The 72,089-nt window shown below is 46.2% G+C and overlaps 2 protein-coding genes and 2 pseudogenes across 2 annotated transcripts; 3 read left to right on the forward strand and 1 right to left on the reverse strand.

The window, feature by feature from the left end:
* Positions 1–337: 337 nt before the first annotated feature.
* LOC136508882 (uncharacterized) lies at positions 338–2,150 on the forward strand. Its single transcript, XM_066503666.1, has 2 exons — positions 338–563; positions 1,724–2,150. Exons 1-2 carry the CDS (start codon positions 421–423, stop codon positions 1,977–1,979), a joined length of 399 nt encoding a protein of 132 aa, XP_066359763.1. The 5' UTR covers positions 338–420; the 3' UTR covers positions 1,980–2,150.
* Positions 2,151–5,822: 3,672 nt separating this feature from the next.
* On the forward strand, positions 5,823–6,832 carry LOC136508892 (uncharacterized). The gene is made up of 2 exons (XM_066503675.1): positions 5,823–6,309; positions 6,424–6,832. Exons 1-2 carry the CDS (start codon positions 5,917–5,919, stop codon positions 6,511–6,513), a joined length of 483 nt encoding a protein of 160 aa, XP_066359772.1. The 5' UTR covers positions 5,823–5,916; the 3' UTR covers positions 6,514–6,832.
* A 4,504-nt stretch (positions 6,833–11,336) lies between these two features.
* Positions 11,337–13,543, reverse strand: LOC136469934 (ABC transporter B family member 1-like; annotated as a pseudogene).
* Positions 13,195–40,694, forward strand: LOC136449975 (callose synthase 3-like; annotated as a pseudogene).
* The last annotated feature ends 31,395 nt before the right edge of the window (positions 40,695–72,089 follow it).

Here is a 72,089-nt window from a genome sequence, read left to right on the forward strand (position 1 = left end):
CGCAGGGACCAGCCTTTTGGCCCATATCAAGGCCTTGTTTAGTTGACGAAATTTTTTGGGAAATAATACTGTAGCATTTTCGTTGTTATTTGACAATTAGTGTCCAATCATAGTTTAATTAGGCTTAAAAGATTCGTCTCGTGAATTTCGTCTAAACTGTGTAATTAGTTTTATTTTTTATTTATATTTAATGTTTCGTACATACGTCTAAAAATTCGATGTGACGAAAATTCTTGAAAAATTTTACAAAATTTTATGAACTAAACATGCACCAAACACGCCCTCGGTACCGCACATCTTTCAGTGGCAACCACAGTCCACAGCAAACTGACAAAAACAAGGGTACCCAAAAACAACCGCAGCAATAGATCCATTTCCGTGGCCAGTGCTCTCCTGTCTCCATTCCTCCGCCTCTTCGCCATGGCCGCCATCTCCGCCCACCTCACCGCCAATCTTCCGTCTCTCCCGGCTCTCCGGCCCTGTCCTCGCCGGCTTCATCCGAGCACCTTCGCAGCATCCGTGGCCCCGCACCGAACCCCCGGCGTTGCCCTCCGTGGCTGCAGGTGCGCTCCCTTCCCTACCTAACCTACCGCACGCCACAGTTTCGCTGGCATTCGCTGGAAGAATTTCTCGCCTTGATTGATTTTAGCTGTTGCAGTCTGCCCTGTTAACCCGATTGCATGATATTCAGTTACCTGGGGACGCAGTTTTCCAGAAAGGCACTAGAAAACAAAACGGGGGCGATTTATAGGTGGTGTTGGCGCTGCTGAAACAATCTGAAATAACGGATTAGATATGCATATGCTCACCCCTTTTGCAAATTTGCTGCTTATGTGATCCCTTTCTTAAGAAAACTGCACTGATATTTTAGTGCTAGGATAGAGTGTTTCTGACACTCTCTTTAAGGCAGTGTAACGGCTGGTACGAATTTTTTTACTGTTTATGGAAAACACTGTTTATGTGGGAACGTGGCGAGAGAAAAAGACCGTTCTGGCTGAAAAAAAAAAAAAAAACCGAACAAGCCGGCTCGTAGCTCAGCCGAACACAGAATGGACAATTCCATACTCCGTGTTGAATTGATGTCAAACAGGAGACATAGCTGGTGTTTAGCTTCTCTAATGCTTCCAGTTTAGATCCAATTGATTGGTCGTAAATGAGCTGAATTTTGATGGGATTTAGTTTCAGTCTGAACTTCAACTCGTCTACAGTACCCTCACTCAAACAGGTGTGTGGATTTGTGACTTTGCAAAAATTATTCACATACTAGGAAAGAAGCATCTTTGTAATTATGATTTGACATTCTCTTTGTTTTTGTGAGTGATGCATGCAGTTTTACGGTTTGTAAAACATCACTATGAGCCTTCAACATTCTAGCAAGGAACTATCTCATTTGATATTGTGAGCTAAGTATGCAGTTTCACTGACACATTCTCTTGTCCCTGCTAGTTTGACAGTAGTAAGAGAGTTTGGTACATTTTGATAGGTATCAAGGGCATTACATGTCCATTTTCATGTGCATTGACACCGCATATATATGCATCTTTGAGTTAGCTATTTGATTCATGATAGGGAAGCTGATTGAGCCATTATGATCATATAAGTTTTATATGTATGGAAATGATCATGGAACTTATTCGCTGCAACTTGCTTGTTCATATTCAGTAATGGCAAGGAACACCTATTGCATTCTCTTAGGTATCACTGTTGCCATTTTACACTGCAGGCGTTGCAATCCTTTCGTAAGAAGATTTCATGGGTTTCAGAATGCAATAAGCGTTGGGAAGGAGCACAACAAGCAAGCCCTATTTGCTTCAGGCAGAGATTCTCCTAGCTCCGGTGATGATGGCTCGAGTTCTCCAGATGGCCCGCCTGTCCTGACTATTGTGGCAGGTGTCATTGTGTTCCTTCTTGTACTCTGGGTTATTGGGTCGATCGTTACCTGGATTGTGGGTTTGGTCTTTGGCGCAGCGAAATCTTAGATGGTGGATTGTAGGCTAGTCATCAGTTGTATATACTTTATCTGTGCTACTGTTCGGTGCTTAAGCCTTGAATAACTGCATTTGCTGCTATTTTCTTACGGAAAGTCACGGATAAGCCTGTTCGTTTGGCTGTGGCTTGTCGTAAATGATCGTAAATTTTCAACCGGAACAGTATTTTTCTCTCACACAAACCAGCCAGCAGTACTTCTTCACAAACCAGCAATGATACGAATCAGCCAACTGAACAGGCTCGTGCTGTTATTACAATTGAGATGAGACTGCTTAGAAAACCTCATACTACCTCTTCCTGAAAAGAATACAATTATAGAATGCGTGCCAGTTAAACTGCTTCATGTTGGACTAAGTTTCTAATAAATAATATTCACATTTATGGCTTCAAATCAATTTATTATAAAAATACATTTCGTAATTAATCTAATGATGTTTATTTGATATTATAAATATTTATGATTTTTTATCTATAATTGGTCAAACTTGGCATACTAAAATATGACACTGTTCTAGAATTGCATTCTTTTAGGGACAGAGGAAGTACTACGGCCTGTTCGCTTGGTCGTAAACGATCGTAAATTTTTAACCAGAACAGTATTTTTCTCTCATACTAAACTAGCCAGCAGTAATAATTCACAATCGTATACGATCGTTTCAGCCTCAGTCAAACAGGCCGCTAGTCGTTGAATATTGGAGCCTGTACAAATGCAAGCGCATCCTGGCCAATTCATTTTTGTTTTCCTGTGTTAGCAACGATGTTTTGCATGCCCTTTTTCTCACTTGCAGTGTACAAGCACACAATCTGTTTTCGCGTGATTTGTGATTAGAGTACAAATGGTTTCTCGTTTGCAGTGTATAAGCACACACAATCTGTTCGTTTGGCTGTGGCTTATCATAAACGATCATAAATTTTTGATCGGAATAGTATTTTTCTCTCACATAAACTAACCAGCAGTACTTCTTCACGAACCAACAACGATACGAACCAGCCAACCAAACAGGCTAACAATCTGTTTTCGCGTGATTTGTGATTAGAGTACAAATGGTTTGAACTCGTCATGATGCCAATGCATCACTTTACTGTGGGCTGGTATCGCTTTTAGCTTTATCTATAGTACTTCGTACAGCTATAACTGCATTTGGTACATGTCTGGTCCGAGGTGGCTTTGTTTGCCGTTTGTTTGTAGTCTGAGGCCCTGTTTGTTTTCTACGAGACCTCCTAAAATTTCTGTCACATTTAATATTTAGACATATATATAAAGTATTAAATATAGATTAATTACAAAACTAATTGCACAATTTGCGAGATGAATCTTTTAAGCCTAATTAGTTCATGATTTGACAACATATCGCTACAGTAAATATATGCTAATGATAGATTAATTGGCCTTAAAAAATTCGTCTCAGAAATTAGCCTCGTAATTAGTTTTGTAATTAATATATATTTAATACTCCTTATTAGTATCTAAATATTTGATGTGACATGAATTTTAGAAACTACCAAAGAACCAAACACTCTTAGCCTTCTCCCCCAAGATCCCAATTCCCTCTGGAGACAACAGCTGAATGTACACATGTATAAAGTTTGCTGCTGTAAGATCACTTCTCCACTGCGCTGCACGAATGGGCGCCAAACAGGCGGCAGTCAACCAAGCTAGCACTCTGCATTGTCTGCAACGTCCCGTTCCCATACAGCTGCCAGTCTGCCACACCTGGATGACACGGTAGGCGATAGCAGAAAACTTTCGTTGAGCTCTGGAGCGCAAGAATAGGGCCACGTTTAGTTCGGCGGATTCAGCGCCGCCCGAATCACGGCAGATACACTGTAGCTACAGTGTCATTTTGTTTTTATTTGGTACTAATTGTCCAATCAATTAGACTCAAAACGTTCGTCTCGCAAAGTACGACCAAACTGTGCAATTAGTTTTTGATTTCGTCAACATTTAATACTACATGCATGTACCGTAAGTTTGATGTGACGGAGAATCTTTTTTTTACATAGTGCCAAATTCTGGAATTTAGGAACTAAACACCAGAGAAAAATCTGGTACAGTGCAAACTCCTGGAGTGAGCTTGCTGTCAGCTGTCCCCGTGAGAGCATGGCTAATAAGCGAGCCCGCTGCCGGCTAAGGGCGCGTTTAGTTTCGAAAATTTTTGGTTTTTGGCTACTGTAGCATTTTCGTTTGTATTTGGCAAAAATTGTCCAATTATAGACTATTTAGGCTTAAAAGATTCGTCTCACGATTTCTCGACTAACTGTGTAATTAGTTTTTTTTTCATCTACATTTAGTACTCCATGCATGTGCCGCAAGATTCGATGTGACGGATACTATGCAAAAATTTTTAGCTTTTGGGTGGAACTAAACGGGGCCTAAATGAAACTGCCAGGTCACTTCCAGCCATCAGGAGTCGTCAGCTTATATAATAGATTGGCTAAGAGGTAGATTATAATAACAATTCAAGTATTTAATGGTTGCATGTAGGGGCCCTCAGCTGCATGGATGGCCCCGTGAAAAACGTCGGCTCTACGCCCGCTGATGGCTGGAAGCAGGCGATTACTTCCTCGATTCGTGCGTGCAGCCCGGCGTTTCACTAACCGCTCGCTCCATTCTCTCTCTTCTATTCTCACTCGTCCACCTCAGATTCTGTTGACGTGGAACTCTATTTAGCCTGCTGACTGTACCTTATTATACTTGCTCTGAGGCCAATAGGCCATGACGAGAGCAACAAGTTCCATGACACTGCTCACCAATCAGGCCACCATCCATTCGTGCCATCGCTGTCGTGTGTCGTCACGACTCACGAGCGGGCGTGATCGTGATCGCTCCTAACGGCCCGAATCATCAAGTTCTGGCTGTTGATTTCCGGCCGTTTTTAGTCACGGGAGAAATAAAAACTAGCCGCCCATCCGGCAGCCCGTCAGTCCGGCCAGCAGGCAGCGGCGCCAGCGCTACGGCTCTACAAAATACTGGTGGCTCAGACTCGCGTCCGGTTTGGTTCGGTTTGACTCGTTTTAACTTTTTTTATAAGCTGAGCTAAAAGTCTATCTTGCTGTTTTAATGAGTCAGCTCGAGCTAGATCGTGAGCTGATCACGAGCTTAAATAAACTGAGGCCTATTAGCCCACGACCATGAATCCAGAAGATGATGCTGCTGACCTAGAAGTGTACACCTATTCCATTGATACGTAATCCTTATTTTCAATTGTTTCATATGAATTTTGATTTTATAATTGTTGTGGTACTTAAATGTTGATTTATGGATTGTTTTTTAGGGAGAAGATGATGATGCTGACATTGAATTTGTGTATTTTTTTTAAGTCTGTGGTGGCAAGCAACTAGTAAATATACTGAAACTGTATGGATCATGGATGGACTAGCTATGTTGTATGGTTGATACTTTTGATGAACCTAATATGTATTAATCATGTATGGTTATATAATGGTGAACGTCACATTCTAAAATTATTATAGCATGAACATTATAAATATATATGTCTTATTTTTTTTATAGCTCGCGAGCTAAACGATTCAGCTTAAGCTCGCTAACAAACCGAACTGAGCTGTCTAAATCATAATATTAACGAGCCCAGCCAAACTCGTTAGTTGACGAGCCAGCTCGACCGAGGCGAGCCAGCGCGTAGTGGACGGTGGACCAGCGCGCTGCCGATGCAGACCGGCAACGTCGCGCGGGCGCGGGCACGTGAGATCCACACCCCACACCGCACCCGCGCTCCCCAACGGCTATATTCCACCCATCCCCCACCAAAACCCCCGCATTTAAATCCGCCGCGATCTCCCGCCGCTCTCCTCCCCGCATCCCACCCCGACCACCTCGACCCAGCCCTTCCCTCCGCGCTCGCCGGCCGACGCACTGCTTGCTCTCATCTCCATCCAGCACCTGTCTCCTGCCACTGCCAGCCATCGATGGCGCCGCCGCCGCCGCAGGTGTCGGTACAGCACGTGGGCAGGGCGTCCTCGGACGAGCTCCTCCGCAAGTTCGCAGACCCGGACGCGCGCCGCCCCGCCGCCACCCCGCCGCCTCGCAGCCTGGCGCTGCGCCGCAAGCGCTCGTCCCGCCGCGTGGCGTCGGGGCTCTCCGCGCGGGACTCCGACGCGTCGGCGGCGGCCGCGGGCTTCACGGGGGTGGAGCTGGCGCCGCCCAAGCGTCGGCGGAGCATCGGCGGGTCCGCCGATTGGAGGGCCGGCCTGCTCCTGCCCACCTCCACGCCCGCCGCCTCCGCAAGGAAGGCCCAGGCACGCCGCGCGCGCGCCGACGACGCCGCGGGCATCGGCCTCCTCCTCGCCGCGCTGGAGCGGGTGAGCTAGCTAGCTGTCTCATGTCTATATAACTTCTTCAGATTTCCCCTCTCTTTTTTCCCTCGTTGCACTGGGCATTGTCTGATTCGGGATTGCTTTGCCGTGCGTTCGCAGACGTGGAGGAAGACGGTGGCGGGGGCGTCCAAGATGTTCGTGGAGAGGCACCGGACCAACCACGTCCTGCTCATCAGCGACATGGTCTGAGCACACAGACTCGGGCCACGCAAGCCGGCTGGCACTTCCTCTCTCGTCGAGCACTCTGCTCGGTTTGATTGCTGAAAATTTTCATTCGTTGGATTGACCATTCGTTTAAGAATTATATTAGGTAGCAGAATAAACTGGCAGAGAACAATGGGGGCTCAACTTTGCTAGCTGGTTCCTCATTCCCTGCCACTTGCCAGTGTGATTTTCCTCGTGTTCGTTTGTGAGTTTTCTCTGATGACGATTCATCGTGTCTGCGACCACGTTGTAAATTGAAGTTTGCAAACTACGTTACCAGTGTTGTGTTGTGCTAAGAAATGGATTTACACCATTCAGTGTACTGTTTTATATGTACTTCTCTTATTAATAGTGTGCATCACCCTGGTCAGTAATAATCAGTATACGTTTTTTTTTTTTGAGAAAGAATAATCAGTATACGTGTGCTGTGATTAGCATTTGTTAATTATTGGGCTTGCATCTTAAACCAGATAATGGGCCTCGTGGGCTCAGTCCACATATTGTGTTCTTACATTTCGGCCCTGTTCTGGAGTATACACATGTAAGGCCTGTTGCACCTCCCTTGCTGACGTTGACTAGTGCTAGTATGAAACTTTGTTTATCTTCAACTCTTGATACCCAAATTGATACCTGAGGATGAACAGCAAACACACTGTCTGGAAAATTCATGCATCTGACGCGATCCTTGCGTCCACAGTCTAAAGGACACCCACTAGAGATGCAAAGATATTGTAGTTCCAATCTTCGACGGCATTGCTTTTGCTTTGCAGCTTCAGATTGTGCGCCAGAAAGGCGCTTTAGGTTCTTTATTATCACTTATGCCTTCTCTTTTTTCCAGAACACGGAGCAGGATCATCCTCCTCATCCGCCTTTTAATCCGTCTCTGCGAGAGCGCTTGCTTTTTGTCTTCTCTAGCATCTTCGCACGAGCTTTTCACTAGCTGATTTAACATGACCAGCTCCGAAAGGCCGAGGCAGAATATGTTCGGTTCATTGTTCAATGATTGATCCGGTCCTCCGATTTTTTGGTATCCCTGCACTCAGCAAAGAGGTAGCAAACCCCCTTCACTAAGCAAAACATGCATGGCTCATCAGTTCTACAGCCAACCATTTATTCTGAGCACAAAGACTCAAAGTCGTCTTTCCCTGGGTGTGGTGTGGGGGTCTCTCTTTACATTGGCCGCATTGATCCATCGGTGAACCTGACTTGTGGATTGGTAAGGATCGTGACACCTGGATTAAAAATCTGAGTCGCCACCTAAAGCAAAGGAACAAACGAAGTCGGACACGTCGGTTCGTCCCTATGGCGACACTAATCCACACATGACAAGATTATTATAGAGTACAGATACCACTAATACGTAGCTTTCGCCAAAGTTACATACAGTTGGCGCACTCGAGCGTCCGAACTGGACGATCCTGGTGGTAGTCCGAGAAAGATCATTGCTTCCTTCCGGCCGGCTGGCCACTGGGACACGGGGTTCCACACCGAAAGAGCCACCCGATTTGGCGTTGCACCGGACGGCACACAATGGTAATGGTTAGAGATGTTACTGGTTCTAAGCTAACCTTTCTAATAAGAGTTAGGTTAATAATAAAGTCGACTGCTGGATGTATGAATTCTTGCAGCCTATCCCTCAGTCCGTCCACTTGTCTTTCTCATAAAGTTTCTTAATTCCTGTGGCCAAACCGGCTGTAAACTTACAACCCGTTTCTCCTTTTCTCTCTCCTCCACCTCAACATTTAGCATACTTCCAGCCCTTATTATACTTGCTCTAATGCTAACTTTTAGCACGTAGATTTTAGCATAGATAGACCCACGTGACACTTTCACATAACCTTGAAATATGTGTAAGAGCTTAGCTCTTAATAGCTAGTTTTTCTCTCTCTTCTGTTAAAATATGAGAAAAATATTTAGATCTAGCTTATAAACAATTGTTGGAGCTGTCCTAATGGCATTGCTACAGCTGCACGTGTCGGAATCGTGGAAGGCGGCTGGTCAGTTACGCGAACAACGTCGGCACCACCGGACAGGCGCGGGCCGGGGCCGGAGACAGACGCCGCGCCGCTCTCTCGCAGCTTTCACGTCGCGTCGGGCGAAGCTGAGCCTTGCCTATCCTCCCCACCAAACCCACCGGAAAATGGCAGCGCGTGGGTATAGGTTGGGGCTTGGGTCCCGACGTCCCGTCTTTGGGTGGGCCGGCCGGCGCTCGAGTCCAGGCGTCCAGCCGGTCGACGTCTCCTGATCCGCGATCCCTCCCCTCGGCTTCTGCAAGCAAAGCAAGGCTGGCCGACGCTTTGCAGCGGTTACTAGAGACCCTGGCCGGTGGAGTCAACCGGAATGATTCCTGGACACGTGACGTGACGCACATCAGACCTCCATCCCTTCGATGCCATTTGCCATCCATGCACCCTGACCGATGATGCTCCGTGCCTCCTCTGCACGGCGCCGAAGCGTGGACGACCATGCCCGCGATTTCGCGAATCACAGATCCATCGCTGCAGCATGGGGGGCTGATATAACGGTGTTGAGGGGCCGGGTGTTATACGGAAGTTGATGTACACACCTCGCATCACACATAGAATTTTTTTTCCCGATTCCTGGTGCTTTCTCCTCCATGGAGGGTCAGCTTATTTTAGCACAGCATCGTACGTACGACCGGACTCTTCTTGGTTAAAGTTTATATTCTACAGTATATTCTATTCTGTGTTCTTGCATAACGGAGAGAGGTGGCTCTGTTCGGCTGATACATAAACCGGCTAAAACTGTTTTGTTGTAAGAAAAAAATACTATAGATTCTAACTGATAAGTCGGCTGATAAGTTCAAACAAACAGAGCAAGTCCGAAATCATGAGTGTGATGCCTTCGTGTGTGGACAAGTCCTAGCCATGCATATACTAAGCTGAAATCATGAGTGTGATGCCTTCGTGTGTGGACAAGTCCTAGCCATGCATATACTAAGCTGACGAAACAAGTGTCACATTCACGATTGAATTTTGCAGCACAAGTGATTGGTCGTACATATCGAGAACCCGAGCGAGAGCAGTCTGGCATAATTCCACTAGCGGGTACTGGAGACACGCTATTCGATCGATCGAGAACGAAGAAAAACCACTCTTTTGGATAAGTATCTGTTTATCAAATTGCAAAAAACATACACGGACAATTAGTAGTATACTAGCACATATGCCTCTGTGTTACAACAGAACGTACACCCTCGTTGCGGGTCACTTGACATCTTGTGGTCAAAGATTTACATCCTGTTCGTTTGGCTGGGCTTGTTCGTTGTTGGATCGTGAAGAAGTACTGCTGGCTGGTTTAGTATGAGAGAAAAATACTGTTCCGGCTGAAAATTTACAATCGTTTACGAGACAATAAGCCCAGCCGATCAGGCAGTTATATAATGGTCACATCATTTGTTCCAATATGTATTAAAATCATAATCCATTACGTCATTGCACACTCAAATGAGCACAGTTGTGTAACTCTTATGAGTGCAGCTGTAAATCTAGATCAAATACACATCAAAAGATCGGCGAAGACACTTTGAAAATATACGGAATAATCAGTTCACTTTTTATATTACATATAAATAGATTATATAGATATAGACGGAGGATTAGCAAACTTTTGGCTTCTTTTACAGCTAGCTTGACCGACTTGCATAGTTGCATAGCCATAGCGCAAAGCACACGTCACGGTCGCCGTCCAGAAGTTCGGCTTGCTCGCTGGTTGGCTGATAAGCTTGGCTGGTGCTAGTTTGTTATGAGAAAAAAAACACTATTAACCGCCTGATAAGCTGAAACCAACAAGCGACTAGTTATATCGGCACCTTTCTTTCTGTCGCGCGCTTAGCCCATTCATCGCGACGCTTCTCTGCATGATGACGAAGCAATAAATCATTTTCGTTAATTTCCGTGTGTGTCATCAGCAGGTCATCTTCAGCAGTCCATTCTGTTGCTCACCGAGCAAATTGGGCGGTTAGGCTAGCTGCACACGGCTCTGCACGAAAGAAACCCACTCTGGAACGGAACGGATAGCGATACATACTATATACGAATACGAGCACAAAATTAAACCTCCTCAGATTCAGTTGTGACGATGATGATGATGGTATCGGTAGGTGAAGAGGTTCCAGTGTAGCAGACAGCGATCGGTAACGTGCCCTGCAGCTGCCGTGCGGAATGCGCTCGGTAACGTGTCCTGCAGCCGTGCGCTGTGCCGGTCCGGTGCGCTGCGCACCGTGCCGTGCCCTCGCAGATCGCGAGGCGGCCCGATCGCTTGGCAACGACGCGAAGCCCACCCGGCCACCCGCCTTTTCACGCGCGCCTCCGCCGAAACCGGCGCGCGCACGCACCCCGCCAGTCCACGGCCTCGCCGTCTCCAGTCTCCTCTGCTGCTGCTGCTGCAGAGGTCCAGGTCCAGTGGCAGGGGACGGTAAATAGAGGAACAAAAAAGATGGTCTAATCGTCAATGCCCCTACAAAGTTAGGTCTATCACTGTGGTCCCTGGGTTTGGAAACTTCTTTCGCCCAAGCCATTCCGTCGCCTCTCTGCTTGTTTTTCCCCGTTTGGAAGGCCTGACATGTGGGGTCGGGCATGGGAAATGACCCAGTTGCCCATAGGTATAGAGACAAAACAGGTCTCCGTGTTGACCGGTATTGACCGCTCTCACTCTCCCCATCACGCTCGATTCCTCCTCTGTCAGCCTGTCAGCCGCCTGTCAGCCTATCAGCCGCTGCAGCCGCTGCACCGCCTGTCAGCCGCTGCAGCACCTTGACGACGATGGCCCGGGCACGGCACCGCCTGTCAGCCGCTGCAGCTGCAGCATCCACGCGTAGCACCCGTCGGGATGGTGCTTGAGCATGTGCGAGTGCGACCCCTGCTCCACCACCTTGCCGTCGGGTACGAGAAGTCCACGTGCTTCAGCTCCACCTCGCCCCTGGGACGCTCCGGCACTGGCGCCGCGTCCACGTCGTCGGGCCCCACCTCCGTCTTGCGGTCGATGGTCTCGAACACCGACCGCATCGCGCGCCCGCCCTTGATGAAGTCTGGCGCCAGCGTCAGCGTCTCGGCGGCGCCGTTGGCGGACACCATGAGCACCATGAACACGCGGATGGTGCGCGAGAAGTCGGAGATGCCGTGCTTCACCAGCCACGCGGCGTACCAGAGCCCCAGCGCGTAGGACGCGTACAGCAGGAGCGATCTGCCCCTTCCAGAAGCAGCGCCGGAGCAGGCCGCGCAAGTTGGCCTCGAAGAGCCCCGTGATCTTGCGCTCCGCGTTGAACGCCGCCACGGTGCGCAGGTTGGCGACGGCCTCGCCCGCGATCTGCGTGGCCCTGGCGTGCGCGGCCTCCAGGTCGCCCGAGAAGCCCTTCATGAACATCTTCTGCAGGACGGTGGCGCCGACGATGAGCGGGAAGACGGCGAGGAGCACGAGCGCGAGGCGCCACTGGAGAACGAAGCCCGCGGTGTAGGCGACGAGCATGAGCGCCGAGTTCTGGGCGTCGAGCGCGAGCCTGGCGGCGACGTGCGCGCTGGCGTTCTCATCGGCGTCGAACCAGACGATCTCGTTGCGGAGCACGGCGGCGAACATCTTCTCGCGCACACGCTTGGTGAGGTTCTCGCCGACACGTGCTGCACCGTGTTGAACAGCAGCGCCGCGGAGGACATGCCGATGAGCAGGTAGCAGTACTTGGCGATCTCGCGCTTCATGTAGCGCGGGTCCGGCGCGTAGTACACGCTGAGCACAGCGCTGAGGATGTAGGCGAAGATGGCGCTGAAGGAGCCGCAGACCATGGAACCCAGGGAGCCGACGAGCGCATAGGCCCACTCCGGCCAGTTCATCTTGGCGAGGCACAGGAAGGAGCTGGCGCCGGCGCGGAACGCGAGCTGCTTGTCGGCCATCGTCCGGTGGTGGTGGTGCGGGTCGTGGATGGAGAGAGTGAAGTCGGAGGAGGAGAAGTCGGAGGGGCGACGGGAGTAAGGGGAGCGGCCGTAGGAGGAGTTGCGCGTCATGATGGGCGAGCTGACGGAGTTACGGGCGCTGGAAGGCCTGGCGCTGCTGCGGCGGGCGTTGACGAGTGCCGCCTCGTGCGCCTGCTCCTGCATGCGGATGAGCTTGGCGTAGGTGCCGTTCTCGCCCTTGGCCATGAGCTCGTCGTGCGTGCCCATCTCGGAGATGGCGCCACCCTGCAGCACGGCCACGACGTCAGCCTTGCGGATGGTGGAGAGCCTGTGCGCGATCACCAGGGTGGTGCGCCCGATCATGAAGCGGTCCAGCGCCTCCTGCACGAGCTTCTCTGACTCTAGTCGAACGCGCTGGTGGCCTCGTCAAGCAGCAGGATGCCGGGGTTCTTGAGCATGGCGCGGGCGATGACGCCAAGAGGATAGGTCCTGGGAGTGGCATAGAAGAAACACACAAGTTTTCAGTCATCCTCTTACTCCCCAGTGGCATTCAAGTCTTTTTCCACTTCTGTTACCTACAATGGACGGAATGGCTTGGGCGAAAGAAGTTTTCAAACTCAGAGACGACAGTGATAGACCTAACTTTGTAAAGGCATCGACGATTAGACCATCTTTTTTAATGGCACTAGCGTAAAGCCCAGTTTCCGGCCCGGATCCCCACCCCGTCAGCTTCCCGGTGTCGTCTTCCCACTCCCCCCTCCCAACGTCCCACCGCAGTACCCCACACCACACCCACAGCTCGCTCTCGCGCTTGCTCTCTCCTCCCTCCCAACACAAAACCCCCTCGTCGTCCCCAACGCAACGGCCAACACCGCTTCGCCTCGACCGCGACGATCACCTCCCCCGCGCGGAGGTAACCCCTGGCCAGCTCGCCACCGCCCCTCCAGAAGCTCCCGCCGCGGGTTTTCCTGCGCGTCGGCGGCCGTACACGTCGGTCGCGGTGGTTTTCGCTCGAGAGTACCGGCGGATTGGTGGGCGCACTTCCCGTGTGTCCACGACTCCACGTGCTCGAGGTGCGGAAACCGCTCCTCCCTCGCCTTGTCTCTCATTACTGCTGTCGCCGGAAGGTTCTAGCTAGTTCGGTTCCCCCCTCGTCCTCTGCCTTGCTGCGTTGCGAGGAACTGACGGAATCATCCTTCGTTTGATCTCTGATTGACGCATGGCTCCGTGGTGTTCCGCGGGCCGCGTGGTTGTGTTGTGTTGTGCACCGCGAGAGCGGGGCGTGGTTGCGGCTGATTCTATGCAACAATGGGATTGGGACAAGGCTTCTGAATTTTCTCAACTGAATAGGCGCGATTGTGCTCGTAGGTTGGTCTGGGTATGCGACGAGGCTCAAGTTCTAGAAGATTCTACCAACCTAGTAGTGCGTTTTTGTTTTTTTGGTCGGTAGATGACTGCTGTGTACAGTTTCCTTTATCGGTGTCTCTGATCATGTTGCCAGGTTCTTGAGCGCTGCATGAGCGCGCCACCAAAAGCTCTGTGCTGGATTTCTGAATCTTCAAGCATGGGCTAGCTGCCTAGCTTCAAAACGGGGCCTCCATTCCAAGTGGTTGGTTGATTCGTCTCAGCAGCATCAAATTGTTGTACCGAGTGACAGCAAGGTACCACATACATCTCTCTCATTTACTGATTAAAGACTTACAGTGCGTTCTGAAACCATTTCACACGCTGGATTCACCTCAAGGTTTAGGGTGGTGACTGCAAGTCACCGAGATGACGTCCTTGTCGCGGACGCTGTCTCGGGGAGGGCCGATGCAGCCGCCAGGGGCTCGCCGCATCCAAAGGACGCAGACTGCTGTGAACTTTGGTGAGCCCATGTTTGACAGTGAGGTGGTGCCATCGTCACTTGTTGAGATTGCGCCCATCCTCCGTGTTGCCAATGAGGTTGAGACGGCCAACCCTCGCGTCGCCTATCTCTGTACGCTATCCTTCTCTGTTCCACTTCCACCTATGGGACACCACAATTTTCAGAAATAAAAACCCATTAAAAGAACATGGTTAAAAATGTTATCCTAAGTACTGTTTTCAGTCATATTAATTAATGTGTATATCTGCAATAATTGATAGGCCGGTTCTACGCATTCGAAAAGGCTCACAGGTTAGATCCGACTTCAAGTGGTCGTGGTGTCCGACAGTTCAAGACAGCTCTTCTACAGCGGCTTGAAAGGGTACGAGTTTGAAATAGTGCTTCTAGTCAGTGGCTGTTTGCATCTATGTTCATTCTGTAATTGTCACATTTGCACTACCAATCTGTCTCTGTGTGTTTCTGTGCTAATAATGGCACTGTTTCCATGAACCATGATCTTGCAAATGAATATTTTATTGTGTTGACAACAGTTACTTGAAATACCGTCTCATTGGAAAATTTGGAAAGTTAAAAATGTCTGGTTTCGGTATTATAAAACAAAAATCCATGTGATGTTTAGCCAACTGTATAGTTCCTTGTCAAGAAAAAAGGGAACTTTTATCTAATATACATTTATTACCTCCTGATTATTGCTTTGTTAGGAGAATGAGCCCACCTTGATGGGAAGGGGGCAAAAGAGTGATGCACGGGAAATACAGACCTTCTATCATCACTACTACAAGAAATATATTCAAGCACTTCAGAATGCTTCCGACCAAGTGGATCGGTATGCATGCTATGTTTCCTTTAATTCCATATTCTCCTTGTCCATCAATGTTGTTGCTGAGGGATTTACTTCATTCATGCAGTGCCCAACTAACCAAAGCCTACCAGACTGCTGCTGTTCTGTTTGAAGTTTTAAAAGCAGTTACACAACAACATGCTGTTGAAGTTGACCATGAGGTATAACATAGTAATCAACCAACTTTTGCTTCCCTTTGCAGTTTTTGCAGTTCAACAATAAGTAATATGGATATTGCCCCTATGCAAGTGATAGTCATTACAGTCTTACAGATTTTATATGTCTTTATTAGATCTTGGAAGCTGCTGATAAGGTTAAAGAGAAAACAAAGATCTATCTCCCTTTTAACATTCTCCCTCTTGATCCAGACAGTGGCAATCAGGCAATCATGAAATTTCCTGAGGTTATTTTTGGTACTCTTTCCTCTTTGTCATAGTTATTATCCTATCAATTTAAGGATGAACAAATGAAGTACCTTTTGTTTTGTCAACCTCTAAGATCCAAGCTGCTGCTGCTGCTCTTCGCAATACAAGAGGTCTTCCATGGCCTAAAACTTATGAGCATAAAGTTAATGAGGACCTCTTGGATTGGCTGCAAGCTATGTTTGGCTTTCAGGAAAGGCAATCTACGTTTTTGTTGGTTATTGTATGATTTATATTGTTTATGTTAGCTTTAGCCAATTTACTTTCTGTTCTTTAATATTTTGTCAACTTCTGACATGCAGACAGATAGTGTTTCAAATCAGAGGGAACATTTGATTTTACTTCTTGCTAACATACATATACGAAGAAATCCGAAGACTGATCAACAATCCAAGGTTTTCTTCTGTAAATATTCAACCACTAGGTTAATCTGGTTTAAAAATTCTTACTTTTCTTCTTGTTTCACAACATTATGTTTTTTTTTTTGGTTGCTGCTGATGTTCTTTTTATTTTCTCTGAAACTTACCACTTCCTTTTACATGATTCTTGTTGCAGTTGGATGACAATGCACTGAATGATGTGATGAAAAGATTGTTTAAGAATTACAAGAAATGGTGCAAATATCTTGGTCGCAAGAGCAGCCTCTGGTGACTGTCTTAAGGACCTCTTGCCATCTTACTGTTTGTTTTGTACCTGCACAGCTTTGGTTGTTTGTTTGCACTTGTGCTGCTTTGCCATCCTAAGAATTAGTGCAAAAGCATGTTATATTATGTTATGTTGTATTATATAAGTATTTATAGTACAATAAAAATATAATAAGCGTCCACAGAACCCAGCGAAAAGGGTTACAGCCCTCACAAGCTTAAGAACAAAATTAAGGTTACAAATATGCAACCAGTCCTGTCCAGCATAGTAGGAAAGAAAAAAATAAGAAAGCTGACCTAAATACCCTGGATATGACATTAACATTTCCTTGCGAAGCTCATTTCCAGTAAAGAAGGGAAATTTTCCATGTAGTATATGGTGTTGGTGGATGTTGAAAAAAACGCATTGATTCTTCTGAAGCAAAATTTACAATGTGCAAGAGCAAACAATTTGCTGAAGCATGATTTTGCCACTGTAGCATCTGCGCAATATGGCAAACAATATCTAGTGGTATATCTCATTTTACATAACTTCAGTTCTTAAAATAATTGTATTTGGGAGATGTTTTTTCTCTTATGTTATTGAACCTCTGCTTCATGAACTGAATCTCTATAACTAAGCAAGGATGCAATTTTTTAATAGACATAATGCACATATCTGATATACTTGTGTGTTCATGTTTTTGTCATAGTTAATATCCTATCAACTTTTTTTTTGCGAGGATAATGTCCTATCAACTATTCTCTCCATTTCAAATTATAAGATGTTTTGGCTTTTCTAGATACATAGCTTTTGTTATGCACTTAGATGTACACTATGTCTAGATACATGATAAAAGCAATGTATCTAGAAAAGCCAAAACGTCTTATAATTTGGAACAGAGGGAGTAGTTGATAACGAAGCTTAGGAATGATGCCGACTCTATACCATGTGGGTGTTACATGTATAGTGTTGTGTCTGTATATCTCTTTGTATAAGGGCCTCTATGCTATGCATAAGTGCCCATGTATATGTTTGGGCTTTTTCCCATCTGGAAAGTAGAGTTCGATCCTTCCTAACAGTGGGAATATGAATATTGCTAATACTGGATTTGTATTGAGCCTCGCGGGCTGTTCGGTGGCTTGAATCTCTAGCAATCCTAGAAATAGTGGTGGAAATTAATCCTATCCTATCCTATCCTACCACAACAACGGGATCCTTCAGATCTGTTTTTCTTTCTTTCTTGTCTCCTCTCTCTATGCTTTCTGTCATCCTAGGCACTTCGTGTGCTGGTCTGTTTCTGTTTTTTTTGGTACTATACTTCTGTGGGTTGTTTCCCCTCTTAATGAAACACATGCATAGCACGTTCTTTAAAAAATGTGCTTTATATCAGCAAAAGTTAGCTCATTCTAACGCATAGTGAAGGTTGTTTTAAAGTACTCTTTTGGGGCATAAGCATTAGTTGTTTTTGTCTGTCATTGATTAACAAGTAGGAAAATTAAGCACTAATACCAAATACTAAAGTTGAAAACCAAAGTAGTACTATCTCTAAAAAAAGGAAGTAAAACCTGTTGTACATTGCTTTATCCCTTCCCATTGTTTATTCTTTGTTCCGTCTTACTTGATAACAGGTTGCCAACAATTCAGCAGGAGATGCAACAACGAAAATTACTGTATATGGGTTTGTACCTTCTCATTTGGGGTGAAGCTGCAAACTTGCGATTGATGCCAGAATGCATTTGCTACATATATCACCATGTATGATCTGAACAAAATATGAACTCCCTTACATTAACTCATTTTTTCTTTCTTAAATAAATAAGCATATTAAGATCAATACTTAAGAAAAGTTCCTAGGAATGAATAGTTAACTTTCGAACACTTGAGCAGCATCAACTAGATGCGTTCATTCATGTAACTAATTTGGTAAGTACGATCATTTGAAAGTTAGCTAATATTAAAACTTTGGCACAATCTACTGTAACTATGCGGTCTATTATGTGCAAACATAATAGACCCTATCGAGTTTTATGCAAAAACTTAATATTGTATCCATGGAACGCTCCCAGAGTTCAATAGGTGAATTAAGAAGGCTACGAATTTGTTCTTAAGAAAAATGCATGAGTCATACATTTGTTTTGAGTACTTGTCTTGGATGTTAAAAGCGTAGCAAGGATGGTCCTGACAGTTCTGGTTATTGTCATAGATGGCATTTGAAATGTATGGTATGTTAGCTGGAAATGTCAGTGCCTTGACGGGTGAATATGTGAAGCCGGCCTATGGTGGTGAGAAAGAAGCCTTTCTGAAGAAAGTTGTTACACCGATTTACCATACCATAGCAAAGGTGGTTTGCTTTCAGCTCTTGACTGTTATTCAATTGCATCGCTTGAGCTTTATGCTTCTTCCGGTACTGAATTTCAGTTTTTTACTACAACTTTCAGGAAGCTGAAAGGAGCAAAAGAGAGAAAGGGAATCCTTCTGAGTGGAGAAACTATGATGATCTTAATGAGTACTTCTGGTACTAGTTTTTTCTTAGTTTATTTGCTTGCTCTCTTTTGCTCCTTTCAGCTTCCTGAAAGTTGTAGTAAAAGAGAGAAAGGGACATCCCTTGGTGTATGCTTTTCGCGGACGATGTAGTGATAGTTGATGAAAGCCGAACATGAGTGAATCAGAAACTGGAGTTACGGCGGGAGACTTTGGAGTCCAAAGGTTTTAGACTTAGTAGAACTAAAACTGAGTATATGAGATGTGACTTCGGCATTACTATTTGGGAGGAGGAAGATATTAGTTTGGAAGGTCAAGTAGTGCCTAGAAAGGATACCTTTCGATATTTAGGATCAATGCTACAGAGAGACGGGGATATTGATGAAGATGTTAGCCATAGAATCAAAGCAGGGTGGATGAAGTGGCGGCAAGCATCTGGTGTCCTATGTGACAAAAGGGTACCACAGAAGCTAAAAGGCAAGTTTTATAGGACGGCGATTAGACCTGCTATGTTGTATGGTGCAGAATGTTGGCCTACGAAAAGACGACATGTTCAACAGATAAGTGTCGCGGAAATGCGTATGTTGCGTTGGATTTGCGGTCATACAAGAAGGGATCGAGTTCGGAACGATGATATACGTGATAGATTAGGGGTAGCACCAATTGAAGAGAAGCTTGTCCAACACCGGTTGAGATGGTTTGGACATGCCCAACGGAGACCTCCAGAGGCACCGGTGCGTAGTGGAATCCTAAGCCAGGATAGTAACGTGAAGAGAGGCAGAGGAAGACCGAAGTTGACTTGGGTAGAGGCAATAAAAGGAGACTTAGGATGGAATATACCCAAAGACTTAGCCTTAGATAGGAGTGCTTGGAAGACAACTATTCACGTGCCTGAACCTTGATTGCTTCTGCTGGGTCTCAACTCTAGCCTACCCCAACTTGTTTGGGACTTAAAGGCTTTGTTGTTGTTGTTGTATTTGCTTGCTCTCTAGATTTTATATTGTTAAATTTCAGGTCTGCTAACTGCTTTCGGCTTGGTTGGCCTATGCGAGCTGATGCTGACTTCTTTTGTCAACCTGATGAAAGAAATGAAGTGAGTTGGATTATGTTTTTTATGTTAGGAATTTAGCATATATCTTCATGGTATGATCGTGTTTTTGTTGGGTTAGCAACATTTAATGTAATGAGCTGTTCAGAGCACAAGGATCAGCAAACAGAAGGGAAAGGTCAACTTCGTTGAGCTACGTTCATTTTGGCACATATTCAGAAGTTTTGACAGACTGTGGAGCTTCTTTATTTTAGCTCTTCAGGTATTTATTTATATTCATCTTGTTCTGCAATAACATTTGCTGCATTATTTTGGACATTTGAAGGCTTAAGTGCATTTTATTAATAAATACTCTACAGGAAGGTACTTAACATCTTAGCTGGCTGTTATATAGCTAATCTATTATTTAAGGTTTTTAATCTATGTTTTGATTGTTTCATGTAGGTTATGATAATTCTCGCTTGGGATGGAGGTTCACTAGCCAGTATTTTTGATTATGCTGTTTTCAAGAAGGTTTTGAGTATCTTTATCACTTCTGCTATACTAAATCTTGGACAAGGTTTGTAAACTTGGCATTGATCTGGTAAAGTGTCTTGATGTTCCCCAGTTATATTGTTTTTGGAACCTCCTTTGGAGAAAACATTCTATTTTTCTTAGTCAGGGTTATTTTTCATAATTTTTTTTAAAGAGTTTGACATATTATATGTGTGCTTTTCCATGCCGATAAGGTATCAAATGAAAGCCCACATGGGATGATAGGCATTTATACTATGCCATATTACATACACAAATCCATTATTGTTGGTTCTGATATCCTTTGTACTACATGCATTTGCATATTAGGCTGAAGAACCATAGAAGATTCAACATTCTTATCATTTTTCGAACTTTGTTCTTTAGTGTTGTAGCATCTTGGGAATATATTTAAAACCCACAAACTGGCAAGAACGTTACAATAGTAATTACAACATTGTTAGTCCTGGTTGACAAGTCACTTTTTTGTTTTTGCTTATCTCAGCCTTTTGTCAGCTTGTCACTCTAGTAGATAATCATGGTGGTAATAAGATAAGAAGATGAAGATTTTCTGTAATTATTAAAATATATAGAACACAATTTTTTATTTGCCCGAGCTAGTAGTGAAGTAATAAGATCTTTCACTGAACATAAACCTGTTGTACCACCCTGCCATAATTATTACACAGTGTTCGAAATCAGCTCTGTTTTGAATAACTCCCTCTGTTATTTACAGCTACACTTGATATTATCTTTAATTGGAAGGCCAGGAGAACAATGGAATTTGCAGTTAAGCTGAGATATGTTCTAAAATTCACAATGGCAACCTTGTGGGTGGTACTACTGCCAGTTACATATGCTTACACCTGGGAAAATCCAACTGGAATTATCAGAATCATCAAAAGCTGGTTCGGAAATGGTCGAAACCACCCGCCACTATTTGTTGTTTCAGTAGTCATATATTTGTCACCCAGTATGCTTTCTGCTATTCTTTTTCTTCTTCCATTTCTACGCCGGAGCCTTGAAAGTTCAGACTTCAAGCTTGTGAGGTTGATCATGTGGTGGTCTCAGGTGAACTTGAAATTTTAATAAATTACACTACCCATCCCTTAATTCTGAATTATCATTTCACTTTAGTGTACCAGGTTTTATATTATGTTGACCTAAACCTTTGTGTTTGGACTAGTTTTTGTCTCTTAGTACAATGATATCAGTTCTCCAATGTACTACAGAAAAAATATCTTTTTTACCTGAACATTATGTGGACCCTTGAAGAAAATATGTTTCATTTGCCAGTTTTCTTTCAGTTGCAATTTTTTGAAAGACATATAGGATGTTCTAAGTTTCATTGAGTGGTGGTGCTGCACATTGCAGCAAATTGAAATGCATCGCCACAAGGGTTTCAATTCTTTAGTGGTGATGGTGGCATGGTGGGTTTGGAAACATAGGAATGCCTGTGTCTTTGAAGGGACCTCACCTAATGTTAATGCTCTCATGCAAGAAATTAGGGGTGAGGCAAAATTGTGGTGTATCACTGGGGCTAAAGGTCTTAGACATATTTGCCATAGTGTGGTGTTTAGGTTGCTAGTCGAAGTTTATTCTTTTCCCGACTAGTCATTCATGTAAAATCATGCCCTAATGGGCTTTATGAGTCTTCTTAGACTCCTATTTAATATAATGACGCGCAAGCTCTCCTGCATATCCGAGAAAAAAAATATAGCAACCAAGATGATGGATACTATTAGGAAGTATATATGTGTATTAGGAAGCTTGTTCATTCCTTCCATGTACACTGATTGTATTCCTTATATACCAAGCCTGATTGGCTATATAATAGAGGTCACCCCCCTCATTAGGGGTGAGGTGTTTTCCCAATATCCTTTCTATATGGTATCAGCTAATTAGATCCTGAGCCTTCTCTTTTCTCCCTGCTCCCTCTTCCCCTGCCTCCCTGCGCCTTCCCCTCCTGGCCTGCTGTGCCATGGCCACCATCCCCTCTGGATCCGGCGCCCCCACAGCCCCTGCTGCTGGCCATGTGCCGCCCTCTGGCCCGCCTCCTGCTGCTAATGGTGGCACCTCTGTGCTGCCCACTGCCACCGACGGCTTCTCTGGTGCTCCTGCTGACGACACGCCCAGCGGTGACGGCTTCATCTCCCCTACCGTCCAACCCTATGCCACCGTCAACGTCAAGTCCCATATTCCCGTGACGCTGACGATGAAGTCCACTGCCTACTCCAGATGGGCGTCCTACTTCAAGTCTTTGTGCGGTAAGTTCGGCCTCCGGTCGCACATCGATGGCACCTCGCCCCCAGGATCCTGCTTGGGATCAGGCGGACTGCTGCGTCCGCTCCAGGTTCTTTGGCTCCGTCGACGACTCCATCCTCGACCTCGCCATGACTGATGACAACCAGACCGCCCGGGACCTCTAGCTCGCCATCGAGGGACTCTTCCGCGCCAACAGGCAGTCCTGGACGATCTTCCTCAGCCATGATTTCCACTCCATGACGCAGGGCGACTCCACCATCGCCGAGTACTGCGGCCGCATGTAGACCCTCGCCGACGCCCTTCACGACGTCGGTCATCCCGTTCAGGACTCGCAGCTTGTCCTGAACCTCCTCCGTGGCCTCAACCCCCGCTTCACCACCACAACCGACGACATCGCCAACTCCACCGCCGGCTTCCCGTCCTTCAACCAGGCGCGGGACATGCTCGCTCTGAAGGAACTTCGCCTCGCTAACGAGAAGGTCTCCAACTCCACCACCCTGCTTGCCGGGAACACTTCGTCCTCCACCTCCGGCTGTCCAGGCGGGTGTCGCCCACCTGCTGGACCTGTTCAGCCCGGCGGCAGAGCACCAATGGCGGCAACAGCAAAAGAAGGGCGGCGGCGACTTCCAGGCCCCATCCGGCAACCCTCGCCCCACCGGCCCGTGGTTCTGTTTCAGTCCTAGCGCCACCTCCTACAACGCTCCAGGCTTCCAGCAGGCCGACAGTCAGGGCAGCGGGGGCTGGCGCGCCGGCGCCCCTAGTCTTCTGGGCCAACCCCCGTAGGCCCACGCTGCCTACGTCCCCGCTCAGGCGCCCCCTCAGGCGCCCACCTGGGATCAAGCGGGACTCGTCGCTGCCTTGAACCATATGGCGCTGCAGAATGGTGTCTGGGTCGTTGACTCAGGAGCCTCCGGCCACATGTCGTCTACGGATGGTATTCTTCTTTCCCGCTTTCCTCCATCTCACTCCTCCATTACTGTAGGTAATGGCCATACCCTTCCAGTCACGTGCCGTGGCAACTCTACCCTCACCACCACCACCTCCAGTTTTCAGCTTAACAACATCCTTGTTGTCCCTTCATTAATCCGTAATCTGATTTCGTTCGTCAGTTTACTAAGGATAATAACTGCACCATAGAGTTTGACGCTTTTGGTTTTTCTGTCAAGGATTTTTCGACCAGACGCGAGATTCTTCGCTGCAATAACACCGGCAATCTTTACACCATTCCTCCAGCCGCCAGCTCTGCAGCACCCCACGCCGGTCTCGCCATCTCCTCTAGTTTGTGGCATCTCCGTCTCGGTCATCCCGGTCCTGCCGCCATCACTACACTTAGACAGAAAGCATCCATTACTTGTAATAAAGACAGTCACACTCTATGTCACTCATGTCAATTAGGGAAACATGTGCGGTTACCTTTCTCTTATTCCAGCTCTCGCAGTTCCACTCCTTTTGAGTTAGTCCATTGTGATGTCTAGACTTCTCCAGGTACCTAGTATTTCTGGTTATCGCTACTACCTTGTCATTTTGGATGACTTCTCACATTTCTGTTGGACGACTCCTCTTGTTCACAAGTCTGAAGTCACCAAACACATCACAGACTTCTGTGCATATGCCAATACACAGTTCAGTCTTCCCGTTCGCAGCATACAGGCTGACAACGGAACCGAGTTTGTCAATAAGACTCACATCTTTTTTGACTTCTCGGGGCATCCACCTGCACCTCTCATGTCCCTATACTTCTCCTCAGAATGGGAAAGCTGAGCGTGTCCTCCGCACCCTTAATAATGTCACTCGCACCCTACTGATTCACGCCTCCATGGGCGCCCCATACTGGGCCGAGGCACTCGCCACCGCCACCTATCTTCTGAACAGGCGCCCTTGTTCTGCTGTTCAGAATAACATTCCCTACCAACTCCTCTATTCCCAGCCCCCCAAATACTCTCACTTGCGTGTATTCGGTTGTCTATGCTATCCTAATCTCTCAGCCACGGCACGCCACAAGCTTGCTCCTCGATCTGCAGCCTGTGTCTTCCTCGGTTACCCTTCGTCCCACAAAGGGTACCGCTGCCTTGACCTATCCACCCGTCGAGTCATCATCTCTCGCCATGTTGTCTTCGACGAGTCCGTTTTTCCTTTCTCCTCCCACCCTACTCACCCGTCACAGCTCGACTTCCTCTTGTCCAGCCCCTCTGCTGCTCCTACTCTTGCCTCGGTCGCTCCGTCCTCGGACGTTGTGCAGCCGCGGCCATCACCCGCTGTTTTGAAGGAACTTCCCGACGATGACCCCGCAATCCTGGTACGCGGCCCAGTCGTGTACCGCACTCCGTCTGCGGGCGGGACGCCGCCCTCTTCCTCAACTGCAGGACCGGCCCGCTTGGACGTCGTCCCTGCTCCTACAGTTGGGGGTTCCACCGGTCGCCCGGCGCCTACCAGCCAGCTGGTGCCGCCCCTGCCTCGTCACTACACCAGGCGGCCACCGGCGGCTGCGGCACCTGCTTCGGCGCCTCCTGCAACGCCGACACCCATGGTCTTGGCACCAGCAGCACCGGCGCCCACACCTCTGCCGCCGCCACCTGCGCCCGCAGCACCTCAGGCGCCCGCAGTCCTGGCGTCGTCGCCACCTCCTGCTCCTACACGACCTGTCACTCGGACTGGGACTGGGGCCATTCAGCGGGTGTCCTACCAGGGCTTGACGGCCTCGCCATCATCGCCCTCTCCGCTTCCGGCAAACTACCGTAGTGCTCTGGCTGACGCCAACTGGCGTGCTGCCATGGTCGACGAGTTCCAGGCTCTCATGGACAATGACACTTGGCGCCAAGTCCCACGGCCGCCCGGTGCCAATGTCGTGTCGGCCAAGTGGATCTTCCGGCATAAGTTCCATGCTGATGGGTCACTCGCCCGGCACAAGGCGCGCTGGGTGGTCTGAGGCTTCTCCTAGCGCCACGGCATCGACTACGACGAGACCTTCAGTCCGGTTGTCAAACCAGCGACGATACGGACCGTCCTCAGCATCGCCACTTCTCGCGCCTGGCCGATCCACCAGCTGGACGTGAAGAACGCGTTTCTTCACGGCCATCTCGCTGAGACTGTCTACTGCCAGCAGCCTCCCGGCTTCGTCGACCCCGCCGCTCCAGATCACGTCTGTCTCCTCCAGAAGTTCTTGTATCGACTGAAGCAGGCACCGAGGGCGTGGTACCAGCGGTTCGCCTCCTACATTCGACAGCTCCGCTTCGTCGCCTCCGTTTCCGACACGTCCCTCTTTGTCTACAAAGAGGGGCCAAGCATCACCTATCTGCTGCTATATGTCGATGACATCGTCCTCACCGCGTCGTCCTCGACTCTTCTCCAGCACATCATGGGGCGCCTTTACTCTGAGTTCGCCATGACAGATCTTGGAGCCCTGCATCACTTCCTCGGCATCTCAGTGACGCGTTCTTCCCAGGGCCTGTTCCTGTCTCAGCGATAGTATGCCCTGGATCTTCTTCAACGTGCTGGCATGGCTGAGTGTCACTCTACAACGACTCCCGTTGACACTCATGCCAAGCTCTCGGCACAGGACGGCACCAAGCTCCAGGACGGCTCTGAGTACCGAAGCCTTGCTGGGGCCCTTCAGTACCTCACCCTGACTAGACCAGATTTGGCATATGCGGTTCAGCAGGTGTGCCTCTTCATGCATGATCCGCGCGAGCCCCATATGGCCCTAATCAAGCGCATCCTGCGCTATGTGAAGGGCACACTCTCCTCCGGACTTCACATCGGCACCGGCTCTGTTCAGTCTCTGATTGCCTACTCCGACGCCGACTGGGCTGGCTGCTCGGACTCTCGACGCCCCACCTCCGGCTTCTGCGTCTACCTCGGCGACAATCTAGTGTCTTGGTCCTCCAAGCGCCAGGCCACGTTGTCTCGATCCAGTGCTGAGGCGGAGTATCGTGCTGTGGCTCATGCTGTGGCCGAATGTTGCTGGCTGCGCCAACTTCTCCAGGAGCTTCATGTCCCGCTTGCTTCGGCCACTGTTGTCTACTGTGACAACGTGAGTGCAGTATACATGACAGCCAATCCGGTGCATAATCGGCGCACGAAGCACATCTAGATTGACATCCACTTCGTCCGTGAGAAGGTGGCCTTGGGTGAGGTCCGGGTCCTCCATGTGCCGTCCTCTCACCAGTTCGCGGACATCATGATGAAGAGCCTTCCAACTCCATTGTTCACTGAGTTTCGGTCCAGTCTTTGCGTCCGTGATCCTCCCGCTACGACTGTGGGCGGGTATTAGGAAGTATATATGTGTATTAGGAAGCTTGTTCATTCCTTCCATGTACACTGATTGTATTCCTTATATACCAAGCCTGATTGGCTATATAATAGAGGTCACCCCCCTCATTAGAGGTGAGGTGTTTTCCCAATATCCTTTCTACAGATACTAACTTAGAATTGTATATTTTTACTTAAATAACCTTTTGTGTTTTGAAAGATACCTTTTGGGGTATTTTACTTTTAGGTAATTAACATTGTTTTACTTATTAGTTTCTATGTTGGAACTAATGTAGAAGTTTTTTATAATGCTGATTTATAGTTGAACATCATGAACTAATGTTGTGTGTCTTCGTGCAGCCTCGTCTGTTTGTTGGTAGGGGGATGCATGAAAGTGCTTTCTCACTTTTCATGTAAGAATACATGCTTTTTTGTGTGCTTGTACATGAATGCAACTTATTTAGCAAAACTATTTTAATTAGAAAGATAGGTACCAGTTTATTATCTTTTAATTTAACACAATGATCTTGATTTGTATTTTTAGGTACACCATGTTCTGGATTGCTCTTCTCTTGATAAAGTTTGCATTTAGCTACTATGTGGAGGTAGTTCTACACACAATTTTGTTTTGCCATGGTTTGTTTCATTAATCATCAATTCAACGAAGTCAATATGATGTATTTGGTAGCCAAACATATGACTATACATGTGCCTTCAAATTGAAGCCGTCTGTAGTCATTTCACATATTCATATATACTATTAGTTATTATTTGTCATTTTTTGAAGATTCACATAACCGGTACATTGAAAGTTCACTTTCATATTCTTAAGATAGAGCATGATATATGTGCCTTTAAATAACACATTTTCTATATTGTTAGTAGACAAAACTATTACATATTAACATGGCTTAAAAATGCTGCCCATGTTGCATCTGTTACAGGTTTTTTTTTATCGTAAAACATCTGTTACAGGTTATTAGTGATGTTTGACTTTGAGGTAGTGTGTTGCAGAAGTCTGGTGGTTAGTGGATGCAACATGCTTAGTTGAGTTTCCTTCAGAAAAAATTGAAGCTACAGTTATTCAACCTCAGTCCTCACATGCCTAAATTGTGAAAGCCATTATTCTCTCTGTCCCTAAATATATGTTGTTCCATCATTGCACTGGAAAGATATGAGATCAGAAGAACAGGCCTCATTGAACGGCTTGGTAATAGTAACTACACTAAATCCATATGTATATATGGTATGTGCTTGCCCATGCATTTGCATGAACTGTCAATAAATAAATGTTGGCCAATTCCATGTTCATAGCAGTAAATGGCCCTTGTCGTGTAAGCCAGTCAGAGAAAATTGAACTAATTGTTATTTACTATTTCAAACACATATGTTTTTGAATGAACTATGTCTCCAACTCAGTTATGTTTGTTCCTATAGATCAAACCTCTTGTTGAACCCACCAAGGTTATCATGAAGACCCCCATACATACTTTCCGGTGGCATGAATTTTTCCCAAGAGGTATGTATGTTTTTCGAACAATATTTCGTGCTCATTCAATTGTACCGATACCAAAGTTTATTGTGCAGAAAAGAGCAACATCGGTGTTGTTATTGCACTTTGGGCCCCAATCATTCTGGTAGGACCTTCTCCTTTGCTTTTCTCGAGAATTTAAGGTCTTCTTATGACCACACAGATTGTTTTCTCCTGAAAACAGGAAGTTAAATTGTTTGTCTCCTATTAAATAAATGTGTATTATGTGGACTTGAGCAGTGTAGGAGGACGACATTGATTTTCGTGCATTTTTGTTTTCTTTACAGGTATATTTCATGGATACACAAATTTGGTATACAATCTTCTCCACTCTGCTTGGTGGAATTTACGGTGCTTTCCAACGACTCGGAGAGGTATTTTTCTTGTTGACTTTTTTCTACATACGAATCGTGCACAAAAGATTTATTTTCAGATTTCTTTATGGTACAAATGATCTTTTGGCAGAAATTATCTAGCGAATATAGGAAGTAACAACACATCAATTTAGGAAGCGTCTTTATTAGAATCTTACCCATGCAGTAAATCCTAGTACTTGTGAGTCTCTGACTAACCCTGATAAGGGATTTCTTGCTGTTCGTTTAACTAATTCTGGTGAACGGAATGTGCTCAATAAGTTCAGGGGTCAGGAGTAACTCAAAAAGATATCTAGAAAGTGATAGATTACCCTGAATAGATCTATGACTTTCTGATTACACAATGATTTTGTGTACTTCAAATGACTAATTGCAGTTTTGCAAAGAATTCTATCACATTTACCTTTCATTTTCTGAAGAGACAGATTCAGACACTGGGTGTGGTGACTTTGTTTAATTCAATACCTTTAGCCTCTTATGTGCATCTAATTTTGGTTGAAACATTTGATAAAAAGCAAACCTTTCATTATTTTGGGCGAGACAGATTCGTACACTGGGGATGCTGCGATCTCGCTTTGATTCAATACCTTTAGCCTTTAACTCATGCCTAATTCCTGTTGAAACATCTGATACAAAAAGGAAGAAAGGTCTGAGGTCTTACTTACACAATCGTTTCAAAGAGGTGCCATTTGTACTCTTAATATATTTCTGCAAACTTCAAATGGCTTGATTGCTAATTCTGTGTATATTTTTTTTGTTATTGATGCTACTTTTTAGATGGAACATGCAGACAAGGAGAATATAGCAGCAGCAAGGTTTGCACAAATGTGGAATGAAATTGTCACCAGCTTTCGAGATGAAGATCTTATAGACAACAGGTGATTGGATTATATGGGTAAACTTAATTTCCAGCTCGATTTGTTTTTCCTGACCTAAGTTGATGCCCACATTTTTTTATTTAGGGAGAAGGAGCTGCTACTTGTTCCTTATGTGTCTGATCAGGCCCTTGGTGTCATGCAGTGGCCTCCATTTTTACTTGCCAGCAAGGTTATTATCTGCTTTTTAATTTTTATGGCTTTATTCTTTGTATTACATCATGTTAGAGGCAATGTTCATTCATATTTTGTTTGTAAGTTAAAAAGGGTTGACCTGTTGTTAACATCATGAATGTCAGATCCCGATAGCTGTTGACATGGCTAAAGATAGCAATGGCAAAGACCGAGATCTGAAAAAGAGGCTTGAGAACGATTATTATTTTAAGTGTGCAATTGAGGAATGTTATGCATCATTTAAGAATATCATCAATGACCTTGTACAGGGCGAACCAGAGAAAAGGTCCCTCCTATATTTCATCTATTAAACTCTGAAGAAATAATTTACTGATCCATGGCCTACTTGATGGTGTTTATTTATGTGCTTTCAGGGTCATAAATAAGATATTTGCAGAAGTTGAAAAATGCATCTCTGAGGACAAAGTTATTGCAGATTTGAACATGCGTGCCCTACCAGATCTCTACTCTAAGTTTGTTGAGTTGGTAAAATACTTGGTATGTATAACCTATATACTTTTTTTTAATGCAATTGACAGGAGCTCTGCCTTTAGTTTATAAGGAAAACCGGGCCCGAAAACCTAACACTTGCATTGTTAATTTAAGGAAAATCAGCAAAAACCCTAACATCAGAAGCATGGCCAAAACGGCAAACCCAAACCCCACCAGCTGCAAGTCATCGCTGCCGAACCCTAACATCGAATTAAAGAGAAGTAGATTGCGTATAACACATGGGATATTTGCATTGACCCTCCCCAGATACATATGGCTGTATGAGATTACAATATCCTAACTACCAAACAATGTTTTCAGGACGGCTGGTCGAGCCTGGTCGCCTGGGGACCGTCCAGGACGATTAGTCGTTGTCCAGGACGATTAATCGACCCTGGACGAGTCCCCTGGTCGTCCCGGTCGTCCCCTACATATGGGGACTGATATATACCATATATATATATTATAGTTATATACAATATACTTCCATCCAGGGTCTCAAGATTTAGCCTTCCTATTGGGATCTTTGGCTTCAGCAACCATTTCTGGAGACAGTTTTGCTAGGGCCTTCTCAACAAGCGATGCAACATTTGAAGCAGCAGCGGCCTGTGCGCCTGCAGCAGCAGCCGCAAGGAAGAGAGAGAGGGCAGCTGGAAGGGAGGGAGGAGCAGCTGGGAACCGGAAGGGAGGAGAGGAGGAGAGGGAGCTGCAGAACTGCAGCAATGGAGGCGGCTGCTGCAGCTGGACAGGAGAGGTGAGAAGAGTGCGTGTGTTCTATTGACTTGTGAGTGAGAGGCTGAGGGGGTGAGGGGTAGGAAAGAAGAGAAACCCTAATGGGCTTGGGCCAAAACATAAGACAGCTAGCTAGGCCCAACTCTGGGATGAAGCCCACTCTCTGGCTGGACGGCCACACAGCCTGGACGGATGATTAATCGCGACTGGATGACGACTAATCGAACGACCAGGTTTCTGGACGGTCTGGACGAGTCGGAGGCCCTGGTCGAGTAGCTAAGACCATCCAGGACGATTAGTCGCGACTAATTGCGATTAATCGGACGTCCTGATAACATTGCTACCAAATATACTCTAACAACAAAACTAGCTATCATTATAGAGAAGTATTTAAATGTCCATCTGTTATTCTGTTATCAAAAGGTGCTAGATGTTGAAGTGAATAAGTGGATTGCCCACCTCTTCCCAATGGCTTAAGCTTTTGGGTTCACCTAGAGGGCAAACAGCAGGTTGTGGCAAGCCATGCTTCGCAAGACGGTCTGCTGTCCAGCATCTATTATTCACTGCAAGCCAAATCAAGAACTTGCACTTTATGGGGCCTAGCTTCTCCAAATCTGCTTCCATGGTGCAAATCTTGTTGTACCGATGAAAAAAAGCATCATAAGCAGATTTGCTGCTGTAAATTCCACTCTTTGAAAAGCCTCAAGAGTACCGACTCCTTTACTGTTCTCTGTTTTGATACTCTCTTAGGAACCAGTGCAAAGCTAGCTAACTTCAGGAAACTCTTTGGAATCATTCATTAATGTTTTGTTTAAAACAATGGACAGCTATGGTCACACCAACAGAGCATGTTCGATGTGGTGTTATGCTTGTGCTTTTGATACCTTGGGTTTTTACAACAATGCATACTAGAGACACCCCTAGGGGAAGTAAACAAGACGATACTTTTTGGGAAAGACAGGGTTAGCGCTGCCTGGGTTGAGCCATTCCTAACAACTCATCTAGCATTGACTTTCTTGCTTTAACTAACCTGACTCCTGGCCCTTTTGCTCTAGGCTCTACTCCTTGTCATTGATTTCTAGCTAGCTTTCCCACTCGCATAAAAGGAATGAATCGAGGGTATTTACTTGCATTTCTTTGTCCTACTTGGGCTTTAAGAAGAGAGGATTTATTAGCACGACGAGCATCGCATGCTAATCGGGGGATTGAATAGGATATCATAGAATGTAGCATATTGTCTGAACTTATAGCATGATGTCTACCTGTGTTAGGGGAAAAATAAGGTTGTTTTACATAATATTAGACCCATGGTGCAAACATTTAGGAAGCATTCAAACCTTTCCTTGCTTGGCTTACAATGTTGATATGTAGAACTAATTTTTGAAACAAAAGGCAGGAGCTCTGCCGCTCAATTAAGACGAAAGAAAGTAATAATGTACAAGAAGGTTAGCCAACCGAGTTGCCAAAATGGCACCCGAGGGGCTAACCACCCCACGCGACGCGATTGAACACAAACACGACACACTGCCATGGATCATCGTTGCCGAGCATGGAAGCAAAGCTGCCAGCAGCTTGGACTTCCCATGGCAGGCCACCCACTGGTCACCTCCCGACGGGTCCAAAGGAACGACCGCCACCGGTCATCGTTGCCAAGCTCAACCATCGAAGAGCAGCTCCGACTTCCAGTCGCGAACCCATGCCTCACATCGAGGCCGCGGCGATAATCCAGATGCGACGCCTTCAGAAAGGGAGCGACGCCGATGGCGCCACCGTCACACGTCCAAAGTGGACCGGGTTTTCACCCTTGGATGACATGCTAGAGGGGAAACACGACGCCCCCAACAGGGAAGCGGCGCCCAATGGCGTCGCCGTTGCCAAGGCTTTCGCCCAAGAACCCTCTAGCACGAACGCCGGGTCGCGAAGCCGGACCCCCTGCCAGCCTTCACCGCCATCGTCGCTGTCCCGCCGCCCCACGGAAGCCCCTTCAGAGGGGCATCGACGCGCGGGCTGCACGCAGCAGCCGCACAGCTGCGTCGGCCGTCACCCCCTCCGTTCGGGTGCATAGCCGGACCTGGCTCCGCCGCTCGCGTCCCAGTGCCACACGACGAGGCCGCCACTGACCATCTTCGTCGGCCCAGGCACCCGCCGATGTCGCAGCCAACCTCGCCGCCAGCCGCTACAGGGCGTGTGCCCCACCATCTCGGGCGCCGCCCCCTGCCCTGTGACCGCCAGATCTGGACACTAGGCCCCGAACCCGGCGCCCCATGCCGCCGCCGCCGCCGCCGCCGCCTCCGTCTTGACCACAACCGCAGGCACCACCTGCCGCCGGCCCCGAAGCCGAACTGGCCACTTGGAGTCCAGATCCGGCCTCCCGGGCACCGGATCTGACCTCACGTGCCCCGGACCGGCGGCCCCAGCCGTCGCTGCCGTCGCCGTCAAGAGAGGAGGAGGGGAACGCGCGGAGGTGAAGGAGAGCCCGCCGCCGTCCCCTGCGCCAGCTTGGGCACCAGCCGGCGCCGCCATAGCCGCGACGGCCCTCCCCGCTGAGCTCCACGCAACTCACGCGAGGGGAGGGGCCGTCAGCCTGCTGCCGCACGCGCCGCCAAGAGAAAGGAGAAAGGCCCCGCCGCCGCCATCCCTGCCGGTCGGGCGGCCATGCCGGCGGCTAGCTCCGGCGGCGGCGCGGCGGGGGGAGGGGAGGGGAGGGGCTGCTAGGGTTTGGGGGGAGGAGCCGCCCGAGCCGCTCACGTGGGAGCGACGCGGGGGGAGGGGAGATATGCAGAACTAATAGAGGGCAATAATTACAACTGTGTTCTCTGCAACAATAATGTTGAGGAAACTGCTCACCACCTATTTTTCAGTTGCCCCTTCAGCCAGGAATGTTGGCAGCACTTGGGAATCCAATGGAACCTTCAGAGTGAATTCTTTCAAATGATGATACAATCACAACAGCAGCACCAAAATCCTTTCTTCATGGAGACCTTCATCATTGCTGCCTGGCATATTTGGAAGCAGAGAAACAACTTCATATTTGACAGGGGCCGGCCTTCTTTCTCTTCTTGGAAAAACCTCTTCAGTGAAGAGGTCAAACTTCAGGCGTTTAGAATGAGAGATGATAAACGTGTAGCTTTTCTCCTCTGTTTAGATCTCCTCTCTTAGGCCTCCCTGGTTTTTGGCCTGCGGTTCCCTTCCCACTGTGGCTACCTCACCCCTCCAGCTGGTTGGTTTGTTGTTATTTCTCTATCTTTTGTACAGGTTTCTGTTTTTATTTAATAAAATCCTACAGTGGGGGCTTCCCCTGCTGTATTTCCCCGTTCAAAAAAAGAACTAATAGAGTTATTATAGGGGAACACGATACATGTTTATGTATAGGCATTGACAGAACCAACCACCGATATCCATGTCTAATATAAGTCAATCTACAGGTGCGCCAGACTTGGGAGTCCAAGGCAGCACAAAACGTATACATACCGGGCTCTAGGCCCATCTGCCTATCTAACAGATAATGATTGGATTGCTAAGCTTCTATTATACTTTTATCTTTTTGAAAACATCTACTGTTATTGCATCACTCAATGTTTGTTGTACATAGAAATGGAATCTAATCTGGTTTATCTTCATGCTTATTCCCTAGATTCCACTGGTCTAATTCATCTTAATCTTATCCTTTTTTATGATATCAGAAGGAGAATGATGAGAAAGACAGGAGTGCTGTAATAAAGATTTTTCAAGATATGCTGGAGGTTGTAACAAGAGATATATTTGACGACCAACTTAGGTACAAGTATTGTTTTAAGCTTGTACATATATTACCAAGTGTGGGACACTTCACTGTGCTAACTTAATGTTTCACATCCTGTGGACAATGTCCATTTCAGGCAATAACCATATACAGCTTTTTCTGTTAAATTATTTGCAATACTGAGTTTCAAGCATCATCCGTATCACCCAAAAGCTTAAAACAAGGATGGACTTTGTGCCATAGATTTCCACAAGCGCAACTATCAAAATAGCCTGTGGTCTCCTAGAGACGAGTAACATGAAAACTGAAATTTTTACTAGTATATGCAGTACTCTTGCCATGACTTCTCTTTGGCCATGGGCTATTGTTCTAGAATCCTATGGTTTATGCTAAAACAATGTTCTAGGAATACTGAATTCATGCATTTTGCGATCCCTCCAAAAACATGACGAATGTGCAGCCAATCACAAAGATAAGATGGAAATCCTGATGCTGATATATGTCTCGTGCTTTCTTTTGTCCTGGCTTTCTACAACAGCAGTAACAACAAAGCCTTTATGTCCAAAGCAAGTTGGGTAGGCTTCTGCCTGACTTTCTGTAGCTAATCATTTTTTCGCAACATGACAGTATTTTGGAGTCAAGTCATGGAGGCTCATATCAAAAGCATGATGACACAACCGCATGGGATAAAGAGTATCAGTTGTTTCAACCATATGGAGCTATCAAGTTTCCCCTACAAGTCACGACCACAGATGCTTGGCTAGAAAAGGTTATTAAGCTATAATTAAACTTTGCAAAATTGAATGCATGTTGACTTTTCTGTGCAGTGTTCTTGAATGCTTTGTTGCTTATATGATTCGTTTCACTCCAGATAAAAAGGCTGGAACTACTACTTACCGTGAAGGAATCTGCTATGGATGTTCCTTCAAATCTAGAAGCCAGAAGGCGTCTTACCTTTTTTACCAACTCCTTATTTATGGATATGCCTGATGCACCCAAAGTCCGAAACATGCTCTCGTTTTCGTAAGTACTTGTGAATAACTCGGTCATTATTTTCTTGAAACTCATATCATATCACTTTTGCACTGTGTCATATGCCCAGTGTTCTTGTGATACTTGCCTCAACTCTTCTCGAACAGTTACTCTGTTAATTTGAATACCTTTCCTGAAGGCATTATTTTTTCTTTATTTGTAATTTACTGAAATACTTCACTGCTATGTCATCTGAAATTTGCAAAACAGAAGCATAGTAGATCACAGACAGACATGATTATTGAATACATTTTTTTCCTTTTCACTTTTAAGTTATTTTCCTCTCCTTGACTCCTTTTCCCCTGTCATAAATTCACTGTTGGCGCCTATAAATGATGATATTTTGTCTGTATCTGCAGCGCATTGACCCCTTATTACAATGAACACGTTCTTTTCTCTATAAAAGAGCTTGAGGAAGAAAATGAAGATGGAGTTTCCACCCTATTCTACCTGCAAAAAATTTATCCAGGTTGAGGCACAACTCTGTCCTTTTCATGTATGAACATAAAGTGTGTTCAGGAACATCTGGTGTTTACTATGTCATGTTATGCCTATACATGTAGATGAATGGAAAAATTTTAAGGAAAGGGTTGGCTTGGAGGAAGAACTTAAAGTGAGCGAAGAAAGCGAAGAGAGCGAAGAACTAAAGGAGGAGCTTCGTCTATGGGCCTCATACAGGGGCCAAACACTAGCTCGAACAGGTACTACTGGATACTTATTAACATTTATTTGTTGAAGTCAAATACTTACTTTTCGAGAGTACATAGGAGAATACGCAGGAGAACTCAAATACTTCTGTCACTCGTTTTCCTTTCAAATGAATGTTGTAATCTTTCAGTCTGTATCTGTTGATTCTTAATCTTTTACTATTTGATTGTTCTGAAACAGTTAGAGGCATGATGTACTACAAGAAAGCTTTGAATCTTGAAGCATTTTTAGACATGGCCAAACGTGAAGGTAATAGACCATATCAGTTTTCTTAGCATGGGTTCCTCCCTCCTGCCATCCCACCAACCTTGTTATTTATTATGCTGAAGTGCTGATTGATTCTATTAACAGCTGGGTTTATGACTGGACTATGGTTCTTGTTTGTTGCATTTACATATTTATTCTCATTTTCCCCTACGCTACTAAAAAAAATATTCGCAACTCTGCAGATCTCATGGAAGGATACAAAGCAGCTGAGTCAGTAAATGATGAACAATGGAAGATACAGCAGAGGTCCTTATTTGCTCAATGTGAAGCAGTTGCTGATATGAAATTCACCTATGTGGTTTCATGCCAGCAATATGGAAATGATAAGCGTGCTGCACTTGCTAATGCCCAAGACATATTGCAGCTAATGAGGAAGTAAATGAGCTTCTAACATTTACCTTAAAAATACAATATAATAATATCAATGAAATACTCATTTTCTAGTTTTAGTACTTTTTGCGAAACAATAGTAGTTGTTTACCTGTAAACTCATTACTAGGGTTACACTTCTTGCAGCTACCCTTCTCTCCGTGTAGCATATATTGATGAGGTGGAAGATAGAGTAGGAGACAAGAAAATGGAGACAGCTTATTATTCTACTTTGGTAAAGGTTGCTCTCACTAAGGATTCTGAATCTGCAGAGCCCATTCAAAATCTTGATCAGGTAATGTGATCTATATTATATCTGGTAATGGTACACAAATTTACAAAACCCTCTATAATGTCAGTCTCAATTCATTGCATCACATCAGTCATCAATCCTCTAAAAAGCCTATAACATTGGTCATATAAATACATCTTTATGTTTCCAAGGTTATCTATCGGATAAAACTTCCAGGCCCTGCAATTTTGGGAGAAGGAAAGCCCGAAAACCAAAACCATGCAATAATTTTCACCCGTGGTGAAGGCTTGCAGACCATAGATATGAACCAGGTGTTTCTCATCATTCCATTACTTCTCTTTTGTGAAGAAGATGACTTTCAATCTCATATAAATGTGTTCTTATGTTATTAATTTTGTAGGATAACTATTTGGAAGAAGCTCTTAAAATGAGAAACCTGCTCCAAGAGTTCCTTACGGAGCATGGAGTGCGTCGTCCATCTATACTTGGAGTTAGGGAGCACATTTTTACTGGCAGGTTGATTACTTCCAACAATTGAGATTGATGGCTTTGTTCTTTGCATAATCTCACACTTATTTTGTCTTCGACAATGTAGTGTATCTTCCCTTGCATGGTTCATGTCAAATCAGGAGCACAGTTTTGTGACTATTGGGCAGCGTATCCTTGCAAACCCTCTGAAGTGAGATCTTCTCTTTTTTTACTACTCTGTATTCCACAACAGTAAATGCATAGTGAAATTATATTGCATTTATTGCACATAATGCTACGAATACCACAATCCATGAAGCACGGCTCTCCAAGTCCTAGTAGGATTAGAATACAAGTCACCTATTTCAACACATATTGTGTACTCTTTCTGCAGTTGCAGTAGTACCTAGGAATTCTCAGAATCATAAGTTCATGACATTGGATTATCTTTTTTTCCTGGAATGTATCTAAAGTTCTTAATTTGCTTTATGATAGGGTCCGGTTCCACTATGGGCATCCTGATGTATTTGATAGGCTTTTCCATCTGACAAGGGGTGGTGTCAGTAAGGCATCAAAGAGTATCAATTTAAGTGAAGACATTTTTGCAGGTTTGACTCATTCCATAATATGCCTATGATTAAGTTCTCCATGACATATAAGAAATGATTTTATATTTTAATTTCTGCTATGCCAATGGAGTATGTTTTTACTTTCCCAAATAAGTAATGTACTCATGAACTTAAACAAACATGTGCAAGAGACAACATATCATGAGATAGTAATGAGTACTGCAAAGTAATATTCCTATTGTCTTCACTATTTTAGGCTATAACTCAACTCTTCGTGGAGGCAATGTAACACACCATGAATATGTGCAAGTTGGTAAGGGAAGAGACGTCGGACTAAATCAGATCTCTATGTTTGAGGCTAAAGTAGCAAATGGAAATGGTGAACAGACTCTTAGTCGTGATATCTACCGTCTTGGGCACCGCTTTGATTTTTTCAGGATGCTTTCATGCTACTTCACAACCGTGGGGTTTTATTTCAGTACACTGGTATGATCAATTTGTGTTGATCTTAAAAATATATTTCAGTATGTTTCTAACACATTTTACTCTTTCCCTCAGTTGACGGTTGTCACAGTTTATGTATTTCTGTATGGGCGCCTTTATCTTGCTCTCAGTGGACTTGAAGAGGGGCTATCGCAGGGAAGATTGATTCATAATCATCCCCTTCAAGTTGCTCTGGCCTCACAATCTCTTGTTCAGCTTGGTTTTCTGATGGCTCTTCCAATGATGATGGAAATTGGTCTTGAAAGAGGATTTGGTCAGGCACTCAGTGATCTAATCATGATGAATTTGCAATTGGCTACTGTGTTTTTCACATTTTCCCTTGGCACTAAGACTCACTACTATGGAAGAATGTTGCTTCATGGAGGTGCTCAGTACAGAGGTACTGGTAGGGGATTTGTCGTCTTTCATGCTAAGTTTTGCAGAGAATTATAGACTCTACTGTCGCAGCCACTTTGTTAAAGGGATTGAGCTGATGATTCTGCTCATTGTATACCAACTATTTGGTCAATCTTATCGCTCAGCCATTGCCTATATTTTTATTACCTTCTCTACGTGGCTCCTGGTATTGACATGGCTATTTGCACCCTTTCTATTCAACCCCTCCGGATTTGAGTGGGCAAAAATTCTTGATGATTGGTCTGATTGGAATAAGTGGATCAGCAATCGTGGTGGGATTGGTGTATCACCAGACAAGAGCTGGGAATCTTGGTGGGAAGTGGAGCAGGATCATCTAAAATATTCAGGAACAATAGGACGCTTTGTTGAGATAATCTTGGCCGTGCGTTTTTTCATATACCAGTATGGCCTTGTTTACCACTTACATATCACACATGACAAAAGCATCTTGGTAAGCTTTTCAGGTTGATTATATTAAAAAAGCTATACTTCGATTGTATGATTAGTTTTATGGATCATTTATATGTTTACAATGGTATTTATTGTAGGTATATTTAATTTCTTGGCTCGTAATTGTGGCAGTTCTGCTCGTTATGAAGGTAAATGTGAACAGAATATGGATCTTATAGTAATAATAGTACAATGTTCTTAGCACTGCATCTCTGTCTGCTATTAACATTGTCATATTTCTAGTTTCTTTCCTAAGCTGCCTATATTCTTTGCAGACAGTGTCGGTGGGAAGGCGGACATTCAGTGCTGATTTCCAGCTATTCTTCCGTCTGATCAAGTTTTTGATATTTGTTGCTTTCACTGCTATTTTGATTGTCTTGAAAGTATTTCTTCATATGACCTTCCGTGATATATTTGTGTGCTTTCTAGCATTCTTGCCCACAGGATGGGGGATACTACTGGTACGTCATTCTCTTGCTTTTTCTACATTTCGGTTTACTTATTCTTTGTAAATTCATAATACTAATATGCTTGCTGCTGTCTTATTGTGCATGATTTGATTCTTCAGATTGCACAAGCTTGCAAGCCTCTTGCTCGACATGTAGGATTATGGGGATCTGTTCGTGGCCCTTGCACGGGCCTATGAGATAATTATGGGGGTGCTTCTCTTTACTCCAATTACTATATTGGCATGGTTCCCCTTTGTGTCGAGTTCCAGACGCGGATGCTGTTTAATCAAGCGTTCAGTAGAGGACTGCAAATTTCTCGAATTCTTGGTGGTCAAAAGAAGGAACGGTCCGCTCGCAACAAAGATTGATTAGTCTCCTTTCTGGTATTTCAACATGCACATGCTGTAAATATTTGTCACGAGGTATATCGTATTTTTGTGACTACAGTACAAATCAAGGTGTCGTATTGTACCCCGTCTTCCTCCTGTAGTCCTGTGTGATCCTGTCACCAATCCCACAACATTGTACAATTTCAGATAAAGCTCGTCCGAGTTCTTCCTTTCTTTGCAATAAGGTGTCGTTTGGTTGTGCACTGCAAATGCAAACGCAAAGGAAAATTGGAAGCAGTGCTAATGGTAACGGTGACGCAGATTCCTGATTTTGTTTGCTTCAACACTATAAACGCAAATCAATGTCAGGGCGGCTGCGATGGTCATGGTACAAGTAGAGCTCGGCTGTTGCAAGCGCGTCAGTAGTGACAATCACATCTCACCGGAAGCGGCGGCGCCGCAACCGCATAATTATCTCATAGGCCTGTCCGTGCGCCCCCTTGATGATGTTGACACATGGCTAGTTAATTAAACCTCACGTTCACTACCTTGTCATCGCATGGCGTGGCGATCGCTCCTGTTGCTTGCTCGTCGTCCTCTTCCTCTCTTCCGATCCCATATGGAAATCATCCCCTTTCTCGCCTGACCGCTCTTGAATTTAGCTCAAGAAGAATGGATGTCGGTAAGGGTGGAAGAGGGTTTGAGAGAAGATGGGGCATGAAAAACGGAACCGATGGCAAGACAGCACACGTGTCTCTAGTCAGACATGCTCGCGAGGAAGGCTGAGGGGCGGCTTCATGGTGGCAAGAGGCAGCTTTGTTTTAGCCTTCCAGCTGAGCGACGGCCGATGGCATGTAGGTTAAGCACTCCAACGGTGGTCAAGCGTATTTTGAGGAAGACGAGAAGCGACAGGTGGTGATTGAAAGGAGCATTACTGCAGGGAAGTCGAGCTGATCGACCCAGAAATGATACGGATGTGGACATGTGGTGCGCTGGTGTATTCTCCCCTCAAAAAGTTGAAATGGTGGTAGCGCTCCTGGCCTTGTTTCAATAAAGATGTAGACTTGGACACTCGGTGCTTGATATGTTGCTTACTGTTCATGTAATCCACAGAACCCATAAATAGTCATAATGCTTGCCTTTTATGCTTTGGTCAGAAAACGAACTTTTTTCTGGAACTGCAAGGGACCAGTTAACATGTTCATAACACGCATAATTTCAGACCTCAAATACTCCTACTTACTCTCTCGTCCTGAAATATAGTGCATTTTGACTTCTATACAATGACTATGTCTAGATTAGGCAAAGTTTGTTAAAAAGGAAATCATAATTTGAGAAAAAAACTCCTTAGTTGGATATAATTCATGGGTACATGAGTCATTTGAGCGTTCTCTTAAGTTGTCTTAAAAAAATTTAGAATACACTATATTGCAGGACAGAGAGAATATGTTGATAGGTTTTGTCCTAAAAAATTGCATGGTAGGCTTCACCAGATTATGTTTGGAAATAACCGAACAGATTCAGTGCCAGTAAACAGAAAATGCAACCATTCCTTATTTTGACTAGTAGAAAGTAGAAACCAGTTAATGAATGAGAACCGGTGGAAAGAAAACTCTGTCCCTCAAATTATGTAGTAGATATCATTAAGGCCTTGTTTGGATATATGTGTATCCATCTCAATCCATATGTGTTGGAGCGGAATGGAATGTAATTTAGTTTAATTTCACTCTAATCCATTTCAACACATGTGAATTGAGACGAATACATACACATCCAAAGAAGACCTAAGGGTTACAACGACCGAAGGAAAAAAAAAAGCAACAGGGAGTTCTGGGCTTCTGGCGTGCACAGCTATAGCCTTCGTCACTAGTGGGACAAAACAATATGGTTAAGGCGGCCATGAACAGTGTGGTTGATTATCATGACCAGAAAAGAGACTCAATAAACTTTGGTTGAGGCCAACAGCAAATGGAAGTCGTGCCATGTTGAATGGCACTAGTCAAAAGCGGTTTTGCACAAGTTAGCATCATGCTAGTTGGGCTGGGGCCACAACCTGCTCGACTGTTGCCATTCAACATGGTCATGCTGCTAGCGAAGTAACGTACAAGATAGTAATTTCATTAGAAAAAAAGAAATGGTGCAAAGATCGGCCAAGAAACGCTACTGCACCACACCTAGCCAAACTCGACAGTTGACAGCTACTAACTACAACTAACACCATCGCTTTCTAGCTAGCACGACACAAGCAAAACAACAACAACAGTGACGACACAAGTTCTCTTTGTAGACTAGTTCCCGAAATTCGTTGCATTTCGTATTGCAACCTTGATGTTGGGCTTGCGACGACGGCAGGCAGCCGTTCTTTTTTTAGATAGAAGAAAAGTTAAAATAAAATAAAAACTCTAGTACACAGGTGCACTTCATTTGATCATGGTTAGTGCGTGCGTGGTCTGATTGTTCCTCCTGTGAACAAAGAAGAGATTATTCGAAAAACCAAGCACTGCACGCAATCCAACCACGACCATAACATTTAATTAGAGGCCCCCGCCCCATTCGCATCGTAGGTGAAGCCTGGAAGGAAGGAATGTAAAGGCTGATTGCGATGTAAAGTTGTGACCTGGGGGGTTCGTCATCCATGAAAGCATTCAACGCATGGAGCCACGGCCCACTTGCGGCCGCAGAGACCGCAAGCCTCCTTTTCCGCCGTCGACAGCGATCGTGGGTCGTGCCACCGCAGCCGACGCAGCCAGGGATGTTGAGCTGCGCGTCGCAGCCCCGCAGGTGCAGCGCGGCCATCTCGATCGGCCGCTTGAAGCTGCAGGGACGAGCCTCCATCCATGCCGCAACCTCATGCTAATCAACAAATATTCAAGGAGCAAGAACTCACCTGTGACTGCCGGGCTATGTGCCCATGCGCGCCAAGCGGCCGCCGCGGCAGCGACAGCGGCCATGGTCACCACCACGGCAAAGACGCGGCACAACTTCGTTTGTTAAAACCGCAGCATCCGGGCATCCGGCCTACACGCGCAGGAGCACAGATCACCAACCACGAGTCACAAACGCTGCTACCAGACGCATACGTCGCCTTACGCAGTACGTCGACGGCGCGCTTGCGCAGGCATAACGCGTACCGAATGCATGACTGGCGCAAAGCCAAGTGTTTGCGGTTCTATGCTGGCTTGCCCGCAAAGTCCGCGAGGGCTCTGGCGGTTTGTGCGGATGCTTGGTGGACAGCCGCGAACGGACCCGCCTGCAATGCTACTGCTGGCCGTAGTAGGTGAAAGGCATACTTAGAGACCCTGTTTACTTCCATTTTGGACGTAAGCTGTCAAGCTGATCTGTCAATTTTGGACGTATGCTGAAAGAAAGTCTGTTTGAATACACGTTCATGCACGCTCCCTGGAACGCTATCGATTCTTCTAGCACACAAACATGTAGCATAGCACACTTAGAGACCCTGTTTACTTCCGTTTGGCATGGCAAAAGATTAGCCCCTAAGCTTTTGCTGCTAAAGTTTAGTCTTGCTAGAGGTATTTAGATCCATAGTAAAAGTTTAGGCTAAAAGTGCAAAATAAGATATCCTTCACACCTCCAATACTTTTAGTTCAGTTTTATCTCTCTTGAGGTGCAAATGGCAAAACTTTAGCCTCCCCTTTTCCTTCACTTGTTTAGATCTATTTATCCAAAATATAGACTAAAAGTGCTGGACAAAAATTTTACCAAAGGAAGGAAGGAAAGTAATAAATCTAAGGGGAACAAGTGGATAAAGCAAGCCCGAAGCAAGCCCGGTAATATCTTTTTGTTTTCTTGATTTTGTACGTACGTGGTACGGTTGAATCCGCTGATATATATATATATATATATATATATATATATATATATATATATATATATATATATATATATATATATATATATATATATATATATATATATATATATATATATATATATATATATATATATACCCGTACCAGTGGGCCCCGCGCTTTGCCGCGGGCGCTAGGAAGAATTGCAATTGGGGTTGATAGTATGTCATTTGTGTTGCAACATATAGAAATATAATAGTAACCTAAAAGTGTACATGTTCTAGACATAACATTGGAACTTTAGTGAGTTGTGAGTGACAATGCGATGCAACCTGAAGTACTGATTGTTCTTCAGGCTTCACTGATAGCAGAGGCCACCAACACTTTCATTTTAACAGTCTCGAAGCATAAACTTGGAACGATCCGTCTATGATGACATAAACATAAAATCAAATACTGGAAAGTGAATAATGGAAATTTTGAGATATCATCTAGGAGCTAATTGTCCCATCGTGTTCCTCTAGAATCAGATTAGGATAACCAATTGGAAAGTGTTTGGACCATACTCCATCCGTTCCAAATTATAAGTCACTTTGACTTTTTTTATACATCTATTTTGCTACGCATCTAGATATAATAATATGTCTAGATACATCACAAAATGGATGAACCAAAAAAATTAAAGCGATTTATAATTTGAAACGGAGGGAGTAGATCATAAGAATAAAGGAAATAGTAAACAACTAAAATATTGCATGGACTTTGCTAGAACTAAAAACAATTGTAAAAAAAAGAAATCACCTAGATATTTGCAAAAAAAGGCAAAAAATTAAACTATTGTTGTAAAGAGATCATGAAGAAGCCAAAAAAACACACATCAATAAATTTTCGAGTATTCACTAATTGATCTATAGAAATTTGAGGTCACCTTAAGGACCTGCCAAAGTGATCCTTGTACTCATGGGTTGTAAGAAACAAACCAATATGGAAAAAAGGGAGGAAATCAAAATTATTTATATCAACTTGTGGAGACTGAAAGCGGGCCGCAAAAATGAAACTAGTTGCCAGTACCATTTTCATTTGATGAACTGAAAATAAAGAGTAAAATGATTGAAATGGAAGCTCCGAACATAAGAAGGCGTGCGTCAGTGGGCAGCCACGAACATAATAAGGCCACCCAGTATCCTAAAGTAAAGACGATCACACCTTACCAAATCGAATCAGCATATGAAAGAAGGTCCAGCAAATACCAGCAGCAAGTCAGTAACTCAATACCAAATAGAGTGTTGAGAAATGTGAGAACAAAAGCTAATGGGCTGGAGGCACCTGCTCTAATCCGCATAATGATATATTCCTAGAGGGAGAACAACCACAGGATATTTAGTGCTAGCAAACATTTTGGTATGAAGGCCATGATTAATTGAATCTATTCTGTTGAACTGTACAATATAATTAGAATGGTAAAAGGCGGGCTAAAAGATTGCGATACATGAGAAAGTTGGGAAGCTCCTTGTTAAGCTGGTAGGCTGCTGTCCACCATGGAATCTGGGAAAAAATGATTTGCAGGCAATATAGTTAATCTTTTTAGAAAAACTTAGCACTAAGCTGTCTATGTCCCACTGGTAAAATAAATGCATTGTACTATATGTAGTTTAACTGCAGGAAACATGGCCTATGGAATATGGCCTGCCAGTAGTGTAAGTTCCAAACTCTTATGCCAAGTGTATAATACGGTATGTGATGAATATGTAAAATTGATAATTTTTGTGAAGAGGTTAAAAAATTGCTATAGATTGTGCCGAAAGGAATGTCCAATATAAGCAGCTGAGTCGTAGAGAGTATTAAGCAAAGTAGCAAATTAAAAGTCTAACATGAAGATTCATGTGTGCAGTTTAGTAAAAATGGTGGTTAGAAAGAGGTGCCATGCTTTAGTCTGTATGGCAGTAACCATGGTAAAAAATCCGTGATACATCTGTAGTTATTATGATTTTCAGTAACTCAATGTGGGCACGTGGTAAAATAAGTCCATCATTGGATGGTAAAAGTGATAAGTGCTCGCACCCGGCCTAAGTCACGTCGCTCGGCCCTATGGCCGCGAGCCACGTCGCCACAAGGGGCCCACGCGTCAGCCACAGTGATGTGGTAAATTGCTAAGGGTACACGGGAGCGTACACAGGAGTATAAACGGTAAGCTTATTGATTATACAAAAATTCCTAGAAAATTTATAAATAAACTAGATTCATCCTAGATCATGCCTAGATAGTTTGCCACTCATCTTCATTAGCTAAAATTGTAGGAATAATTACAATGCTCATTTCCATTCGTGTTTAGTCAATAAACTTAGATAATTTATAACTCATTCATTTTAATTCCGAATTACGTAATTCTTTCACCATAAATCTTCTAGGATAAAACCCTACATAATCATACCCTAAATCTTGATTATTGGTGCCCATTTAAATTCTAGATTGATTGCTTTCCTGTTTATAATTAGATTAGATAGGAATTATAAATATAGCCCTTCGCCGTAGTAGTAATCCCTGTATATTCGCGTATGTGTATATACCATGACACATACCCGAATATATCCATAACCAATCACCTAAAATAAGTAGACATCTACACATACATGGATATGCCCGATACCCAGGTATACGCCTATGTATGGCTAACCCTAACCCCACCTAAACATGGGCATACACACATGCATATGCGTATATGCCACTAACCCTAGCCCACCAACCTAACCCAAGTCACACGCACATGCCTATGCGCATGTGTGGCTAACCCCGGTGGACCTGTAGGGACCAACCAAGTCATTTATGATGACTTGGTCAGGTTTCCTCCTTCAGGTTCACATAATAGTGAACCCTAATAATGTGGTCTGGTTTTCCATCAGACCAACCACCCGTCCTGACCTAACTCGTAGAACCCTAACTTCTGGATAGAGTACCTCTATCCAAACCTTACTTTAAATTGATGTAATAGTGATGACCCAAGTAAACCAACCCATCGCCTAATAGGACCAACCCAACTAGGATCGACTGATTGCCTATGCTTGTTTACATGCCTTGCTTGTTATTTTCCTTGTTTGTCAACACTAGACCGGGTAGGATAGAAGACGTGAGAGAACCCAATGGAGTCCAGAAGACATGAACAGAAGACACAGGAATCAGAGAAGGATCTGATCGTCAGCGAATGGAGGCAAGTCCTAACACCCACCTATCGATATAATATTGTCGGCAGTCCTCCGAGGGGTATCCTACAAAGGTAGATTGATCGGCAGGGGAGCGTGAGATCAAGAACAAGAAGGCAACAGAGACACACGAGTTAGGTTCAGGCCATCAGTATGACGTAATACCCTACTCCTGTGGTCTGTTGGTTTGTATTAGCTATCATATGATATTGCGTGTCTTTGGAGGGGGTCCCTGCCCACCTTATATAGTCCGGGGAGCAGGGTTACAAGTCGGTTAGATCTGAGAGATAACCGGAAAGTAATAACTGATTACAGGAATCTTAGGATCATATATATCCTAACAGATCTCGTAGTATCTTTAGGATATCTTCTAGATGTCTTGCGGAAGGCGCCGACCAGAGTCGTGCCCCACAAGGCTTCGTCTTGTGGGCTAGGCCGCCCCTAAGGGCGCAGCCCATGTGGTCTGCCGTGGATACCGGGGGCCATACCCCCACAGCTAGTCTCCGAGCCTGACAGCAGGTGACGTAGTCACGTGGTGCTAGGATCAGAAAGTAGAAGACTACCCGAGCAGGCAGCCAATCCCCGGGCGTAGCCACAAGATGAGAATAAGCACATTCACCGCAAGGTGAAGTGTGCCCACTTAGTCCCCGAGCCTGCTGGAAGATGAAGAATGAATCTTGTAGCAGGGTCAAAGAAAAAGATGTCCGAGCACCGAGGAGGGAGAAGTCCCCGGCGTAGGCGGCGATGTCCGAGCATCGAGGAGCGAGGAGTCTGGTCCCCTTCCCTCCACTTTATCCACCATCCCTTAACCACCTCCCTTCCACTACCACCATATACTGCTAGCCTCAACCATAAACCCTTCCCTATCTGTCGGGTTCATAAACCCAGGGTCCCTCGTGGATCGGCTTCCCAACAAAGGCTTGGCCCAGCAGACAACGTTGCGAACGACGCGCAACTCCTAGGCCGGCCCAAAAAACCTAAGCGATAGGCCAGAGGGGTGATCCAATCTCCAACCGGAAGGCCTAGCCGAGAAGGAACGGCGCCTGCTTCTGACTCCGACCCACCTCTCCAACCAGAGCGCTCGCTTCCGACACCGGCCCACCTCTAGACGGCTTCTCCGACCGGAAGGCCTGGCCAAAACGCCACTTTTGACTCCAACCTGCTTCTCCGATCGGGAAGGCGCCGAACCCCTGCTTACAGCTCCTCTCCAACTGGCGCAATCAGAGCCGACTGGGACCAACCGATCGGGGACGCCCGCTCGGTGAGGACCAAGAAACGGACGGAACAAGTAAGGCAGGGCACTCAAGTCAACCGCAATACCGAGGACCGTACCCTGTACACCTACAGGATAGTACCCTGCAACCTTCCTGGCATGTCAGAACATAAGCAGTGTTGTAGGCGCCGACATTTTCCCCTATAGTATTGTGGGCATCATCAACTCCCATACTAGACAAATACGGTAAGGTTCCCCCACGTGTCTCTGGGGCATCAACAGTGTTGTGGGCGCCAGCATTTACCATACCAGGCAAACATGGTAAAACCCCCTACGTGCCTCTGGGCATCAACAGTATGGCAGGCACCAGCGTCTGCCATACCAGAAGAAGACGACATAATCTCCCACATGCAACTGACATTGAACAGTATTGTGGGCGTCTACCATCATCTTGTACCCGTCGGTGTGGGCAGCAAGACTTAGCAGCATACGTACTCTCTTCCTCTCACTTGTAAGGACATCCCCTTCATCTATAAAAGAGAATGCGCTCTTGAAAGGACCTAGGATGCCGCCTAGAGGGGGGGTGAATAGGCGTTTCTGAAAATTAAAACCTTTAAATGCGGAAACAATTAGAAAGGGGAGTTTCCAAAATGGAAACTCCAAATTAAGAGTACTACCACCCCTCACAAGTTAGTCACAAAGTAAACAAGGTATAAAGAATATATCTAGAAGCTACAACCCTGCAACACCAAGTTAGAACAGAGAATAAATATTTTCAGGGCAGGCAGGAAATACCAGACGTGTCCGGTATGAATACCGGACGTGTCCGGTATACACGATTTCTGCAGATCGGCTATCTTCAAACCAAACTGCAGGCACTTGATGGAGATGACAAAATACACAGAGAACCTGCAGAATAGCTAGAGCAACACAAATATCAAATGAAATGCGAATTGAGACACGATATTTGTTTTACCGAAGTTCGGACTCGTTCGAGTCCTACTCTCCGTTGAGGGGGCTGCGGGCGACCCAACGAAGGTCAGCCCTAGAGGGTACCACGAAGGTCACTCTAGCCGGAGTCTTTTCCAACTCCTTTTCCTCCTTCCACTAATTTGATTCCGAGGCGGCGGAATCGACCGTTACAAACTTTCCGAAGCAACCACAATCTCTCGGTTGCTCTCCGGCGACGCCTAGCCGTCTAGGACCGAAGAGTCCAAGAGTAACAAATGCGAATCATGAGATTGACAATATGCACAAGTGCTCAAGTGGTGGCTTGCTCTCTTTTTCAAATTCTTTCTTAACCCACAAATTGATTTTGCAATTTGGATCACACACTCACTAAGAGAGGGTTTAGGAGAGTTGGCAAGGCTCAAAAACGTGTGTCTATCTCAGCAGAATCAGCAGCCTCCAAAGGTGGAGGCTTGGGGGTATTTATAGCCCCCTTGAAAAACTAGCCGTTTTATAGCCGTTGCAATACCGGACACGTCCGGTATGACTCACACTGTGCCAACGGTAACTAAGTTACAGTAATGTTGTGAGGCGTCGGAACTCCCGAAGAATGCCGGGACTTCCGACCGTCGGAACTCCCGACTCAAGTCGGAACCCCCGACCCTCAGTAATTTGAAAAACATGTAACTGAGTTAAAGTTAGTGAGGTGTCGGAACTCCCGACCGTCGGAACTCCCGACTTACGTCGGAACTCCCGACCCTCACGGCTTTTGAAAACTAGCCGTTGGCTTCTGGTCATCCATACCGGACACGTCCGGTATGACCAGGACAGTGAACCCTCCAAGTCAGTTAAAGTGCGACACGTCGGAACTCCCGATCCATGCCGGGACTCCCGACCGTCGGAACTCCCGACCTATGTCGGAACTCCCGACTAACCAACCCGAGAACAACAATTTTACAGCTACTGGACAAATACCGGACACGTCCGGTATGAATACCGGACACGTCCGGTATTGCCAGACCAGCAACAAATCAGTTACCTCTTTTGTCTCTCAAATACTCAAAACTCACATGGGTTGGCTTGAGCACTTATGAAACATTATCTATCAACATGATGCATCCCTCTTAATAGTACGGCATACCTATTAAACTCAAGATAAACGGAAATATGAATTTGTACCACTTGAGTTGTTCTTTTTGAATTGATGCCGTCCCTTCCAATCTTCATCAAGTAAGGGTGCTAAAATGTTGATGTTGATCTTTTCACTTGAGCATAGCCATCTTGAGCATGTGACTTGATTCCATTCATCAAGTTTGAATAATCCCAAATGTATCAAGTCACTTCCATCAAATACTTCATTATAGATTTGATCCTTCACATCAATATGACCATCTTAGCTTGATTAGTACCTCAACTAAATGCAAGTACTTTCTTCTTCACCCTAGCTAGGTTCTTCGGCCGCCAAGCCATCGCTTGCCCTTCACCCTTGCTTAGTACCTCGAAGCCTTTCCTTGCTATCTTCACCATCTCAAGCCATCAAGTCACATCTTGTGTTGAATCATCCATTCATATGTATTGTTATCTTTTTCATTTTAATTTAGCAAGCTTCAAATATGAGACCATTCCATATGCAATCCCTCATGTCTCATTAACTAATGATCATGAACTTGCTTTCTTATAGTACATGGAAATCCCACAAGAAATAAGCCTTCACATGAATTCCATTTGCATTGTTGTCTTGTGCTTGAACTAGATTGTTTATACAACAACACATCATTTTGGCTTTCATTAAGTACCTGTGAGATAACCTATTACCTGTTCACACTTAGCAAACGGGTTAGTCCTTTAATCACGTTGTCATTCAATCATCCAAAACCCACAAAAGGGCTAGATGCACTTTCAATCTCCCCCTTTTTGGTGATTGATGACAACTTGATTAAAGCTTACAAAATGATATAAACATTTAAACTTTTGGGTTCAATGATTTATGAGAGGCTCCCCCTTAATATGTGCTTATGATTAGAATCCACAAAATGACCTCAAATGTCAATTGCACATACTAAAACAAATAGGAGACTCCCCCTAAATCATTGCATCCGTGGGGTGCATGTGTGTGTGACAAAGAGAAACCGTGATGCATATGACATGATATATCATACAAGAATAAATATAAAGGCATCACATCAAATATTTTCATTCTAGCATGCATAGTCCTTATGAAAACAAATATGACACATGTAATTCACACATAGCACTCATTACAAATTTTCTCAAGTCTAGAAACCACTGATATATATAGATAAAGATCATGTCTCAAGAGATACATAGATAAAGCATAAGTAAGTCTCATCTCTCACATGATACAATCTATCTCAAATCCAAGATACATCAATGAAGCTCAAAAACAAACTATAGCCTGCAGTACATATCTTCAGGTACAAAGATAAGCAAATGAAACTATCCTGAAGCTTTAATCAGTCTCTCTCCCCCTTTGTCATCTATCACCACAAAGGTCCAACAATGACATACTAAGGACAAAGGGGCTACAAGCTGTCATGGAAAGCTGAGATCACTCATCATCATCATCATCTCGACCAGCATCCTCATCATCTGAGCGTGCAACACCGGCTGGACGAGAACCACCCGCACCAGATGCGTCATAGCCACCAGACCCGTAGAAGCCACCACCACCTATCAGGTCACTCCACCAATCTGTAGCATAGTCGTCTGCAGTGCTGGGACGTGGCTGAGAATGAGTAGGCACACGAGCCTGAAGTGGTAGAGTGTCAGGGTGCTCAGGTGTCTGCTGCTGCTGCTGTCGCTGTATGAACTCAACATACTCTCTATCATATCTAGCCTGCTGCTGCTCCTCAGTCTCAGGCTCACTAGCTGCCTCATCTGATAGAGGAGACCTAGGAGGATCAAGCTCAAGATTAGAAGCAATTTGCTTCAAAGTCCGAGTGTCCTTCCTCCTAGCCTCCCTCTCCTTCTGCTGCCTAGTCTGGATGTCACGGCACATCCCAAATATGGAGCTGAAAAGCCTGCGGATAGGCGAAGGAGGACTGCCACGGCGTGAAGTAGAACGTGAAGGAGCACGTGGTGAAGGTGAAGCTCCTGCTGGTGCACCACTCCCAGGTGCATCTGCCTCTGGTGCTGCTGCTGCTCCTCCTGGTCCTGCTGGAGGTAACCCTGTCTCAGGCAAATCTGCAATAATCTTCAGGGCCTTGTGAATCTTATCATACTCAAATGTGTGCCCTGTCACCTGCTCAATCATATGCATGATATAAGGAGCAAAACCACAGCCCTTGAGGGGCCTCTCTCCAACACTCCTGATCTCAGACCAAATAAAGTCAAACACGCTGAAGGGCCGAGCATCAGGTGCCATCCTGTGGAGTAGGTTCCTGGAGTAATCAGCAATGGTGCCCTTGTCTCCACCCTTGCAGTCAATAGTCTTCCTGAACATCCTGTCCAGGTACCTATAGGTAGGGTGAAGACCTAGAACCTTCCCCACAGCTCCTCTCTCACCACCAGGAGGATACATATATGCGAGCTGCTCAGGGGGTAACACCTGCTCGGTGTGGATCCTGTCCCTCTGGAGATCATCCTCAGAGAAGCCAAGATGGGTGGCAAAAACATCATAGTCAACACTGTACCACTGGCCCTCAAGCATCCAGTGCATCCGCCGCTCATTCTCCTCAACAAATAGAGTGGCATAGAACTGAGCTACTACCTCTGTGTTCCAGTCATGCTGGAACTCCATGATCTCATAAACTCCTGTGCTCTGGCAGATGGCAATAGCATGATCAACTGAGGCCTTCTGCAACTCTCTAATATATTGCCAGTCAATCCACTGAGACCTAGCAATTACTGGGTTCCTGGTAAGAATCACACTGGAGTAGAAGTCCAAGTGAAAGGCTGTCTGGAAGCGGTGATCGTACTGAACCTTAGGTAAGCTCCTCGGATCAACCCTTCGCTCATCTCTAGCCTTCCTGGTCATACCCTTTCCCCTGTAGTCAACTCTGGGAACATAGGAGGGCACATTGGGTAGACGTGTCTCAAGAAGACCATAATGCATCCCTTGACCAGGCTGGTGCTGAACTAGAGGAACTGACTCCTCCTCCTCAATCTCCTGCTCCTCATCTGAGCTGTCACCATCTGATCCTCTGTCAGTGCTCTTCCTCTTTCTTTCATCTCTAGACTCCACTCTGAACTCATCAGTGTCTGTGTCAGAAGAAGAGCTCCCGGACCCCTCTGCATACTGAGCTGCTGCACTAGTGGCAGCCCTGGTGGACCTCCTGCTGGTCGGCTAAAATCTAGGATGCATATCCTGTCTCGCCTTCTTGTACTTCTCAAGTGCTGGATCATGCCTGTGCTTGGACCTCGGCTCCTGTCGTCCACTCATGGCAGCTGTCCTGTATCCAAAGATTTCCAAAGAATTTTAGATACATGCCCATAGCTTGTAATTAGACATAGATTCTTTCATCCAAGGTTTTACAATCACCTCGACACACCATTGTCACAAGGTTTGCAAAACGTAGATACAAAAGAAACTAAGCCTAACAAACCATTCTAGATAGGATTGAGTCAGAGATCAGCAGGGAGTCTGCTCTGCTGGGCCATACTGGACACGTCCGGTAGCATACCGGACATGTCCGGTATGGGCGACCAGCAACCCTAACCGGGGTTTCTCGATTCAAACCACCATCGATCAATTCCAAATTTTGGGCATTGCTTCTATATCACCAATGCAGCATATTTACCGAAGGAATTTCCAAATCATGCATTAACCATGTAGATCGGACGAGGTCCATGATTTAGGGTACCTTGAGAGGAGAGAAGAGAGAGCGATGTGAAATCCAAATCCACGGGCCTTCAATCCTTGATCCAAGCCTTCTCCAATGCAATCTCCCTCTCTCTCTTTTCCTTGGTGAAATCCTTGGTCGCCCTAGGGGAGAAGAAGGGCGTTGGCTGGTTGGTTTGGGGGAGGCAAGTCTGTTTGGGCCGAAGGGGTACGCTCTGTTTTTATAGTCCCGCTCATACCGGACACGTCCGGTAGCATACCGGACACGTCCGGTATGCGCGGGCTGGCCCAAATAATTCCAAAATGTGTTCTCACTCTTCCAAACCCTTTCTCTGTTGTTGCTCAGTCCAAAAGGTGTATGATCTTAATCCAAACCGAGTACTATCACTTTTCTAATCGAATGCCATCAATTTATTCTCTTTTCCAAATAAATGGCATAATCAATAATTTGCTTGCTTGAGAGAGATAAAGTGAGACAAAGTAGATTGTGGACTTAAGAAAGCCATGTCATGTGTGATTAGCCAATCAAACACTCAAGGAGAGCTATAATCATCACATGGCAAGGCTAGGTCACAAAGACCAAGATTCAAATAGTTTTTCAAATTCACACCACCTACACATGCTAGTTGTGGGTTTTGAAAAACATCTCTCCTATGTCACACAAATGCACATTCTAACATGTAAAGGGCCTTAGATGCACTTACAATACATGTATGTAAAAACATACCTTTGCCTTGAGCCCACAAGAATACCACTAAGAAGACACATGGCATGATAATCTTTATGTTGACCTTGATTGCCAAGTAATCATGCTTGATACAAATTCAATTTTTCATCCAAAGGACTACAAAGAGTGCTAGATAAATTTGTTAGTCCACAATGGTGCAAAAAAGAAATTTAGCTCCCCCTAAATAAGTGCTTCAAGTATTTTGAATGACTTTCAACAAGCACTTTTATTCTGATAAGAAATTGAGAGCCAATTTTCATTTTGACCATAAACCAAATAAGATTGCCATATTTAAAAGTGAGTTTAAGAGATGCTCACAATCCACTTAGATTTGATAAAACACAAGCTTCTGAGTATGTTAGGGATATATGAAAAATGTATGGATCGAGTACTCAGTTGCAACACAATTAGTGTTCTGGTCCATCCAATACCGGACACGTCCGGTAGATATACCGGACACGTCCGGAATACACAGAACAGAAGCACTGACTTTCTGTCCCTAGCCATACCGGACACGTCCGGAAGTAATACCGGACACGTCCAATAGGTTCAGGACAGAACCAATTAATTCACTGCATGTAATTTTAGCTCTAGTATCTTTTGTAAACTTGCATCTCAACAAATGAATTGCTTTACTAGAGAGCTGTTAAAAGCATCATATGGCAAAGTAGAATTCCTTTTAATTGAATCTTATTAGCCACTTTCATTATTTCACAAATGTACCTATTTGAGAACTATAGAACACGAAACAAACAAAGTGGCTATCCTACAAGGTTTAGGTACTTGTTACCAATGGTGAGGATGAAATATATAATATGTTCATTGAATTATCTTCGGGTCAACCATATAAGGGATTATGATAAGAATTGGTTGATAGATTGAGTGAATATTATCAAATTGCTTGCTCAACCACCCCGAAACTTTCATCTCATCACCAAGTACCTACATCATTAACCTAAGCACACTTTGGTACCCAACTCTTGTTGGGTCCTTTTGAGTTAGTCAATAAGTGCTTAGGCACCCAAATGGCTTTAGCATTAGTTTGTGGTGAACACATCACCTTACTAGTGCTAACTCCATTTGTGGTCTTCCTAAGCATATCATTATAAACAAATGTGTTTGGCTTAGGAGTTTTACCATTTGGGCATTCATAGCTTAGATGCCCCTTTCTTCTACAAGCATAGCATATGCGGCCTTTGTTTGCCCTATGCTTGTTTTGCTTGTATGGACATCCATCAACCTTGTGGCCCATCTTATTGCACCCATAGCATCTTCTAGTTGCAACTAGGGCTTGCTTTCTTGCTTCTTTGTTCATTGGGTATTTCTTGGTAGGATGCCCCAATTTCTTGCTCATGAGACAAGCACTTTGTCCATGACTCTTCACTTGCTTGGCCTCCTTGGTAGAAGCCTTTTGATTGGCGGCTTCAACCTTGTCGGCCCAACTCTTGTGTGGACACATAGCCCACTCATGTCCATACAATCCACAACCATAGCACATCCTTTTTCCATGTTTCTTGCTCTTGGTTGTGTTGGCCTTGCTTGAGATGTGATTCTTTTGTTGGGCTTTGGAGGAAGCAAGGTTTGAACCCTTCTCAAGCTTCTTCACCATGTTATCACGGTTATCTTGAGAAGGTTGTGCTTTTTCCTTACCCTTCAACCGAATCACATCTTTCTTTAATCTTTGCACTTCTTCTTTGAGCTCTATGTTTTCTATAAGATTTAGCTCAATCGAAGATTGGCTTGCTTGAGGATCACACTCGTTAGTACAAGAAATATTTATTTGAGATGGTGCACTAGTGAGCGGATGTGTGGGAGGTTGAGAGAATTTTACCGATGTAATCACAACCTCATGAGCCACCTCAAGCATGATGCTTGATTCTACTACTTCCTCATGAGAGCACTTTAGATGAACATAATTTGCTTGTAGCTCATTATACTTGCTTGATAGTTCATCTAGCCTTGCCTTGAGCTCGAAGTTTTCCTTCTCTAGTTGTGAAACACTAGAAGAGGAGTTAGTAACTAAAGCATGCTCAATTGACAATTTTTCATACCTCTCATTTATTGCCTTTACCTCTTGCAATTTGGAGATGAGAAACTTTTCTTGATTTTGAAGCGATTGCTCTTGCTTCTCAATCTCTTCTTCAAGCTCATCATTCTTTTCAACTATCTTCATGATGATGAACTTGTCTTTATGGTTGAGATGATCAAGGTTGTAGTTGTCTTCAACTTCAACATCACCCTTATCTTGATCATCTACTTGTGCTTTCTCCTTTTCTTGATCTTTCTTGTTATTCTTCTTCTTGCTTTTCTTGGCCATGAGACACAAGTGATGAGTATCATGAGATACTGAGGTTGACTCATCACTTGGTCGCCATCGGGCTTGAGCATCGCTGCAAACAGCTGCTTGCTGGTCTGCTGCTTCGGCCATACCGGACACGTCCGGTAGGCATACCGAACACGTCCGGTACATGCAGGCAGACAGCAGGTCATGCGCTGCTTGCACTTCTTGCTCCGGCTCGGCACTCTTGAGGTTTTGTGAGGCTTCTTCGCTATATGAAGACACAATGGACATACTTTCCATTGGCTCGATCTCAAGTGCATCATCACATTTGGATTTTCCATATAAATCAAAAAGTCTAGTCCAAATGAGATGAGCACTCTCCGGAGGTGGTTGTCCATTGAATATTGCCTCATCTTGAACCTCTACACTTAATGTACTCAAAATAATATTAATAGCTTAAGCATTGAGTTGCACGCATATCTCTTCCTCTTTTGATAAATTTTTGTAGTTGCTCCAATCAACTATAGAAAGAGGTATGCTTGCATCCACAATATGCTCAACAAGAGGACTAATATCTCTAAAAGCATTGAGTACATGTATTGACCAAGGTAGAAAGTTTGAACCATCATTTTGGAGAAGCACCGGCTCCAACTCGATAGGCGTCGACATCCTTTTCTCACGGCGGTGAAGCTTTAGGTGAGAACCTCGCTCTGATACCAATTGAAAGGACCTATGATGCCGCCTAGAGGGGGGGTGAATAGGCGTTTCTGAAAATTAACACCTTTAAATGCGGAAACAATTAGAAAGGGGAGTTTCCAAAATGGAAACTCCAAATTAAGAGTACTACCACCCCTCACAAGTTAGTCACAAAGTAAACAAGGTATAAAGAATATATCTAGAAGCTACAACCCTGCAACACCAAGTTAGAACAGAGAATAAATATTTTCAGGGCAGGCAGGAAATACCGGACGTGTCCGGTATGAATACCGGACGTGTCCGGTATACACGATTTCTGCAGATCGGCTATCTTCAAACCAAACTGCAAGCACTTGATGGAGATGACAAAATACACAGAGAACCTGCAGAATAGCTAGAGCAACACAAATATCAAATGAAATGCGGATTGAGACACGATATTTGTTTTACCGAAGTTCGGACTCGTTCGAGTCCTACTCTCCGTTGAGGGGGCTACGGGCGACCCAACGAAGGTCAGCCCTAGAGGGTACCATGAAGGTCACTCTAGCCAGAGTCTTTTCCAACTCCTTTTCCTCCTTCCACTAATTTGATTCTGAGGCGGCGGAATCGACCGTTACAAACTTTCCGAAGCAACCACAATCTCTCGGTTGCTCTCCGGCGACGCCTAGCCGTCTAGGACCGAAGAGTCCAAGAGTAACAAATGCGAATCACAAGATTGACAATATGCACAAGTGCTCAAGTGGTGGCTTGCTCTCTTTTTCAAATTCTTTCTTAACCCACAAATTGATTTTGCAATTTGGATCACACACTCACTAAGAGAGGGTTTAGGAGAGTTGGCAAGGCTCAAAAACGTGTGTCTATCTCAGCAGAATCAGCAGCCTCCAAAGGTGGAGGCTTGGGGGTATTTATAGCCCCCTTGAAAAACTAGCCGTTTTATAGCCGTTGCAATACCGGACACGTCCGGTATGCATACCGGACACGTCCGGTATGACTCACACTGCGCCAATGGTAACTAAGTTACAGTGATGTTGTGAGGCGTTGGAACTCCCGAAGAATGCCGGGACTTCCGACCGTCGGAACTCCCGACTCAAGTCGGAACCCCCGACCCTCAGTAATTTGAAAAACATGTAACTGAGTTAAAGTTAGTGAGGTGTCGGAACTCCCGACCGTCGGAACTCCCGACTTACGTCGGAACTCCCGACCCTCACGGCTTTTGAAAACTAGCCGTTGGCTTCTGGTCATCCATACCGGACACGTCCGGTATGCATACCGGACATGTCCGGTATGACCAGGACAGTGAACCCTCCAAGTCAGTTAAAGTGCGACACGTCGGAACTCCCGATCCATGCCGGGACTCCCGACCGTCGGAACTCCCGACCTATGTCAGAACTCCCGACTAACCAACCCGAGAACAACAATTTTACAGCTGCTGGACAAATACCGGACACGTCCGGTATGAATACCGGACACGTCCGGTATTGCCAGACCAGCAACAAATCAGTTACCTCTTTTGTCTCTCAAATACTCAAAACTCACATGGGTTGGCTTGAGCACTTATGAAACATTATCTATCAACATGATGCATCCCTCTTTATAGTACGGCATACCTATTAAACTCAAGATAAACGGAAATATGAATTTGTACCACTTGAGTTGTTCTTTTTGAATTGATGCCGTCCCTTCCAATCTTCATCAAGTAAGGGTGCTAAAATGTTGATGTTGATCTTTTCACTTGAGCATAGCCATCTTGAGCATGTGACTTGATTCCATTCATCAAGTTTGAATAATCCCAAATGTATCAAGTCACTTCCATCAAATACTTCATTATAGATTTGATCCTTCACATCAATATGACCATCTTAGCTTGATTAGTACCTCAACTAAATGCAAGTACTTTCTTCTTCACCCTAGCTAGGTTCTTCGGCCGCCAAGCCATCGCTTGCCCTTCACCCTTGCTTAGTACCTCGAAGCCTTTCCTTGCTATCTTCACCATCTCAAGCCATCAAGTCACATCTTGTGTTGAATCATCCATTCATATGTATTGTTATCTTTTTCATTTTAATTTAGCAAGCTTCAAATATGAGACCATTCCATATGCAATCCCTCATGTCTCATTAACTAATGATCATGAACTTGCTTTCTTATAGTACATGGAAATCCCACAAGAAATAAGCCTTCACATGAATTCCATTTGCATTGTTGTCTTGTGCTTGAACTAGATTGTTTATACAACAACACATCATTTTGGCTTTCATTAAGTACCTGTGAGATAACCTATTACCTGTTCACACTTAGCAAACGGGTTAGTCCTTTAATCACGTTGTCATTCAATCATCCAAAACCCACAAAAGGGCTAGATGCACTTTCAGCTCTCTTCCAAAAGGGACTCAGTTCACTTAGATCAATTCAACACACCACAATAGAACCACCCGGTTCAGACCTCGAGCACACACTCGAACACTTAGCACACAGTGGAGCTCCAGTCTCTCTCGATCCTTCAGACCAGAGTCCGACCGGACCTCTTGTACCCCCCATCTTTCTCCCTTCTGTTTGTAACCCCACTACAAACTTCGAGCACCTGGGCTCAGGAATAAAGTCACCGACCGGCTCAAACTGGACGTAGGGCACGTTGCCTAAACCAGTATAAACCCTATGTCATTGAGTGCTAGGCCATCTCCGATCATAACGTACGGCAAAACTACAAATATATACCTGTTGGTCACTTTCTGCACCGACAGTTGGCGTCGTCCGTGGGTAAGACATTGTACATTCACACTTTTTGGTCATCGGATGGCTCACTTTTCCGCCACCTTCGTCATGGTAGGCTCAAGCGATATGACTCGCTTTGGCTCACTAGAGTTTCCCGCACTCCCACCTGTTGGGATGCGGATTCCACCCGTCTTTGAGCCGTCCCAGGCCTTCCTCTTCAGAAGCCTGGACTTCGTCGCCGACCGGTTCGGCGTACTACACCTCCGCGAGGAGGCAACCATCCCAGTGCTTGTCGGAGGGGTGCCCTCTATTGGCTCCAGGACACCCAACAACTTCAACGATGAGGTGCCTGCGCTTCATTTCGAGCAAACGCTCTGCTCAAACCCTGCTATGAGTAATGTACTTTATGTTATTTACTCATGGTTTACTATCTTCCACTGATTATCCAAAGGGACCCCGTTGTCCCCGCCGCGACCTCCATGCGATTGGTTCCCCTACAGCCTTGCATCCCCCACGGATACGTATGCCCGGAGCCTCCGAATGATGCTGGTGCCTCCCCTTCTCACGTCTAAATTCATGGGGATGGCGAGCTATGCTCCCACCTATTTCCTCAACCTCATGGATGACGATGTTGAGAGTGATGGCTCCAACATCGACGATGTGGCACCTAGCCACCGTCCGTCCTAGGAGTGCGCTATGGCGGACGCTCCGGGACAGCCGCCAGTGGTAGTGGAGTCCTTACAGACTCAGACCCCTCTGGACCCTTGTGCAGGGACCCTCGCGCTCACACGAGAGCACGGTGAGGAGCTACTACAACGGTGGCCGAACCAGCCGCCACCTGCGCTGGCGTGCTCGGCGCACCACGCTGCGCCCCGTGCGCATAACCCGGCGAGCGGCGCCGGGGGTCGCGCCCGCCAGGTCCAGCGCAACATCATGGATAGGGGGAATGATCCCCCATAGTTCGCTCGGGCTAACAAGAACATCGCCGCTGCGGCAATGCTTCTGTGTGGCCTTGCCAAGCCGAACGACCCCTAGGAACAGGCGATCCACCGGAACGTCCGAGCACTAGTGGAAACCGCCGCCATTAAACAGGCGGAGAGCTCTGCATCACGACACCGACTCATGGCCTCCCTCCCCAGCAGGGGAGTGGGGACGCACTAGACGAATCGCTCCAGCCGCTCACCGCTACAGCCGCCGAGCGCGGCACAGGAGGCTGCATCTACGCCCTGGATTGACCTGGCGCCCGCTCCACAACCAGCGTCGGTCCCGGCATGATGATGGCATCCATCGAGTGAAAGTGATGGCAGGCAACACAGACCTCTACCGGACCATCGCGGGGAGTGGTGAAACACACCCCGAGCGTGGTCGCCGCCTGGACGACCGGAGTCCTAGCCCAGATGGCCCAGGACGATGGGCCTTTGCCCGATGCATCCAGAGAGTGCCGCTCCCACAATGCTTCAACGGAGGCCGAGGCAAAGGCAAGGCCAAGCGTGAGGATCAGGACGAGGGCCCCTCCATGCAGAGGGGCAAAAATGAACAAAAAAGATCATCGCCGATCGGCCAACTCCGCACTGATCGCCACGGCTGATCACACGAACAAGCAGCCCCAACAGGGCCTTCCGGACCACTTCCATGAGCTCATGGAGAGCCCATGCGCCAACCATGCCTACCCCATCAAACACCTCTACAAGGACTGTGAGCTCCTCAAGCGCCTTCTGCGACAAGCCGGCAGGCCAAAGGAAGAGAAAGGCAAAGAAGCAGCGGCCAAGAAAGGGGGCGTAGCGGGCAAAGATCTGGACGACTGAAGGTCATGGTGATCCGACCGAACACCTACCGACTGAAGGATAATAATGGCAGCGTTATCACCAACACTTGGAGCAGCTATGTCGTTTCTTTCCCTAAAATTCAGTCTTATCATTTTCTACTTATTGTTTGCTCCTATAGAGCGCCCCGACCCGAACACTTTTGGCCCAGGTCGCTCGGGGGCTCCACAGAGGTGCAATATCCCCTCTCTTTTTTACTATCATATGGTAAATATCTTTTTATCCAAACAAAAGGGTAGTTCGTTCCTTTAATTACCTTACGTAACTTTGCTTTAAGTATTCCGACCGATCGCACCCCGCCTCTATCTACAATTACGAGTAGCTGAGCCTCGTGGACCATGCCTGAGCTCCTAAGGTTGCAGCCTATGGGATGAACGGGCAAGTGCAAAAGAGAGAGAATAAAAAACAAAACTATGCTAAGGTAAGACTAGGGAACGAATGGGACAAGCTTACCCAAACAAAGTGATTCCATCACAAAAACAAAGTTACAGTATTCATGAATACACAAAAGCACTTTACATAGGGGTCTCCCCCATGACATTATCTCCTATATTTGCTAAAGTAATTCTACTACTACTATGGCTCCGCGGCGGCATCAACTACCGGCTCGACCGGCGAGGGAAGGGGCTGCTCGTCCTCCGACTGGGCAACATTCGGCTCGGTTAGAGGTGGGGCAATGTCCGCTTCCAACCCTGGCTCCACACCATCCGCAGGCTAGGCGACGTCCCCCTGACGCATGCTTTCGGCCAGGTCTACACGGCGAGCCTCCATCACCCACTACGCGGAGACTTGCTCGGCCACTGACCTTGCATGTGGCAGCAAGCTCTCCCCGAGCGATTAGATGTCCTCCGTGCTCCAGCCATCGGCATACCCACTGTAGATGGTGGAGAAGTCCAGTTCTAGGTGGTACGTCGGTGATGAGGGCCCCCGACGACCCGTAGCATAGCCCGTCGGTGATGAGGGCCCAAACCTCATCCGGAACCTCCACCAGTCGAATGGCAGGCGTGCTGGTACTTGGCGCTGACCCGAAGACCTCTGAGACGACGAGCTAGGCAGCATTGTGCATCTGGTCAAGTTCCCCCTCAAGAGCACGTCGCTCCTCAAGGGACTTGGCCAGTGCCTCTACATTCTGGCCAAACGTCGCCTTGGCCGTCTCCAGGTCCCGCTCCAATGACTCCACATTTCCACCCAGCTCTAGAAGAAGGGTGACAAGCTTAGAAGCAAGCTAAAGGAAGAAATCCACGTGCGACTCCATTCCGAGGAAGGCCTCACACACCGTGACAAAGCCGGCGATATGCAGCACCCTAGTCGGATTGAGGTGATGTAGCTCCAAGCCCCACTCATTGAGGAGCTCGCGCAGGAACCAGTGCGTAGGGTATCCTAGCCCGTGCTCGTGGAAGGCGAGGAAGGAAACCACCTGGTTGGGCTGAGGTTGCAGGAAATCCTCCCTCCCGGGAGCCCTCCAGTGCGCCACCCCCTTCGATGGTAGAAACCCCTTCTTGAAGAAGGCCTCCAACACCGACTCCCTCATAGTGGATGACCTCTAGCCCGACATTTTGCTCCAGGTTTGTGGATGGATTTGTGAGTTTTCTCCTCTCCCTCGCTCTCCCCCTTTTCTCTCCTAGGAACCGCCATGGCACTCAGACGCTCTTGGCAAGAAGGAAGAAAGAGAAGAGACAACAGACAAGGAATAGATGAGGGAACGGGGCGAAAGCCCTCTCCCCTCCCCTACTTAAAGAAGGAGGCATAGCAGTTGGGAAAGGTGTGGCGATCGGGGAAAGGTGAAACGACGGGGGCGAAAAAACCCTCTCTCTTCCCCATTCAATGCGGATGGGATATGATGGGACGCGCCCTGACCGATGAGACACACCCTACCCGATGGAAACGGCGCCTGGTCAGATGGGATGTGACCTAGGTATGGCCCACCACTACCGCACACCAGGCGCAAGAAACAAGGCACCGTTGCACGTAGGCGGCCCTCCGCCTTCCCAGGTGGGACGTGGAAAGGCCCAAGCGATGGGATCTCTGCCAGGAGAGACCAATGGGCTTCCTGAGTCGATCGAATGGCTTAGGCGAACGCCGAGAGACAGGTAAAAAGCAAATGGACGCCCCATGTGGGCCATGCCGACTCCGTCACGAACGACGAGCACGGATCCCGGTCGGACATTTCCGATTGGAGCTCTTCAAACCCTGTCACTTGAGTCATCAAGGTAACATTACCAAACCCTACTATTTCTTTATATAATCATTCATACATCCATACACGCATTCTTTCCATACGCCCACACCACCCGGACGATTCTACCCGAATCACCTGGGGGCTCGGGAACTAAAGCATGATGTATGCAGTCAAATGCATCACAACGCTCCGTGTTGCATCATGAAGTGGCAGTTGCCTCATTCAACATGAGCAATGACCGACCAGGGTTCGAAGGCCGGCCCACCTAGGGCTCAAGGCTGCCTCGCATCAAACAGAGCTAGGGGAGAAAAACACAGATGAGCCCCATGCGGCCCTCGCCCAGTCTGCCCCGAAGCAGATAGGGTCATCTCGACCTTCTTATTCGATCCTAAACCTCTGTCGAACCCACATAATCTTAATCGAGGGGAGGTCAGCGGGCCACCAGGGTCAATCTCTAGAACAACCCAGGCATCTATCGGGTTGCAGGTTAAGGAGCAGTGGAATGCCACAAGAGGGCTATGCCGACCCCGTCATGAACGACAAACCCGGATTTCACTCGATCATACCTGTTAGCAAGCTCACCGAGCGCGTCACTCGAGCCCGAGCCATCAGGCAAGCGACGTTAGCTCAGCCCATCTAGTTGTGAGAAACCGAGGATGGGGTAACGCACAAAACTCAAACTGACCCCTACCAAGCCCAACAGGACTCGGGGGCTTAGAACACTCAAACATGGGTCTACGACCCTGAACTCGCCCCATCCCTCAGCTACGCCCGTCACGCCTCGATGAAAGCTCTAGTTTGGTTTTGGTTAATTGATGAAACCCTAAGTGCTAACCTAGTTTATCAAAGTGATTATGAGATAGGTAGCACTACTCCAAGTGATGAAGCAATGGAGAAGATCATGACGATGGTGATGGCATGGTGATGATCAAATGCTTGAACTTGAAAAGAAGAAAGAGAAATAAAAGGCTCAAGGCAAAGGTATAAATAGTAGGAGCCATTTTGTTTCGGTGATCAAGACACTTAGCGAGTGTGATCACATTTAGGTTAGATAGCCGTACCATTAAGAGGGGTGAAACTCATATTGAAATGCGGTTATTAAAGTGACACTAGATGCTCTAACTCATTGCATATGCATTTAGGATCTAGTGGAGTGCTAACACCCTTGAAAATGCTTTGTGAAAATATGCTAACACATGTGCACAAAGTGATACACTTGGTGGTTGGCACATTTGAGCAAGGGTTAGAAACTTCACCGGTGGAGTGTCCGCCCATAGAGTGCGGACAGTCCAACGGTGCCACCGGCACCCTATACAGAAAATACAGGTGTTCATAGAGTGACCGGACGCTGGGTTCAGAGTCCGGTCAGTGACAGCAGTAAGCACACGGTCTCGGTCTTGTGACCAGACGCTGGCGTGTAAACTGACTGGATGCTCAAGGTCTGAGTCCAGTCAGTGCTGATGTACGCTGACGTGAGGCGCACAGAGGAAATGTTGAGTGACCAAACGCCGGGTGAGTCCGGTCGAGCATGACCGAACATGTCCGGTCGTGAAATTTCATGTTTAGAACCTTACTGGAAATGACCGGACGCTGGGGTCCTGCGTCTGGTCACTTTCTAACTGATGCGTCTAGTCATCACTTGACCGTTGAGATCGAGCGATCGGCGTTTGAAGCCGATAACACGTGGCAAGCATCGGGCGATCAGACGCTGGGGTCCTACGTCCGGTCGAACTGATCAGAGTGTTTGGTCACCCCGTGTTGTGCCCAGTGAAGGGGTACAATGGCTCTATTTCATGGGGGCTTCTATTTAAGCCCCATGGCCGGCTCAAGCTCACTCTCTTGGCCATTTTGCATTGACATAGCAACCTTGTGAGCTTAGCCAAAGCCCTCCCACTCATCTCCATCATTGGTTCATCATCATTGTGAGATTATGAGAGAATCCAAGTGCATTGCTTGAGTGATTGCATCTAGAGGCACTTCATGTTCATGTTTTGCTGTAGGATTCACTTGTTGCTCTTGGTGGTTGCCACCACCTAGACGGCTTGGTGCAGCGGAGGAGGATTGGCACGAGTCGGTGATTGTTCGTGGCCATCTTCGGTGATTGTGAGGGGATTTGTACCTTCCCCGGTGGAGCACCGAAAGGTAACTCTAGTGGATTGCTTATGTCATTGAGTTACCTCACTTGTGGGTAGGTTCTTGCGGTGTCCAAGTTGTGTGGATGAGGTTTGTGCAACACCTCTTAGCCGCCGAACCACCAAGTATTGGTCGACACAACAGGGACGTAGCGTGTTGGCAAGCATGTGAACCTCGAGAGAAAATTGGTTGTCTCTTGCCATTTGGTATTCTCCCAGTGATTGATTTAATATTCACCTTGTGATTGGTTCACTACTCTACATGGTGGTATAATCACCCTACTCACTCATTTATATTCTTGCAAACTAGTTGTGGCAAGTTCTTTAGTGTAATTAGAATTGAGAGCTTACTTTATTATTTTAAGTTCATCTAGTGGAGCTCTTTAGAGTAGCAAGATTGAGAGCTCTTAGTGAGTAGTAACATTGCAAGTTGTGTGCCTAGTAATCATTGCAACTAGAATTGTTGGATAGGTGGCTTGCAACCCTTGTAGAGCTAGACCAAGTTTGCATTTCGCTATTTGTCATACTAATCAAATTGCTCTAGTTGATTTGTAGATTTTTAAATAGGCTATTCACCCCCTCTAGCCATATTAGGACCTTTCACTCGGCTATGCCCGACGCCTGGATCCGCGAGTCCACCTTGCCCGATCCCTCGGCTATCGGCTACACCCGACACATGGGTCTACGACCCTGAACTCGCCCCATCCCTCGGCTACGCCTCGGCATGCCCCGGCTGCGCCCGACGTCTGGATCCGCGAGTCCACCTCGCCCGATCCCTCGGCTGTCGGCTACACCCGACACACAGGTCTGTGACCCCAAACTCGCCCCATCCCTCGGCTACGCCTCGGCTACGCCCGACGCCTGGATCCACGAGTCCACCCCACCTGATCCCTCGGCTGTCGGCTGCACCCGACACACAGGTCTACGACCTCGAACTCGCCCCATCCCTCGGCTACGCCTCGGCATGCCTCGGCTGCGCCCGACGCCTGGATCCGCGAGTCCGCCTCGCCCGATCCCTCGGCTATCGGCTGCACCCGACACACAGGTCTGCGATCCCGATCTTGCCCCATCCCTCGGCTACGCCTCAGCTGCGCCCGACGCCAAGATCCACGAGTCCACCTCGCTTGATCCCTCGGCTGTCGGCTGCACCCGACACACGGGTCTACGACCCCGAACTTGCCTCATCCCTCGGCTATGCCTTGGCTGCACCCGACGCCTGGATCCGATGCCTTGGTTGACGACTCTATCTCGCCCAAGGTACACACTCACGCCCACTGACAAGAACCCCCCAGGCGATTCTGCCTGAATCGCCTAGGGGCTCGGGGGCTACACCCGCTGACGAAACAAAAACTCCCCTGCTGGCAACACGAAAAACCCCCAAACAATTCTAACCAAATCACCCGGGGCTCAGGGGCTACACCCACGGGTGTGCTCACGCGCACCTGCCGTCAAGATAAAAATCCCCCAGACGATTCTACCTGAATCGCCTAGGGGCTCGGGGGCTCCTGTCGGGTTCATAAACCCGGGGTCCCTCGTAGACTGGCTTCCCAACAAAGGCTCGGTCCAGTAGACAATGTTGTGAACGACGCTCAACTCCTGGGCTGGCCCAAAAAACCTAAGCGATAGGCCAGAGGGGCGATCCCAATCTCTGGCCAGAAGGCCTGGCCGAGGAAGAACGGCGCCTGTTTCCGACTCTGGCCTGCCTGTCCGACCGGAGCGCTCGCTTCCGACACCAACCCACCTCCGGATGGCTTCTCCAACCGAAAGGCCTGGCCAAAATGCCACTTCCAACTCCGACCCGCTTCTCCGACCGGGAAGGCGCCGAACCCCTGCTTACAGCTCCTCTCCAACTGGTGCAATCAGAGCTGACTAGGACCAACTGACCGAGGACGCTCACTCGGTGAGGACCAGGAAATGGATGGAATAAGTAAGGTAGGGCACTCAAGTCAACCGTAATACCAAGGACCGTACCCTGTACACCTATAGGACAGTACCCTGCAACCTTCCTGGCATGTCAGAACATAAGCAGTGTTGTAGGCACCAACATTTTCCCCTACAGTGTTGTGGGCGCCACCAACTCCCATACAAGACAAATACGGTAAGGCTCTCCCCCCACGTGCCTCTGGGGCATCAATAGTGTTGTAGGCGTCGGCATTTACCATACCAGGCGAACATGGTAAAACCCCCTACGTGCCTCTGGGCATCAACAGTATGGCAGGCACCAACGTCTGCCATACCAGAAGAAGACGACGCAACCTTCCACGTGCATCTGACCTTGAATAGTATTGTGGGCGCCTACCATCATCTTGTACCCGTTGGCATGGGCAGCAAGACTTAGCAGCATACGTACTCTCTCCCTCTCACTTGTAAGGCCACCCCCTTCATCTATAAAAGGGGATGCGCTCTCTTCCAAAAGGGACTCAGTTCACTTAGATCAATTTAACACACCATAATAGAACCACCAGGTTCAGACCTCGAGCACATGCTCGAATACTTAGCACACAGTGGAGCTCCAGTCTCTCTTGGTCCTTTAGACAAGAGTCTGACCGGACCTCTTGTACCCCCATCTTTCTCCCTTCCGTTTGTAACCCCACTGCAAACTTCGAGCACCTGGGCTCAGGAATAAAGTCACCGACCGGCTCAAACTAGACGTAGGGCACGTTGCCTGAACTAGTATAAACCCTGTGTCATTGAGTGCTAGGCCACCTCCGATAACAACGTACGACAAAACTATAAATATTTACGTGTTGGTCACTTTCTACACCGACACTATCCATCTCCACCAAATATTAAACCCAACCCCTATCACATGAAACCCCCTTATGAATTAATAAAGAACCTAATTATGGTAATGTGATTAATGATATGGTAATGGTTACCCTGATAAACCTGAGGATAATAACTATGGAACATAAAATTAGTAAAACTTGACCAAACCCCGACATGGGGCGGGTAGGGGTAATTTATGTGGGATAAATTACCTCGGTAGGAATGCCTAGAGAGGATTCCTGTGGGAGATACTCGTCTCAGTCACATAAGGACCGGTTCATAGTCCCTCTCACCTAGTGAGTTATTACGTACAGCCACATGTCTATATAGATAGACTAGATCTCACACCCCGTTAGATAGAAGTATAGTTTCTACTAGGAGGCTGGTGTAGGCAACGAAATATCAGTAGCCGATACGGGGGATGGATTTCTTTCGTATCCGGTTGGCGTGGATGTTATGTGATCTTCCACGTTAAGCTTTAGGTTTAGGCCGCGTTCGAGCCACTATTTTTCTTGGCCGTGTTCGAGCCATGTTTTCTTTTGTGATGATTTGATATCATCACGTTTGTGGTGATTTGGTATCTTACTGGTTTTGTGTTTCTAACCCCTGAGAAGCCATAGTAGAGATTATATAGAAGTCAAGGTTAGCTTTCGAGCAGGTACGGGATCTCATTAGACCTGTCTAAGCGATGACGATAGTGTCGGACTGTGTCTATCGTGTGGGGAAATTTGTACACCTTTGCAGAGTTAACTAAATCTATTCGAATAGCCACGTCCTTGGCATGGGCAAATGTTAGGATGGGATACTATGATTATACTACCACAACTATCTAGTAAGATGTATTTTACTAATTTGGCAATTATAATGAACAACGGGAACAGGTGAGAATGGTAATACTCTGCCAGGTCCAACCTAAAATTATAACTACTCCACCTTACTACCTTACCTATCCACCTCAACTACTCCAACCACCATAAATCCACCTTCACCTATAGCCTTCCCTTCCACTCCACCTCCACCCAAATTACGGCTTGCTGAGTACTCTATGTACTCAACCCACTCCATCTACATTTTTAGGAGTTAATCTACAGGAGGTTATGCCTAGATGGAACTACTAGAACTATGCCAGGATAGGACACAAGAGTATACTCGAAGACGGAGTCGTACGAGAGAGCTACGCTAGGAATACGACGTTGCGATATAGGATTACAATTATGGGATAAGTCTAGGGTTGTGTCCGCACTCCAAGTTGCCTGTAGGAAATGGAGCCATGTTGACATAGGACCGCTGTCATAGAACTCTGATATAGGATACAAGGCCAGTGGCCCAAGCTATGTAAACCCAAACCATGTAACCCGTTTTCCCCATTAGCAATAAAAGTATGGGTTTTTTATATCAATCTTGTTGAGTTGTGCGTATCAGCTACTGATCCAGAGACTGATACATATGCACAGTGGACCCTAGGATTAGGGGGGCCGACAAAAGCGACCTCTTTCCATCTTTCCACTAAGGAGAGTCTTCTTTCCTCTTACAGTAGCCCACACCCTCAGGTGCTTGTCGGTGATGCTTAGCCACCTAGGAGCAAAGCTCCAAGAGTAACAAATGCAACGAACCAGAATTCTTCGACTTGCTTAACTGCTCAAGTGTTGGATAGCTCACACAAGGTTATGAAAATGATCTAGAAAGCCTAGAGGGGTGGTGAATATGCCTGTTTAAAACAAAACTCAATGCAGCGGTCAGCCATAGGTGCAACACTGTCGCACTTTTACGCGACACTGCCGTGATGTGGCAGTGCCGAGCAAAAATGCAATGGTGTTGCGTTTTAGGGCAACTGGAATGCACAATTCAAAATCTACCCAATGAAACTTAGATCAAGTAAATTAGCTTGTAGCTAATTAGCTTAGCTCTCTAGTTATGCTTGTGTAGTGTAACTAGTTGAGTAGTGCTAGTGTAGCTTGCGCGTTGTGCAGTTGTGCTTGTTGGTCACTAGTATGTGTAGAAGCTTCCGGTTGTGCTTGTTGGTCACTAGTATGTGTAGAAGCTTCCGGTTGTGCTTGTTGGTCACTAGTATGTGTAGAAGCTTCCGGTTGCTTGCTAGACTAGTTGCATAGGTCTATTTGACCTTGCTAACTAGAATTTTATAGGAGAGCTCCCACTAGCTCGACACCTTAGATATACTTTGCTTAGGGCCTTTGTAAGGTGCTTTGTGATTCAGACAGAGGGGTGTAGTCAAGGCTAGATCGTATAGTTTAATTCCACATTAGTTTCGGTTAGCCAACGCGAATAAGTTTAGAAACGACTTTTCAGCCACAATTGTATATACAAAGTTAGCAGGTTAATATATA

Source organism: Miscanthus floridulus, chromosome 1, assembly GCF_019320115.1.
Source record: "Miscanthus floridulus cultivar M001 chromosome 1, ASM1932011v1, whole genome shotgun sequence".
Classification (NCBI taxonomy): domain Eukaryota; kingdom Viridiplantae; phylum Streptophyta; class Magnoliopsida; order Poales; family Poaceae; genus Miscanthus; species Miscanthus floridulus.

Coding starts and splice junctions, on each gene's coding strand:
- LOC136508882 (XM_066503666.1), top strand. CDS start 421: ATGGCCGCCATCTCCGCCCACCTCACCGCCAATCTTCCGTCTCTCCCG. Junction 564..1,723: donor GTTGCCCTCCGTGGCTGCAG/GTGCGCTCCCTT, acceptor TTTACACTGCAG/GCGTTGCAATCCTTTCGTAA.
- LOC136508892 (XM_066503675.1), top strand. CDS start 5,917: ATGGCGCCGCCGCCGCCGCAGGTGTCGGTACAGCACGTGGGCAGGGCG. Junction 6,310..6,423: donor TCCTCGCCGCGCTGGAGCGG/GTGAGCTAGCTA, acceptor GTGCGTTCGCAG/ACGTGGAGGAAGACGGTGGC.